Source organism: Geotrypetes seraphini, chromosome 8 (assembly GCF_902459505.1).
Source record: "Geotrypetes seraphini chromosome 8, aGeoSer1.1, whole genome shotgun sequence".
NCBI classification, from domain to species: Eukaryota; Metazoa; Chordata; class Amphibia; order Gymnophiona; family Dermophiidae; genus Geotrypetes; species Geotrypetes seraphini.
Window position 1 is genome coordinate 3,708,637 of NC_047091.1, and position 60,948 is coordinate 3,769,584.

At 42.0% G+C, this 60,948-nt stretch overlaps 1 protein-coding gene across 1 annotated transcript; it reads left to right on the top strand.

Annotated features, from left to right (window-relative positions):
- The first annotated feature begins 875 nt into the window (after window positions 1-875).
- On the top strand, window positions 876-44,182 carry FOXA3 (forkhead box A3). The gene is made up of 2 exons (XM_033956654.1): window positions 876-1,357; window positions 39,607-44,182. The coding sequence occupies exons 1-2, from the start codon at window positions 1,286-1,288 to the stop codon at window positions 40,780-40,782; spliced, it is 1,248 nt and encodes a 415-aa protein (XP_033812545.1). The 5' UTR covers window positions 876-1,285; the 3' UTR covers window positions 40,783-44,182.
- The last annotated feature ends 16,766 nt before the right edge of the window (window positions 44,183-60,948 follow it).

Consider the following 60,948-nt stretch of genomic DNA (forward strand, 5'->3'; position numbering starts at 1 on the left):
GTGTGGGGTCTGGGCAGAGCTTTTGGGGGTCCCCCCCCAACAAAAAAGCATTCCGCTGCCTATGCTGATAGGACTGTACTTCAATCAATAGCTGATGAAATAGGAAGGACTGGGATTACAGTCTTGGCGCAATTATGGTGTGCTAATTCTGCCACGGACTATTTCTGAGAGCTATTACTATCGTTTGTAAGCTGCAGGAAAGCTGTATCCAAAGTACTGCACCTGTGGAGAATTAAAATCTCTGCTTATATTAAGCTTTTGCTCTCAACGTAAGTGAATTTTAGCCTGGGATTTAGAGTGACTAGAACTGCGATACAGTTATGCCATTTAATCTGTCACAGCTCTCTTCGGGCCCTCAAAAGGGAGTTATCACACATTGCTTTTCTCCTTACTTCTTTCCTAATTTCTGATTCATAAATCGAGTTTTGAACCCCAGCCCCATTTTAAGAAGTGTCGTAGATGAGTTAGTACTGAGAGCTCCATCAGGCTGAATAAAAATTCTATTCTCTGTCCTCCCTTACTTCCCCTTGACACCATTACTCGTAGCTTGTTTGTGTGTGTATGTGTCCGAATTTGTGCAGGTCTCTCGGTCTATGTCTATAGTTTGATAGATCCAAAATGCCCATGACTGATGGCCTGGAAGCACATTTACGAAAGTTGCATAATTTATCCAGGTAACACCAGAGGGCAAAAGAGCCCTTTACATTCTCTTACAGATCCTCCTTCTGGTCTCTGCAACCAGTATTCAAATCCAGAGTGGGAGGAGAAACCAATCTGGGCATTATATAGATGTGGAATAGAGACAGGCTGTATGGAACAGACCTTCCTTCACTGGAATCAGGGAGAGGAAAACATTTTGAAAAAAAAAAAGACATCCACACATGAAAGACCTTTGAAAAATTCCATAACCTATTGCTTTGAATTTCATCCAGAAGGGAAGCCTGGTTATTTTAAAACCTTGATCCACTGAGAAGTACATGCTTATATATCTTGAGTCAGTTGCTCCTTTGCAGACTAAACCTATTTCTTGGTACCAGATTTATCGCCATTTTAGTGGAGAAGAAGTTTGGAAGAGCAGGAGCTCAGGTCTACAGAGGCACTTGGTTGTTTGTACCCACCTCCCACAGGTGCACGTCAAAAGCCGCCACTTTGCCGCTGTGAGGAAACTGCTAAAGAGAAGAAACAAGAATAGAAAACAGCCTGTGGGGAGATGCTCATAGTTGTGGCTACTTGTTTAAAAATCAAAGATTTTATATAGAGACTTATTTGCAGTGGGGGATTTGGGATGCTGGGGTCAGTTAAAATGGAATCGCATGAGATACCTGACTGGACTTCCTATTACACAGAGCCTACAGAGGTAAGAGTTTTTCATTACAAACTACACTTTTGTTAAATGTAATTTTTCTGCTTTTCGGACCTGCTTGCCAGCTAATTATGGTGCTGTCATGACAGTTTGGGGTGCAGAGAGCAAGAGACCAAAGTGCTTTAATTTCCATTTTTATATTCGGGTGACAGTCCATCTTGAGAGTAATTGTTTCCTGAGTGGCTTTCCTTGTCCAACTTTCCTGCTCTGTTTTACAAGACAGATTTTCCTATAGTTGGATACTTGTTCATCAAAGCAATCTTTCTTTTCCAGTAATGCATGACAGAATTCCTGATCTCCTGCAGAAGTGAAGGATGATGCTGTCTTCATATCTGGGGTGTAATTAGTAACTGCATATCCCTTTCAAGCTATAATTGATGGAAGACATGTTCTCTTTCTGTACAGTTAGCCCACACTGTAGATGGGATATAATTTGATTAGTTGATATTCCTCTTTCTGAAGTTTATTTACCACAAACAAAAACTGATCCCTGGAGGATGGGTCTGTGGCCAAAGGTTCTGTAGTTCCATTCCATTCTATTCTTTTGCATTTATAAACCACTACCTACCAAAAGGTCCAACGTGATATACAAATATAATCACAATAGCAGTCATATACAAATAGATAACTAGAACAGATTTTGCTAATGCCCAAAGTATTTCAAAAATAAATACATTTTCAAATATTTGTGAAAATGTCTATACATTTTTTGTTGCTTAACAAGAAACTGAAGATTATTTCAAATCCAAACAGCTAGATAGAGAAAACTCTAAAATATTTTAAAACTGTACGCCTATAAAAGTTGGAAAACACAATAAAAACTGATCGACCATAGGAGAATTTCTCCTAGAATTAAATTTTTAAAGGTACCTGACCAAATATTATTTTAAATACAAAACATCCCCGCTTCAATTTTCTAGGTTCAAAAGGAGTTAGTGTATTTTAATTAACAGTACAGTGTCTCTTTCAAATTCCTTAGGGCTCTTTTTACTAAACAGAGGATTTTAGTGTGGGCTGGTGAGGAATTCTATAAGTGTAGGAACATTTACCTCGCCGGCCTGCACTAAAAACCTCTAGTGCCGTTTAGTGAAAGGATCCCTTAAACCAATAAATCAACATAGCTGCAGTGTTTTGTATAAATTGAATCTTTCTCAGTTATTGAGTTGAAATACCAGAATGCAATGAGTTCAATTAGTATGGTTGTGACAATATTAAACTCTGTATCTAAAGAGTGAGATTTTCTCTCCGAGTACCTAGCAAAAGGGGAGAATGGTTTATCCCTGGACAGTTCTCACTTATAATGTCCTCTGGTGAAGAATGCTGACGGGTATTCTCTAGGTAGTTCTAAATATTTTCCAGATTTTTAATCAACCAATTAGAAACTTTGTGGGCTCCCTTTACTAAACCACAGAAGAGCTTCTTACCGTGAGCTGGTCAAGTAAATGCTTCGACGCTCATTCAATTTCTATGAGTGTCGGAGCATTTACCTTGCTTGACCCATGGTAAAAAGCTCTTCCAAGGTTTAGTAAAACCTAGCGATTGGTAGGAAAATTAATTGTACTTATTTATTGAAAATTCTTTGCTACAGCCTACTTGCTAATGAAAACAATTGAAATCCAGATTTTCTTAGATCTGTTCTTAAGGGATCATTCAGGAGTTTGGGGTGCTGAAAATTTCGCCGCCCAACCAACTTCCTACATTCTGAGCGTTATTGTGCCACTGTAGCTGAAAAGAGTTTTATTTTATTTCATTAAGTGCAATTTGCAGAAACGAAATTCTATGTTTTTGACATTATTTCAGATCATTGATTGGATCATACCACGTCATTCTTTTCTTGGTTCAGCTGAGAACTTTTCAGCATCCCCACTTATATAACATGCACAATGAAATACGGGCACACACTGAGGTAAATGCATACACAAAAAATACAAAAACAGGTCCACAGAGAAGTACATATTCACACATAAACATAGACAAATGCACATAAACCACACATAAGCCTGTGTGTACACACGCACAGAAATACAGATCATTATGGGTCAAAGCATTTCCATCTAAGAGATTTTCACTACTGAAGGGAATGATTTGGACTCCTTTCTATAACATTTTAAGCCTTGCCAGATTTTAGTCTGATCTTACTTAGTCCAATTGAATAAATAAGAAACTCTTACATACAAGAAGTAGTCGTGGCTCCATGAGTAAAATCCGGACTACTCCAGACTGCTGTACAATGGAAATCTTTGAATTAAAACCAAGCACAACATACATGCAGAATAAGAATATAAGGATTTAATTTTAATTAAAACATTTTCTCAGCAATTTGATCTTTCCAAGGTCCAAAATCTTTGTACCCAACCCCAGCAGCATTACAAATTTAAAGGCAGCTGGATATGCAATGCTTGGAACATAGTAGTCCTGAAAATAAGTGTTTTTTAAAAGACCATTTTTCTCATGATAGTGTATGAAACATCTACTTGTGCATTTTAATTGGAAACAGACTGCTATTTTAGGTAATCCTAAAATAATTTATACATTTAACAATCAAAAAGCCAGTCTTTTCTTAAAATAGAAAAAGGAAAAAATAAATTTTAGCTGTAATAAAATGCATTTTGCAAGATGAGAAGAATTTCTCTCATGGTTTTAATGACCCACACTTAGATCTAGCTCAAGATGTTGTGGTATCCAGCGTCAGCATATTTGCTTTTGCACCCCCCATTTTGTGACCTCCCACATTCTCCCCTTACCCTCCCTGCCTCCCCCCCATGATCCCACATGAAATCTAAAGTAGCACTTTTTCTGGTTTGCATATCAGTATGTGCGGTGTTCAGACTCTGCATCCTCCCTCCCGAGTTCCCATTACTGCTCCAGTGAATACAGCTACTGTAACTCCTACCACAGCCGATAGGAAGACAGTAAATAGTGTAGGGCAGGGATCTCAAAGTCCCTCCTTGAGGGCAATCCAGTCAGGTTTTCAGGATTTCCGCAATGAATATGCACGAGATCTGTGTGCATGCACTGCTTTCAATGCATATTCATTGGGGAAATCCTGAAAACCCAACTGGATTGAGGCCCTCAAGGAGGGACTTTGAGATCCCTGGTGTAGGGCATTAGGCAGCTCTTGAAATAGAAATGCAAACTCAGCTTTGATTGGCTAGTTCTGATTCTAGCCTCTGCTACTTTCATCCACTATTACAATGTATTTTCACTTAATATTCTCATTTACATTTTTAGAGGACTAGCAAAACTTTAAGAATTTGGCAGGTAAGATGTAATGCTAAAAATGCAAAGTTATGACATCCAACTAATTCACCCTCTCAACCCGGAAAACGCAGAAGAAATAAAAATTATCAATGACAAACTTGAACTAATAAAAAACTGGTTAAATAATAATAAACTGGCTCTAAATATTCAAAAATCAAAAACAATGCTTTTCACTTGGAAAGGAGACATAACTCAAAAAACACCATTCATAATAGATAATACTCTACTTGAATCAGTATCCCAATTGAAAATTCTAGGAGTATTAATTGATACAGATCTTTCATTTCACAGTCATATAAGTGAAATAGTTAAATCTTGCTTTTACAGATTGCTGCTTCTTCGTTCTATTTCCTCCTTTTTAGATTCCAAATCAATTAACATTCTAGTTCATTCACTAATTATCTCAAAATTAGACTATTGTAATTCTCTTTTAATCAACATAACCCAAAAAGAAAAGAGACGGCTTCAAATAATCCAAAACACCGCAATCAAACTAATTCATAAAGCAAAAAAATATGATCATGTCACCCCATTTTTTATTAAATCACACTGGCTCCCTATCTCTCATCGAATCACCTTTAAAGTTATATTTTTAGTTTATAAAACATTAATCTTTAATGAGCCCCAATTCATATCAAAAATGATTGTCCCATATAATTCTTCTCGCTCTCTACGATCGTCTTCATTGAACCTGCTTTCAATCCCGTCTTTGAGGGTTATCGGCACAAGATGAAATGATATGTTCTCAGTGGTGGCACCTTCCTTGTGGAACGCCCTTCCAAATTTTATTAAACTTGAAAAAGATATCACTTCTTTTAAAAAAATTTTAAAAACATATTTATTTCAAGATGCATTTGATTTATGATAAACATATTCCAATTTCTTGCATTCTTATAATAACCAACTAAATTTTTTCTATATCTATTCCATTTTTACCTAATGTGCTTCCCGTTTTATGTAATTTCAACAAATATTATAATTGTAACTTTTTCCCCTCTTACCTACTCATTCATGTCTGTCCATATCCTCTGTCTAGTGTCTTGTCCCACCATATTAAATGTATTACCAAAATCTGTTGGTTTTTAATTTGTACATCGCTTAGATATTGTAATAAGCGATCCATCAAATGTAATTAAACTTGAAACTTGAAACTTAAGCAGCAAAAACCCAAGGGAGCAGTACAGTATAGGGTAAAGTACTTTGTGCATGAAAGAAGAGTGGATCTAAGGGTGATCTAATCTGGTCTTAAGGTGGCTAAAGATGCTTGTGTGCATAGGGAAAAGGAAATTATAAGGGTTCTGTATAAGTCATTGGGCAGACCTAATTGGGAGCAGTAACATAGTAAGGGGGACGACCAACCCCGGTGCTGAGTTGGTGGGGGCGCTGGCACCTCTCCTTTCTTCCCTCCCCCACCCCTTCCCAGTGATAGGAATGATCTCTGAAAAGTACTCTCCTTCCGCTACCTGTTCAAATCTTTGCTGACAGTGAGCAGAATGTCCTGTGCCCTGTTTGTGCCAGCCTTACCCCTCACTCTGATAGCACTTCATGTTTGTGGGACAAGGAAGTGACGTCGGAAAGAAGGGTCAGCCGATGTGAGCAGCGGGTATGATGGCCTGCTCATTGCCAGCAAAGATGTGAAGAGGTACGAGAGGCATGGTGGCCAGAGTGGCAGGAAGTGAGGCATTGTCAGGGCAACTTGGAAGGGCACTTTGGAGGGTGCATGGGGTGGCAAAACCAGTCGCCTTCGCCACGAACTCCAACTTCCCACTATGCCACTGATTTGCAGTATGTAAACAACTGTGGAGATCTGCACCTTCAAAAAGGATATAAATAAGATGAATGGTCTAGAGAAGGTGGCTGCTAAAGTGGTCGGTGGTCTTCATCATAAAGCATTTGGGGACAGTCTTAAATATCTCAGTATGTATACTTCAGATGAAAGGTGGGAGAGAAAAGATATGATAGATTTATTTAAATGTCTCTGTGGCGATCCAAGATGGTGCTGCATTAAAATACAACTTTATAGTCCAGTCCTCTTTTGGGGAGGGGAGCCCTGTTTTCTATATGTGATTTTGCCCGATGTTTGCACTTGTTGTAGTTTGTTGCTTAATAAAAAACAGATTTCACCTAAAATACAACTTTCTCATGCATTCTGTTACTCCGTTTGTCTATTGTTCTTTGTATGAAGGGGCATTTTTACATCCCTCAGAATACACTTCAGCTCTGCCAGACTACATTGTTGGTTTTAAAGGGATCGCAAGTTCCTACCTCTTCTGCTCCTTCCACCCATTTGTGGCATTAGCGGAGAGCAGTGAAGATCTACAAAATCCTGAATGGAGTAGAATGTGTGCAAGTGGATCCATTTTTCACTCCATCAAAAATTACAAAGACTCAGGGCTTCTTTTACTAAGCTGCACTAGCAATGCCGCGCGCACTAGACGCTAACGCCTCCATTGAGCTGGCATTAATTTCTCCGCGTAGCGCAGGGGGGGTAGCGTTCACTAATCTGCGGCGTGCGCTAAAAACGCTACCGCAGCTTAGTAAAAGGAGCCCTAGGGGACATTCGATGAAGTTGCAAAGAAATACTTTTAAAACCAATAGGAAGAATTTTTTTTATCACTCAGAAAATAGTTAAGCGCTGGAGCACATTGCCAGAGGTTGTGGTAAGAGTGGATGGCGTAGCTGGTTTTAAGAAATGGTTGCACAATTTCCTGGAGGAAAAGTCCATAGTCTGTTATTGAGAATGAGTTTGGGCGGGGGCAATTGGTTGGTATTCGTTAGGCTTTGAGGGTACTTGGCTTGAAAAGGTTGAGAAATACTGGTCTAGGAGATTGTGGATAAGGGTTCTGGTAGTGTGCTCAGAGAGGAAGAGTCAGATTTTGGTGATATAAAGAAAGAAACAAAATGTTTTGGTGGTCTGATTTGTGCAGAGAAAGAGAGAGATGCAGCAAATTGTGTTTGATATCTTGCAGTACAAGGGGAAGACTGCTTCATATTTGGACATCCAGAAAATCCAAAGACCAGGTTCTGTGGCTTTAGAGTCCCTCTGGAATGCCATACAGGGCTTGAATGATTTCTTGCTGAAGTTATCTGGAAAGTTTGTTACTGATTTGACTATCAAAACTAGCTCCACTTATTAGGCTGAGAGTATTAACTCAGTGGAAGAAAAAGCCTCAGGTTTGTTTTGGCAGAGCATAAATGCTTAAGCCTCCTCCACCTCCTGAAGAAATGGTTGTAAACACTTATGAGTTTTACAACACAATTGTCAATGTTGCTAGATAACATCTCAGTCCCACGCTTAAAATCGGCATAGTGGCAATTGTATATTCTCTACGGAAGTTTTTTCTGCCGATGATGTAGGTGGAGGAGGCTTGAGCATTTATGCTCTGCCAAAACAAACCTGAGGCTTTTTCTTCCGTTGAGTTAATACTTTCAGCCTAATAAGTGGAGCTAGTTTTGATTGTTATTTATTTATCCACTTTCACTTTTTGTAGATTTAGTATTACTACCATTGCTGAAATTGTTGTGGCTAACTTAAAGAATCTAGATCAGCAAACGACCAAGATGAATTCTGTAGAGGACCTGGGATAGGCATGTGGGATCTCTCAGAGAGAGAAAGAGATAATGGTTACTGCAAATGGGCAGCCTAGATGGGCCATTTGGCCTTTATCTGCCATCATGTTTCTATGTTTCTAAATTACATTACATTACATTACTGCTGGTAGCGGAGGAGGGAAAGGGAAGGGAAGAGAGTTACTGTTGGATAGGGGGGAGGAGGGAAGGGAGAATGAAAAAAGGAAGGAAACAGCTGGCAGGGAGATTAGAGGAGGGGAAGGGGTCAGGGTGGAATGGAGAGATCAGATGAGGGAAAGGGGAGAGACAAAGGAATGAGAAAGTAGAAAGAGAGATTGATGCTGGGAAGGGGGTCAGCAGAGAAATAAGGAGAGAGAGACAAAGATGCTAGATCTGGTGTAGGAGAGATAAAAATGAAGAGAGCAGTGAAGCTGGAATGAATCATGTAAAAAGGAGAGAGGGGGCGCAGGCTGGATGGAAAGGGGAGAGGGGCATAGAAAGAAGACAGATACCATATGGAAGGGGGAGAGGACAGACAGTGGATGGAAGGGGCAGGTGCTGGACTGAAGAGACAGAGGGCAGACGCTGGAAGGAAGAGAGTGAAAAGAAGATGAAAGCAAAAACCAGAGACAACAAAAGGTAGAAAAATAATTTTATTTCTATTTTGTGATTTGAATATATCACATTTGAAATATATATCCTACTAGAGCTATTGTTAGACATAACTGGGGACTGCAAAGCCCAGGCAGTGCTTCTTTAGCTTCCAGCTGGTTTAGGGTTTAGTTGCCCTAGTTGCACTCCCTTAACACTAGTCCTGTCATGTGTGACTGCGGTATTCTGTTAGTATGATATTTCTGTAATAATATGGCTTATTCAGTTTTCTTAATAGTAGAGGGGATATATGTGAAGGAGAGGGGAGACAGGGGTTTTGTTGATCCTTGCTCTGTATTATTTGCATTTATAAAATGACAATTGTACAGAATTTTGTGTCTTTTTATACTTTAATAAAATACGTTCAACATAAAATCATAACTGAGGCTTGTGCGGATGGGATCAGATGGTTTGCAGGGACCAAGCTCGCAGAGATGGGGCGGAAATGGGTTTTTTAAATTTCAGTCTTAGTAGTTTGCCAGTCCACAGAATAATTCTTTTATTTTCGCTGGTCCATAAGTGTAAAAAGAACAGAGATCTAGATGATAAAACTAGTAAGGATGTCATTGAATTCAGCAGTTTTCTTACATCTCTGGGCTTTCCCTCTCTTAACACTGCAGCTAAACTTATTTTCAGTAAGAGTAAATGTGATCACGTAACCCCTCTGCTCAAGGAATTACATTAGCTTCCAGTGTATCTCAGAATTCAATCGAAGTGCGTTTGTGTTGCATTTAAGATCCTATTTGGCATTTTTGCCACTTTGATTCCTTTAGACTGGAATGTTCCTAGATCTCATCTTGCCAGAAGTTCTCAAAAATTAAAACTTACATTTCCCTCTCTCAGTGGTAAAAGCATAGCTTCATTCCGTGTCCTCTTGTCCGTGTCAAATTGGACAATGTAAATAATTTTTTCTGCTCTATTTTGTTGATTCCTTTCAGTATTTTGAAGGTCTCGATCATATCTCCTCGCAGTCTCCGTTTCTCAAGGAAGAACAATCCCAGTCTCTTAAGTCGATCCTCATATTCCAGTTTCTCCATACCATTTACTAGTTTTGTTGCTCGTCTCTGCACCCTCTCCAGCAGTTTTATATCCTTCTTTAGGTTGGGAGACCAATTTTGGACGCAGTATTCCAAGTGGAATCTGACCATTGCTCTATAAAGCGGCATTATGACCCTCTCCGATCTACTCATGATTCCATTCTTTATCATACCCAACATCCTATTTGCTTTCTTTGCTACCGCCGCAATTGCACTGACGGTTTCAGGGTCCTATCTATCAGTGCACGCCTTCTAAATAGTGCTGTAGACTTTGCATCGCCCATTTGGCGGCTAGGCATTCTAGCTCTACAGTCGCATAATGCTTTTCATTGTCATGCAGTTTACGACTTAAGTAGAGTACAGGATGTTCTAGCCCCTCTACTTCCTGGCTCAACACCACTCCTAATCCAGTCTGTGAGGCATCCGTTTGCAATACAAATGGCCTTTGGAAATTCATGGATGCCAGTACTGGTTCGGAGCACAAACAGGTTTTTAGGTCTTCCAGGGCTTCCCTGCCCTCCGTGTCCCACTGCAATTTGTCTGGCCTATTCTTTCTAAGCATCTCTATCAGTGGGGTGGCCCGGGTGGCAAAGTGGGGAATAAACCGCCGGTAGTATCCCATCAGCCCTAGGAACCCTTGGAGCTGTCTTTTGGACTTGAGCACCGGATACTCTTGGATGCATTGGATTTTATCCACTAATGGCTTTACCACCACCCCCTCCCCACCAGGTACCCCAAGTATTTGACTTCCCTTTTCACCAGACAATATTTCTTGGGGTTAATAGTCACGCCTGCTTCCCTTAAAGCCAGCAGGACTGCCTGCACCTGTTCTACATGTTGCAGCCAAGTCTGGGAGTGGATGATGACATCATCCAAATAGGCAGATGTGTACTCCTGATGTCTCCTTAACACCTGGTCCATGCAATCCAAAAGGCATCCTGATGAATTAGAATAGGCCCTGGGGAAACTGAAAACAGTCTTAAGTCTGGCAGCTGCTGTCAAGAGTATCTGCCAGTATCCTTTGGTGAGGTCTAGTGTAGTAAGATACTGAGCCTGTCACAACCTATCTAAAAGCTCCTCAACCCTGGGCATGGGAAAAGTGTCAAACTGGGAGATAGCATTCAGTTGGCAAAAGTCAATACAGAATTTAGGTGATCCATCCACCTTGGGCACAATCACAATAGGGCTTGACCATGGGCTCTGAGAAGATTCAGTGACCCCCAAGAGCCAACATCTCCACTAACTCTTGGACCAAACCTCTCTTTTCCTCAGATAGCTGACAGGGATTAACCCTTACTATCTTCCCAGGGAGAGTCTGGATATTATATCTCACTAGGATGGTACTGCCAGGTATGGGTGAGAAAACATCCTTGAACTCCTCTATCAGAACCTCCACCCCCTTCCTCTGTGTAGAGATAAGTTCTTCCCCCTTATTGACCTGCTCTGCTGAGGTAAACTCCCCTATCTGGGGTCCAAATTCATCCTTCTCACAGCTCGGGCAATGAGAGCCAAAGTCTGGTGCTCCCTCCAGGGCTTGAGGAGGTTAATATGGTAAACCTGTTCTTTACCCTTGCCATCTCGGACCTTGTAGTCTACCGCGTTGACCCGCTGAACTATAGTCCCATGTCCCTATGACTGAGTGAGAAACTTGTAAGAGTCCGTGGGTACCAAGACAAGGACCTGTTCTCCCACATGTAACTGTCTTTCCTGGGCTTTCCTATCATAATAGGTTTTTTCTTCTCTTGGCTCTTCTCAATATGAACCCTGCCCTTCTCTATGAGATTCCTTAGCTTCTGTCTAAGATCCCCCAGGTAAGATATCATATTTGTCCTGCACTCGGGAGGAGGGTCCCATTTGTCCTTTAGGATATCCAGTAACCCTCTAGGTTTCCTGCCAAACAGCATTTCATAGGGTCTAACTCCTAAAGAGACTTAGATTTTCTCCGACTGGTACACAAAATCCAAGGTATCATCAAGTCCATATCAGTCAACTCCTGCCCTGCAACCTTCTTGAGCATATGCTTGAGAGACTGGTTGAACCTTTCAACTAACCCGTTCCCCTGAGGATGGTAGGCAGCTGTCTTTATATGCCTGATGCCAAACCTCTGCCAGAATGACTCCATCTCCCGGGAAACGAAATTACTCCTCTGATCCACGAGAACCTCCCTTGAGAACCCCACTGAGCAGAACAATCCAACCAACTCTCTAGTGATATTCTGGGATGATATTCACCTTAACAGAAATGCCCATGGAAATCTGGTGGCTACATCCATAACCACCAGTATATACTGGTACCCTTGGGGAGTTCTTTCTAGGGGTCCCATAATATCCATTGCCCACCTACCTAAGGGTTCCTCCACCCATGCAATAGGAATCAAAGGGGCTTTAGGGGGCTTCTGTATGGAAAACTTCTGACAAGTAGGGCAAGAGGCACAGAACTGCACTAGCCTGTGGCGTAACCCGAGCCAAAAACCCTTTGCAGGATCTGTGCTTCTGTGGCTTCCACTCCCTTGTGTCCTGTCAAAGGGTGGTCATGCGCCATCTACAAGACCAGGACCCTAACCCCCTGAGGGACTACCAACTGTTCTACCCTATTGTCCTGGCCTCCAGCAGCACTAACCCGGTACAGCAACCCTCGCCTGATCTGCATAATGAACGCCCCTTTGTGAGAAGCTCCCATTTGCTGCCACGCAGTCCGCAACGTGGGGTCCACTTTCTGCTCAGCCTGGAACATAGGAAAGGTCTTTAACACCCGCTCAGGTATAGAGGGGACTTCCTGCTGCTGGAAGTTTGAGCTAGAGCCTGCCTCCTTTGCCATTTCTGTCGCTTCATTTGCTCTTTAGATGGACGAGATCCCCTTTCATTACCTCCCTGGAAAATCTCCCCCTGAAATGGGAAGGTGGTACCAAGGGTTTCTTCGGTGGACCCCTGTTTAAGGCATTGGGCCCGGGTACTAACTAGGGCCTGTCTTGGGTTCAACGCTTCAGACCAACCCTCCCAATCTCGCCCCAGGATCATATCATATGGTGCTCCTGGGACTACTTCTACAAATAGCCTGTCCTCTTGGGGCCCATACTGGACCCTAGTTAAGTGGGTCAGGTAATCATGAATGTCTCCATGAATACAACAAATGGAGACCCTAGGGCCTTCCTGGCTAACCCTGCTCCTCTCAGCCTGGATAGCGGTCCAGACTTTTCCTTTCACCATGGACAGGGAGGCCCAACTATCCAAAAAGGCAGTGACTGGGTGTCCCTCCACCTGAACAGGTACCCCTCCTGGGTATTATCAGGGGAAGGCTGGGTCACTAGAAGATTCACTTGACTCCTACACCTGCTTTCCACATGTCCAGGCTTCCCACACTTAAAGCAGGATATAGGCTTTCTACTGGGTATAATTGGGTCCTGAATTTTCCTCATGGCCTGGGGTATTCTAACCTGGGACTTACTATGGGCCATTGCCTATGGTAACTGTCCCCTATGTGAGAGAGTACCCCCCCATGTTTGCCCCCTTCAGACCCTGTGGAAGCATTCAAATCTATGTAGGCCTCTGTCAGCTCAACAATTTGGGCTAGGGAGCGACTTCCCTGCCTCCGGATCCAGGCCTTCAGATTCTTAGGCACAGATTCCAAAAACTGCTTAAGCAATAGCTCGGTAAACAATGCCTGAGGATCCGCAAGACAGGGCTGTAGCCACCGCTCGGCTAACTTCCTCAACCTGTGCAAGAGTGTTTTAGGTCTTTCCCTTTCCATTATTTAGGCTCTCCTAAACTCCTGACGGCAGTAATAACTTTATTTTTTTTTTTTTTTTTTTATATACCGCCAACTATCTTGCGACTTCTAGGCGGTTTACAATAAAGAGAAGTGGTTTACAATATAGAGAAACTGTAGTTACAATATAGATAAACTGTAGTTACAATAAAGAGAGACTGTACATACAGCGGATTAAAGGGTATAACATTGTACATCTGGTAGTTCCAACATTAATAAATATTAACAGCAGTTTGTGTGCCGTGCTGCTTACACTCCCTAGAGAAGCCTAGATAGTCAAGTATATGGTTCTTAATAGCTCTATAATTGTTGGCTAGCTCAGGGCTGAGAGTCTGATAGGCTGCCAACACTTCTCCAGCAAGGCATGGTATCAGCCTCATGGCCCTTTGTTGTTCCGGCCAACCTGCAGCCACTGCCATTCTCTTGAATGCATGTAAAAAATCATCCGGGGCATCTGTAGGTCCCATCTTACATAATTACATGTTTGTAAGAAAGTTCAGTCCTACTGGAGCTCCTGTTGCTGCTGGTAACCCTGTACTCAGTCCACTAGTGGTCGCTCCTTGCAAATACTGCGCTAGTGTCCTCGCCTGGTCACCCATTACTTGCACCAGCTCCTCATGCCACTGACCGGACTCCATCTGGATCGCCCGCCAGAGTTCCTGGTTGCTCTTCAACACTGTCTTTAAGTCCTCTGTCTGCTTCTGCTGCTCTGAAGCCAAAAGGGTAAACAGCTGCTGGAAATCCATGATGAACCTGGAAAGGAAAAAGACAGAGAAAAGAATCAAAGTGCCGCCTTTCTTTTCCTTTTGCGCTCCCCTGAGAGCTAACCCCATCTCCCGCCTCCCGACCAGGCTATCAACCCCAGTATCCTTCACCAGCCATTCCCAGGGTACTCTTACCCGACAGACTGATGAGTCTGGGCCTTTGATATTGATAACTGGCTCGGCACTCCAGCTGGGTTTCCTCTGGTTCTGCTATCCCGCCTTCCAGAAGTCTTTTCCTGCGTCCTCTACATGGTCCCTAGTGACAAGAGAAAACTCTTGTGAGCCGCTGTGGGCTGCACAAGGAAAAGAAAAGGCAACCGAAGAAAACCACCACAACACCAGGTAAGTATGTTTTATAAAGCAAGGACCTAGTTTATTCAGGCAAAACAAAACAAAACACATTTAAACCAGCCTTCTTGCATCCAGGTTTAAACAGTCCAAGGTTCAAAAAGAAAGCAATACTGTCAGAATGTTCCAAGCACATAAAGTATGGTCCTTTTATCAGGGCACACTGTGCCCAAAAAGAAATGTATTTCAAATGGTCTCTGGATTTCTGCTGTCCAATAAAGTTCTTTAAAACCCTTTAGCTTATGTCTCTCAATACTGGAAACACAAAATGAATCCAAAACCCCCAGTTCTGGCTTCTCAAAGCCATCACAGCTTCTCCAGCTTATCTTTAAAGAAAGTATTTGAATTTTCCAAAACAGTTTCTTGGGCTGATGTCAGCTAACTCAGCCTGCACTAGTGCTACGGCACTAGGCCCCAGTATATGACTTGCTGGCCAGGGAGTGTGCTCTGTGTGGTCTCAATATTGCAAAAGTATGCCCTCAAAAACCCACCATAGAAAAACACAGAGCAGTCCCCACTTCCTGGGACTGCTAACTGCCCTTCCCCCACCCAGAGGGAAAGAAAAAAACAACCAACAACAGTCCTTTTAAAGTTCTTTCAGGTGCCACCAAGCACCATACCTTTCTCAGGGTTACCCAGCAATAAGCATTCAGTAAGCTTATCCAAAAATATCCAGTTCAAACAATTAGGCTGTTTAGTTCACTTGCCTTTAGTGCAGCAGACTTCCATTGGCAGGGCCCCATTAGGTAGTTCAGGATATGACTCCAGTTCCATGGCTTGAAAATCCTGGTGCACTGGATTCAGTTGCTCTGAACCAGCCTCTACCAGCTCCATACATTCTGGCTGCTCACTGCCATCCAGAACTCTCAGCCCTGAGTATTCTTGCCTTCCTTGCTGCTCCTTCTTTTTCCTTTGCCTCTCTAGCTGTTCTGCTCTCTGGAGTAAAAGCCTGCACCCACGCCCCAAACCCTCAGGTGCAAAGGCTTTCCTGCTGGTTCTAGTTTCAGTCTGCACACGACTGATGGGACCTAAGCCAGAGCTGTGTGTGTGATGTGGAACAGGCAAATCTGCTCTCCTTCTTCCTCTAGAGGCCAAAGAAGAAATGGTCATTTTGAGGTTTAAAGTGTGCTGTTTCTAGTGCATCTGATTCTGGTTTGTGCACTGCTCTGGGGACAGACCTAGCAGGCATAGGCTGAATACCACAGTGAAGAATGAGTGGCCCAGCCAAGAGCAACTGAGGTTGGGTTTTGTGCATTTTTCTGCACAGTTTTTGCAAAAAAAATCATGATAATACACTGCTGGGACACTTCTTCCAAATGGACCTTTGTCTGTGATGATGATGCCTTCATGATCATAAGCAAAAATCATCATTTGTTTGACTTTTGATTGAGCTCATCAAAATTTTTTTGGTCGTGGGAAAGATGGAGCTCTCCACTCGTTGGACTGTGATTTCAGGTCTGGCTCAAAGTCTCTGACCCACATTTTATCAATGCGATTCAAGAATGCCTGACCTTCTACGTCAAATCTTTATTTCAGCACAGTTGCACTGTCTAGGCGTCTCTGATGGTCAGCAGACACAGTACCCGAGACACCTGCAAACTCCATTTGCTACACTTGTCACAGCCACACTACAGAGCTCCTAAGCACACGTCCTGCTGCTTCAAGCACTGAAGTGAAAGTGAAAGAAGGTTTACTTCGATTGCATCATCCATTTCCCCAATGTTGCCAACCTGTGCATTATTAATGAAATGACTCTCGTAAAATAAATAAAAACACTGGTGCTAGTGTTTATCTCAATCCATATGCTGAGCCTCACTGGCTATGTAAGCAGTAGTCCTGAATATAGGGAACTATTGGCAGCTGCTCTAGTTCTATTCATTTAGTGTAACTAAGCAAATAGATTTTCCTTTTAGTGACTAAATATCATAGCTTTGATTTTTTCACGTGTCCTCGCCTTGCACCACCTAACACCAGGTCAATTTTATATGGACAGAATTGGGATGGCAAATTATGTGCTCACTAGCTGCCATTGAGTGCATAATTTGTTTTTTGTGTTGTTTTTTTTTAAAATTATTTATTTATGCAATTTTAAATGAACAAACAACATAAAAATGCATTAAGAAATAGAAAGCATATTGCTAAATACAAAAACAATCCACAAAAGAATATTTCCCATTGAAATCTAACAAGCTCATAGCAACTTTCTCTATAAGTCTTCAATTAAAGATAGAGAGAGGATAAGGAAAAAGAAGAAGAAAAAAAAACAACAACTTAAATAAATCAATAGTGCATAATTTGTTTTTAATACCAGCCTGTAAGTGCACATATATAGTGACTAGCATGCCTCTATAGTGCCTCTCTTCTGGGTGGCCAAGCACACATTATGAAAGCATGCGGCCAAAAATCTACTTACTCAGATATGGCCAATTTAAACAGATTAACAGTGGGGTTAATATGGAAAACAATTGAATTGGGTAGGAGAGGATCCTGTCTGGTTAAATTGCATTGACCAGCCTTAGAGTAGATGCCGGGGTGGTGTCAGGTCAGACCCAGAAGTTATCCAGGCACCATTGATATTCAGTTCCTGTAAGGACAACTACTTCAGCAGTTTTAATTTGCCCAGGTAGTTATCCAGGTACTGGTGCTCAATATCAGCCAGCACCCAGATAACTTCCAGCAACCGGGCAAATCCTAGATTTAATGCTGGTGACCTGATAAGGCCTGGTATTGAATATCCACATCAAATTTAGTCTGTGGCAGTCAGCATGTCTGACTACCACAGGCTGAACATCAGTGACCACAAGCGTATGCCACAGTCACTAGAAGCTTTCTGCCAAGCAGATTGATTGTACTATATCTCTCCTTCATATTGGTCAATTCTCATTGCATAAACCAGAAAACCATTGAAATGGTTTGCAGAGTTTTTAGGAAACAGGACCTATGAAGTTATAATAGGAAATAAGAGTCCCAAATATGACGACTGTCTGCAGAGTGCCACAAAGATCCCCACTGTCTCCCTCCCTGTTTAACATTTATCTAAGAATCTTGGCAAAAATATTCTCCTCCCACCAAATCCAAACATTCTCTTATGTAGATGATATCTTCCTTCTTTGGATTTTATAGTAATTCGCTTAGTATTTTATTTGTTATCATTATTTTGTATTTTATCGTACATTCAAATTTGGATTTTAATGTACATCGCTTAGTATTTTATGTATAAGCGATTCATCAAATTTCAAATAAACTTGAAACTTTGTGTAGCAAGTGACACTTTTGAGTCCACTCTGCAGCACCTAGCGAAGACAATAGAGGACTGAGCTCATGGTCACAAAAAGAACTTCCTTAAACGTAATAAACAGAACACCAAAGTGCTATGGTTTGGAGACTATGACTCATCAGTGGCGTACCAAGGGGGGGGGAGGTCCTCCCAGGGTGCAGCCTTAGGTGGGGTGCACAGCCGGCCAGGTCCAGAAAATTCTACCGGGCCAATCAGCCTGCCTCTTCCCGATGTCAATTCTGCCGTCGGAGAGGAAGTTCGGGCCAGCCAATCGCTGCCTAGCTGGGCAGAACTTCCTCTCCAACAGCAGAATTGATGTCGGGGAGAGGAATGCTGGTCAGCCCGATGCAGGGAAGGAGAGCTTGGGGCGGCAGCGGCTTTGGGGCATGTTACCCGATGGCGGTGACTTGGGGGGCTGTTACCCGATGTTGGCGGCAATGGCTTGGGGGAGGGCAGGGAGAAAGAAAGAAAGGGGGCAGGCAGGGAGAAAGAAGGAAAGAAGGGAAACAGAGAAAAAGAAAGGGGGCATGAAGAGAAAAAAAAAGAAAGGGAAGCAGGGAGAAAGAAAGGGCAGGGAGAGAGGAAGAAAAAGTTTGGGGAGGGAATGAGGTCTGGAGGAGAGGAAACATACAGGCTGAAAGAAGGGAAGAAAGATAGGATGCACAGTCAGAAGAAGAAAGTGCAACCAGAGACTCATGAAAAATGCTTGAGTACCTGATTGTAAAAACCGCTTAGATAACCTTGATAGGTGGTATATAAAATCCTAATAAACTTGAAACTTGAAACTTAATAATAATAAACTTGATCACCAGACAAGGTAGAAAAATTATTTTATTTTAAATGAGTGATCAAAATGTGTCTGAATTTATATCTGCTGTCTATATTTTGCACAATGGCCCCCCTTTTACTAAACCACAATAGCGGTTTTTAGCGCAGGGAGCCTATGAGTGTCGAGAACAGCCCTGGGCATTCAGCGCAGCTCCCTGCACTAAAAACTGCTAAAATGCTTTAGTAAAAAGGGAGGGGGGTATTTGTCTATTTTTGTATGGTTGTTACTGAGGTGACAGTGCATAAAGTCATCTGTCTTGACCTCTTTGAAAACCCCCCAGAATAGGAATGATAACATTTTCTCAGCGTACAGTGTGCTTTGTGTTTTGTTTTTATTTTATTGTTGATAGATCATTTTGACTTGGTCATTTTAAAAGTAGCTCACAAGCCCAAAAAGTGTGGGCACCCCTGAGCTAGAGCGTTGAAGCTGTGTGTTTCTGCCGTAAAGGTCATCTCTGATGCAACCGGAAGTTGCATCAGAGACGACCTTTACGGCAGCCATATGCAATTACAACGCTCCGGCTGTTTTAAGAAGGCAGTTTATACATCGCCGGCCACAGGGCAGGGAGATTTCTCGGACTAGGCCTGTTGTCCGGGGGGAGGGGGGGAGAAAGCACCACGAAGGTAAGGGGCAGGGAGGGAGAAAGGGAGAAAAGGTGGGATGGAGAGGAAAACAGGGTAAAACAGAGGGGGAAGGACACTGAAAGCACATGGGGAAGATAGAGGGGGGAGAAGGACGCTGAAAGCACATGGGGAAGACAGAGTGGGAAGAAGATGCTGAATGGAAATGGGGAACAGAGAGTGGGGAGAAGATGCTGAAGGAAAATGAGGAACAGAGAGTGGGGAGAAGATGCTGCAGGAAAATGGGGAAGAGAGAGTTGGGAGAAGACGCTGGCAGGGAAGAAGACAGAGATGCCAGATTATGGGAGGAGCGGAGGGAAGAAGATGGGTGCCAGACCAATTTGGAAGGATGGAGAAAGGGAGAGGACCCGATGTAAGCTGGTTCAGATAGAATCCTAGTTGATTCTATGGTGAGCTACAAGAAGCTGGGCTATTGTGGGGCAGGTCTCTGAACGATCATCCCCACCCATGAAGGATGGCCTTATATTTGAGTACTGGCATCTCTTTTTATTTATTTATTTATTCTTTCATTCAATTTTCTATACCGTTCTCCCAGGGGAGCTCAGAACAGTTTACACTCATTATTCAGGTATTCAAGCATTTTTCCCTGTTTGTCCCAGTGGGCTCACATTCCATCTAATATACCTGGGACATTGGGTGGGGACGGACCATGTGACCTGCGTTACAAAGAGCTATGCATGTCAGAACCCACAATCTCAGGGTGCTGAGGCTGCAGTTCCAACCCCTCTGCACACTTGCAGACATAGTATGGTAGGAGATAGCATGGCAAACATTGTCTGCCGGGGATGGCAAAACATAGTTAACAAAGCATGGTAAAACATAATATAACAAACATGGTATGATGAGCATAGTATTACAAAACATGGGTAACATAGTATGACATGACTTGGCAAAATTGGTAGGGCAAGTGTGCGTGATAAAACAGCATAGAAGACATGGAACAGCAAACACTGTGTGGCAGACATGGCATGAGAGATTGAAGCATGGTAGACAGTGTGGCAAACATAATATGGTTTGACTGCCTCTGATCTTTACTGCTAACTTGAGCAACCATCTAATCTTGCCTAATGGTTGGATCTGTGTGCCCTATAACTTTATTAAAGTTACTGAGCAAAGAGTGAACTCCCAGTCTCATTTCTGATAAACAGAGGCTTGCCTTGTTCCAGGTGAGGAGGAATGCATGTGACAGTAATAGGTGCAACTGATGACGACTGCAAACAATTGCAAACATTGCCACTTCTAATCCAGCTGGGCTAGTTTTCTCTGTTCCCCAGGTATGTTTACCCTCAGTTATCAGGCAGAAGGATAAGGGATGTTATTCAGGATGTTTGCTTTTCTCCTTACTACTGTGTGCAAAGGACATGGAAAATAGGCTGAGCCTAAAACTGCAGATTGAAGCCTGAGGGTTGAATGTTTAACTACCATTTGGAAAAAATAATTTGCAGTAATGGTCAGAGCTCTTCATGGAGACAGTGAGTTTAGGATCTGGTGCTATAGAAACAGGGAGAGCTCAGTTCAGAGATGATGAATGTGGACTCCAGGATACTGCAGCGCTGGGAAGAGCTCAGCTCAGTAACAGTGAATGTGGACCCCCCAACAGGCTGATGTTCAAAACCTAACATTGGTGCTAGAGCCGATTAGCATGGGCAAAAATCTGCACACAATATACAGAAAGCTGTAGCATGGGATATAACATGTGTGCCCAAGATCTGTGCAAACAGCATTAAAATTAAGTCATAAGCATGTAAATGAGGTATTTTGGTGTTCCTTTTCAGTGATCAGAAAACAACACTGCAATGTGGCATTTCAGTGGAGAAGGCCTATCATTCAACTTCCAATTGGGACCTGTGATTCATCTTGCTTTTATACCCAAAATATCCCAAGCATTTAAACGTGTAGTCCCCTTACAATGCTGGGATAGCAATGCAAGCAAGAAAGCTGAAGACCTATTAACAAAGACAAAGGGTTAGAAAAATGAACACTTGCAGAAAACCATACAAGTAGGGTTGTTCTATATTTTTCTTCTTTGCTACCAATAAAAATGTCAAAAAAGATTCCAAACAGCTTTATCTCAATAAGGCCCTCCCCCCAATGCAAGTAGTAAACAAGCAAGCAAGGAAAGACAAAGGGATTTTTTTGACAAAAAAGAAAGAGGTTAGCATATTAATAGCACGCTTAGAAATAAAAAGCACATAGCACTTATGTGTGCATCTTACACTCAATCTAGAGAAAGGAAAATGGTAAAACCAGAGGGCATAATTTGAGGTTGAGGGGTGGTAGACTCAAGAGTAATGTTAGGACATTCTTCTTTATGGAGAGGGTGGTTGATGCCTAGAATGTGCTCCTGAGGGAGGTGGTGGAGAAGAAAATGGTGACAGAGTTCAAACAAGCATGGGATGAACACAGAGGATCTCTAATCAGAAAATAATGGGTATACATTGAAGAAACTAAGGCCAGTACTGGGCAGAGTTGCACGGTCTGTGTCCCCTATATGGACATTCAGTTGAGGACGGGCTGGGGAGGGCTTGGATGGCTTGGATGGTTAAAATGGGCTGGAGTGAGCTTTGATGGAGACTCCAGCAGAGCCTACAAAAGTGTCTTTCACAGCCTCCAGGAGATGTGGTGGACAGGGGACAAGGATGGAACCAAAATGGCGAATAATGTCTAGTATTTTGGTGAAGTCATCATGGGAGACTGTTTGGAAATGAGTTAGATTCTCAGTTGTAGTTTTAATTATCTTGTCTGAGTTAGGGGGGATGATGTTTGTAGCATGGCAGAGTCGAGGCGAGACCTTGTTTTGTCTACTTTGTCTGCAAAGTAGTCTGAGAATGTTTCACTGTCAAGTTCAGTATTAAGGCTTTGGTTGTCTTCTTGTGACGTGAGTATCTCTTTTGTTAGTTAAAACAGGTTTTGTGATCTGTTAGGGATCTTTAATAGTCATTGAGAGTAGTACTGTATATATATATATATAATATAAGTCGATCCGAATATAAGTCGAGACCCCCTTTTTCCCACCAAAAAGGAGGAAAAATGGTTGACTCGAATATAATTCAGGCGGCTTAATATTCAAGTGCCCTGCCATGACAGGCTCTGCACCCAGCCCCCTTCCCTCCCTCCCCTGTCAGGCACTGCACCCAGCTCCCTTCCCTCCCTCCCCTGTCAGACTCTGCACCCAGCACTCTTCCCTCCCTCCAGTGTCAGGTAGGAGTTCGAAAAGCCAGGGATCAGCAGAGGGCCCGCTGCACCTCCACCAGGGATCAGCAGAGGTATGAGGATAGGGCAAGGAGGAGGGGGGCAGAGCCTGGCGGCGACAGCCTCAGCCTGAAAAATTCTGAGAGGGGGCATTAGCTCGAATATAAACCAGGACCCCCATTTTTGGGCCAATTTTGTGGCCCAAAAATCCCGGTTTATATTCGAGTATATATGGTACATCGTTTTAGCGTCTAGGGTGTTTTTTAAAAAAATATTCTTCATTCAGTTCCTTCCATTTGGATCTGTCACTGTTAAGCCTGGATTTGTACCATTTCCTTTCTGCTTTCCTTAGTTCTTTTTTCTTGGTTCTTAAGTCATCAGTAAACTATCAAGAGGAGTATTTGCAGGGATAGTATTTGATCTCTTTGAATGGGGCTAGTCCTTCGTATAGGGTTTTTACCTCAGTGTGCCAGTTCATGGCAGCCTCGTTAGCAGATTCAGATTTGAATTTTCAGTATTTCTACTAGGTTGGAAGGGTCTGTTGAGAGATAATGCTTACTGTGGATAGGCAGACTGAATGGGCCATTTGGCATTTATCTGCCATCATGTTTCTATTGTTGTATATTTTCTTATGTTGAGTTTGCTTCCTGGTTGACAATTGATTCGTTGGAGCTCACTTCCCCAGTATATTAGAAAGGAAAAAGACCTTAACCAATTTAAAAAATTTCTTAAAAGTTGTCTTTTTAAAGACGCATTTAATATCTAATTTTAGACGAAGATTTTTGGCTCAGTCTTTTACCCATCCTATTGTTTTTTTCTTGTTTTAATCTTTTTTCTTAAACCTAGAACATGTAACTTTGCCCCTCTATCCCTCATGTTTCGTGTCTGTCTTAGATCTGTAAGTTTGAAGTTACTTTGTTTAAATTATAAAACACTATTTTATATAGTTGTAAATCGCTTAGCAACTTGAATAAGCGATTCATCAAATACTAATAAAAATTTGAAACTTGAAACTAAGTGTAGTTGAATGTGATCAAATGGTAATCAGACAGGGTACCAGTTTGGTGATGCAGTCAGGAGTTCCTGTGGTGAGCAGTGTATCTTTTTCAATAAAGTTTAGGTCTAGGGTGTGGCCCACAGAGTGGGTTGGTGAGGGAACCATTTGTTGGAAGCCTAGGTCCGAAAGTAAAGTGATGAAGTCTGCCAGGGATCCAGTCTCATTTTGGTAGCTTGCAAAGTTAGTCTCCAGGTATGATGACCCGGTTGTATATGATGACCAGTTTTGCTAAGGATGGATATCAGGTCATCTAGGATGACCATTGGTGAGTGTGGTACTCTGTTTATCAAGGTGAAAGTTTGGTCTGTATTGTGACCCACCAAGAAGATGATGCATTCTAGTGCATCTTTTGTGATGGTGTCAATCAGTCTTGGGTTGAGGCTGGACTTAATGATGACGGCTACACCTCCACCTCTTGTTTTAGTGCATGAGCAAGCTATTGCTTGGTACCCTAGTGGCCAAAGCATATCCAAGGTAGCTCCGTCATTATCTTTATGCCAGGTTTCAGTAATTAGGAAGATGTCCCAGTTATTGTCTGTGAAGAGATCATTTAGTATAATGTATGTATGAATATATGTTTAATTTATTTGATATACCGCTTTACCTTACAATAACTGTCATATCAAGGCGGTTAACACTAGGTGCTTAAAAACTTCCCTATCTGTCCAAAAAGACTCACAATCTAACTAAAGCACCGTATTAAGTATTTATTAACATACTAACATATTAACCTAACAGAATAAATTAAAATAAGAAGTAATAATGTCTTTGTTGTTGTTGCCAGTGCAATTTTAAGGTTATTCAGGGTGTGTGACGGAGATAGGCCTAAGGTAGTGGAGTCTGTGTGCTAAGGATTTGATGTGGGGAAGGTGACATAGGTCACCATATCTACCCTGTCCTATGGTGAGGTTGGATTTGGAATATTGTATGCAGTTTTGGAGACTGCCCTTTTAAAAATATATAAATAGGATGGAGTCAGTCTAGGGATCTGCTACAAAATTGGTTAGTAGTCTTTGTCATAAATCATATGGGGACAGACTTAAAGACCTTAATATGTATATTCTGGAAGAAAGACTGGAAAGAGGAGATATGAAAGAGATGTGTTTTTTTTAATTTTTATTCAATTTTCTATACCACTCTTCCAGGGGAGCTCAGAACAGTTTACATGAATTTATTCAGGTACTCAAGTATGTACTCAAGCATGTATCTCTGTGGTATTAGAACATAAGAATTGCTGCTGCTGGGTCAGACCAGTGGTCCATGGTGCCCAGCAGTCTGCTCCCGCGGTGGCCCTTAGGTCAAAGACCAGTGCCCTAATTGAATCTAGCCTTACCTGCATACATTCTGGTTCAGCAGAAACTTGTCTAACTTTATCTTGAATCCCTGGAGGGTATTTTCCCCTATGACAGCCTCCGGAAGAGCGTTCCAGATTTCTACCACTCTCTGGGTGAAGAACTTCCTTACATTTGTACAGAATCTATCCCCTTTTAACTTTATGGAGTGCCCTCTCGTTCTCTCTACCTTGGACAGGATAAACAACCAGTCTTTATCTACTAAGTCTTTTCCCTTCATTATCTTAAATATTTCGATCATGTCCCCTCTCAGTCTCCTCTTTTCAAGGGAAAAGAGGCCCAGTTTCTCTAATCTCTCACTGTACGGCAATTCCTCCAGACCCTTATCTATTTTAGTTGCTCTTCTCTTGACCCTTTCGAGTAGTACTATGTCCTTCTTCATGTATGGTGACCAGTGCTGGACGCAGTATTCCTGGTGGGGACATACCATGGCCCGGTACAGTAGCATGAAAACCTTCTCCAATCTGCTCATGATCCCCTTCTTAATCATTCCTAGCATTCTGTTTGCCCTTTTTGCCACCACCACACATTGCGTGGACGGCTTCATTGGCTTGTCTACCAGTACTCCCAAGTCTCTTTCCTGGGGGGTCTTTCCAAGTACTGCACCGGACATCCTGTATTCGTATATAAGATTTTTGTTACCAACATGCATAACCTTAACTTGTCCACGTTAAACCTCATTTGCCATGTCACAGCACATTCATTGAGTGGGTTTATGTCACGTTCCAGTTCTTCGTAATCCTTCTGTGTCTTCACTATGTATAACTTTGTATCATCTGCAAATTTAATCACCTCGCTCGTTGTACCAATTTCCAGGTCATTTATAAATATGTTGAAGAGAATGGGTCCAAGTATCGAACCCTGCAGCACTCCACTCGTGACGCTTTTTCAGTCCGTGTATTGACCATTTACCCCCCACTCTGTTTCCTATCCACCAACCAGTTTTTAATCCACTTGAATATTTCACCCTCGATACGGGAGAGTTCTTGAGTGGGCAGACTTGTTGGGCCATTGGCCCTTTTCTGACGTCATGTTCTATGTTTCTATGACTCGCAATTTTTCAAAGTAGATGTTCATGCGGGACCTTGTCGAATGTCTTCTGAAAATCCAGACCGGGTCACCCTTGTCTATCTGCCTATTTACTCTCTCAAAGAAGTGCAGCAAGTTTGTCAAGCAAGATCTTCCTTTGCTGAAGCCGTGCTGGCTGGGCCTCATCAGATTGTGTCCGTCAAGGTGATCAATGATGCCTTTATCAGTGCCTCTACAATCTTTTCCAGTACTGAGGTCAGACTCACTGGTCTGTAGTTTCCCAGATCTCCCCTCGAACCTCTTTTGAAGATTGGTATAAAATTTGCCACTTTCCAGTCTTCTGGAATCCTTCCTTATTTGATCAACAGATTGGCTTATTAGTTGGAGCAGTTCAGCTATAACCCCTTTCAGTTCCTTGATTACCCTCAGATGGATGCCGTCCGGTCCTGGCGATTTATCATTTTAAAATCTATCAGTCAGCCTGCATACCTCTTCTAGACTGCCGTCAACCCTGTATGTTTTCCGTCTTTGTTTCCTGCGTATAGCCTGTCGGCTTCTGGTATATTATATATATCCTTTTCGTTAAATACACAAAGTCAGTCTTTTTCAATTGAAGGAAAGAACAAGTTTACAAGTTTATTTAAAATTTGATAAATCGCTTATACATAGTTTCTAGGCGGTTTACAGCTTAAAATTAGTGAACTCTGGAAGGAGAGGACATAGGATGCAGTTAAGACGTGATAGGCTCAGGAGTAATATATGAAAATACTTCGTAGATGCGTGGAATAATCACCCAGTGGAGGTGGTGAAGATGAAGACTGTATTTGAATTCAAGATAGCATGGGACAGGCATGTGGGATCTCTTAGGAAGAGACGGAGATGGGCAGACTGAATGGGCCATTTAGCCTTTATCTGCCGTCATAGTTCTATGTTTCTATGTTAATTAATACCTAATAATTGATGTTAATTGGCACTAATTATTTTTTGTTTAAATCGGTTTTATTGAAAACTTTTGTAAAATATTATAGGTCTGAAAATTAGGACATGTACTACAATAACAGTGTATAAGTGGAGGGGGATTTTCAGAAAAAAAAAAAGTGTATGTATACGAACGCAAGGAGCCTAAGGAATAAGATGGTTGAATTAGAAGCTATGGCACAGCACTGAGCTGTAAAGCCCAGTGCAGTCTGGGTCATGTAGTCTGCTTAGTTAGCAGCCCCTGCTGCATTAGTGGAAGATAACCACATACTCTTCCACAGTACTGTATAGTTAAAATTATGGTGCTGGGATGAGGGTTTTAGATTTGTTAAGAACTGGGCAACATTCTAGGAAAGGGGAAGCCTATTCTGAAAGGAAGGACTCCACCTTAACTGGGATGGAACCAAACTGCTGGCATCAATATTTTTAAAGGAGTAGCTTTTAAACTAAGATGGGGGAGGAGAAGCTGATAGTCACCTGGAAGCAGATGGTTCATTGTGGAGTAATCTTGAAGAATACTACTAAAACAGAATATTTAGGAAATCCCAATAGAGAGGTCTCAATAATGGTGAAAGAAAGCCAGGAGTGTTTAAGATGAAAGCAGAGTAAAGGATGCAAATTATCCCTGTCAACTTCTAAGCAGCCTGTAGATGCAAGGAAAAAAATATTTGAAGTATCTGTGTACAAATGCTAGAAGCCTAAAAATTAAGATGAGAGAGTTAGAGTATATACTCAAAACTCACCTATTCCTGAAATACCTAGACAGCTGACCCACTTCTCTCTTTCCCCTCTCTAACGGTGCTCCTGCCCTTTCTCCCCATTGTTCCCACATCCCTTAAGTTAACTCAACTTGTACGTCAACTCAACTTGTACTTCACTAATCTTTTGTAAACCGCATAGAACTTAATGGTACTGCGGTATATAAACTGTTATTATTATTATTATTATTATACTCATAGTATTAAATGAAGAGGTAGATATAATAGGCATCTCAGAGAGCTGGTGCAAGGAGGACACTGTGTTACCAGGGTATAAATTGCAGTATATCAAAATGATAGAATAGATCAAATTGGAGGGGGTTGCACTATATGTTAAAAAGGAAATTAAATCAAACAAAATAAACATTCTGCATGACATAGCAGCATGGAATCCATTTGAATAGAAATTCTATGTATAAAGGGAAGAGTACGGTTTTGGGGTTCAAAAAAGGAATTGGATGATTTCCTGAAGGAAAAGGGGATAGAAGGGTATAGATGTAGGATTACTATACAGGTCCTGGACCTGATGGGCCGCCGCCGCACGAGCATGGGCATGATGGACCTCTGGTCTGACTCAACAGAGGCATTACTTATGTTCTTATGAATATGCAGGAAGGGCCCTAGCCGCTTTAGCCTTTCCTCATAGGGAAGTCGTCCCATCCCTTTTATAATTTTCATTACTCTTCTCTGTACCTTTTCTAATTCTGCTATATCTTTTTTGAGATATGGCGACCAGAAATACACAAGTATTCTAGGTGCAACCGTACCATAGATAAATATGTGATATAAATGCATATGTCGAGTCTCATTTGAAAGGAAGCTCTGGAATGAGAGGGCATAGGATGAAGTTAAGAGGTGATAGGCTCAGGAGTAATCTAAGGATAAGGATCTTAGAGTGGCTTTCAGCAGGAACCGAAATCTCAAGGAAATGCTTTGTCCTGCATAGCAGACTGGGTAGAGAAACAGGAGCAGGAGGTGTTTGTGGTACCTCCTGCTCCCAACAGAAGGTACGGACACCGGGGCAGGGAGAAGGAGAGGGCGGGGAGGGTAGTAGGCATCCCCCCTGCTGTTTTTTTCAGGGGAGCGGGTGGGCAGGAGCCTTAGAGGCAGGAGAAAGTGGGCTTCTCTCCTGCCATCTTTTTGGGGTTCAGGGGGGGAATGGTGGCTCAAGGGGCACGCAATTGTGGGGGGTCATTGGGGGAGGGCTGTTGTGAGTGGTGGGGGATATTTTTCATTTTTTTATGGGTCAGATATTTTGCATGTGTAATATATGCAAAATATCTGTGCCATGGAAAAAAAAGGAAAAAAAACCCATGCAGACCTGTCAAAAACCAGGCAGACCTGTCGGTAACACAATTACCGACAGGTCTACAGCAGTCGGGTTTTAGGATCATAAGTACCAATGCAAAATAGACAAGCAATGTAAGTGAATCAATCGCTTGGTTATTTTGCATGGGGTTTTACTAATTTGCATGGCTGGATCAGAAAATGGGCAATCGAGGGGAAAAACATGCAGTGGGCCCTTTTGTGAATCGGGACAGTTAGCAGCGATTGTTGCTAAACCTGTGAAAACAGGTTTAGCGATGATCGCTGACTTTAGTGAATCGGGGGCCCTAGTCTGTCACTTTGGGGCCTATGTCGAGGGCACTCAGTTTATTTATTATATACCTGTATGGAACACTGTCAAAGACTTTGCTAAAATCTAAATACACCACATCTAATACTCTTCCTCTATTCATTTCTCCGGTCATCAAAGTTTCAAGTTTTTCAAGTTTTATTTAAAATTTGATTCTAATGCTTATCAGTATTTCTAAGAGTTGAACATCAATAAAAGTGTGTGTGTGTGGGGGGGGGGGGCACACGATTATATGCATACAATAAACTCATAGACATAATAGACTAACTCAAAAACGTAAGGAAAAGGGGGAGGAACCACAATATATATATATATAGCAAAGAGAGACATTAAAGGTTAGAATGAAAGGGGGGGAATATAGAATAATAAAATAGTACTAAAAAGTATCATTGATCAAAAGAAACATTATAAGAATATTGTCTATGCTCTAATCATAAATATTGAAAGCGTTCTTAAAGAGAAAACTTTTAAGAAATTTTTTACATCTGTCTAATTTAGTCTCCTCCTTGAGATAGATGAGTAAGGAGTTCCAAAGTTGGGGGGCTGTAACTGAGATAATCTCTGTACGTCTTTTATTGATGACCTTCAAGGATGGGATGGATAACAAGTTTTGTTCATTTGATCTTAACGTCCTTGTACATAATGGGGAACCAGTGAGCATTTAAAGGGAGGTAACGTGATCATACTTTTTAGAATTTGTGATGATTTTTATTGCTGTATTTTGGATTATCTGTAGGCATCTGATTTCTTTTAGTGTAATGTTTTTATATATAGAGTTACAATAATCCAATTTCGAGATCACAAGAGTGGATGAGGATATTTAGCGCTGCTGGTTCGAGAAACTTAGACAATGATCGTATCATGCATAGTTTGTAAAAACAATTTTTAACAACTGCGCTGATATGATCATGATAAGATAGTTTTTGATTGAGGATTACTCCTAAGATTTTGATAGAGTTGACCATTTTTAATAGTGTATTGTTGAGTTGGATGGGAGATGGCAGAGAGAGACCATCTTTTCAAGGTTTTTATTTTTGCTACATGTAGAGCCAGCATATTATCCCTGAGCCAGTCATTAATTTGTTCTAACTTCTGGTTGATGTTAATTATATTGTTGTGATTTTCAGCATCAGTTGGATGGATCCAATTGATTGGCTGAATGTCAGTAATGGTGGCAAGAAAATATTGAAGAGGCGAAGAAACAGTACAGAGCCTTGAGGAATTTCATAGGTATTAGAGTAAGTAGAACATGAAGTTATTGAAAAGCACTTTGGAGGAATGGTCTGAAAAGTAGGAGTGGAACCAGGACAGGCTTATGGTGATCTAAGAAATATAGAATGATGGTAGTTACTCCGATCAAGGAATGTTCAGTTGAGTGATTACTTCTGAAGCCAGTTTGATTTGGGTGTAATACCTGAGTTTTATCAATGAAATCCGTGATTTGATTAAAGACTACTTTCTCTTTGTTTGGCAAGGAATGAAATATTAGCAATTGGTCGGTAGTTTGATTCTTCGTTTTGTGACACGTTAGGATCCTTAATGATCGTACGGATGGTTGATGCTTTCCAGTGCTTTGGGAGACATCCCGTAGATAAACTATTTGTGATCAATTTATGTATGAATGGGCCAAAAATAGAAAAGAGACATTTTATTGTTGATGCAGGGATAGGCTCCAAACATGCCCCTTTTGTATTAATGCTTTTGAGGAGTCTTGTTAGGTCATTGAGTGAGGGTAAATTGAAATTGGAACATTTTGAGATTGGCAGAAATGATGCTTGGTCCTTCTCAGGGGAGACCGAGGTGACTTTTGCCTGAAAACAATCCCTGATGTTTTCTACTTTCTTTTTGAAGTAGTTTGCTAAGTCCTGCATTGTAAGTTGACTGTTTGATAAAGTATCCTTTTTTGGGTTGAATGCCGTCAATGATTCTAGAATGGAGAATAGTGTTGAAGAGTTTTTTTTGCCTTTGCTATGCGAGTAGAGTAGTAATTATTTTTTGCTTGATTAATTTTGTATTTATAGTAGTTCCCTTGTTCTTTATATTTTTGTAAAGCAACAAGAGTTTTTTTTGCGACACCATTTCCATTCTAGAGATCTTAATTGATTTTTAATTAACGTAAGTTCGGCAGTGTACCAGGGATTCTTAAGCTTGTTGGATGTTATGGTACGGACACAAATTGGTGCAATGTTATCATGGAGTGGTTGGGTAGTATTGTGTCATGCTTCAATCTGCTCATCTAATGCGGCGTTACAGAGATTCTCAATTTGTAGTGAGAATAACAAAGAAACGATTATATCAAGTTTGCTATAATGTCTGAAAGACACGGATTTGGTACAATAGGAAGTTCTTAAAAGCTTTGGATAGACCGGGGTACTGGACTGGTTGAAGGGGGAGAAAATGAATAACTATTGGAGTTTGGGACAAAGATTTGGTCTAGAATGTGAGCAGCAGTGTGAGTTGGATCTGTTACTAAGGAGATTAAGCTAAATCTGTGAGGAGTTGTGATATTTCAGAAGTGAAGGCATTTTCCTGGACATCAAAGTAGATATTAAAATCTCCCAGTATAACTGGATTGTCAGAGGAAGTATTGAAGTCAAATAAAATCGATTGCAGAAGAGTGAAGGTATCATGACTTATTGGAGGGGAAACATAAAGAAGCAAAAAGTCAGTCTGTGGAGTTTTAATTACTTTAAATTGTAAGAATTCAATATGGGCTCGTGGCAGCAAAAGTTCTTTATTAGATACTAGGACGTTCTTAGAGATTACTGCTAATCTTCCTCCTTTCTTTCCGGAATGATGGTTGTAGATATAAGTGTAGCCTGGAATACAGGCAAAGGAGAGGTAGGCTTTGTCTCTTCTGGTAAGCCAGGTCTCAGAGATACAAAGGATGTCTAATGTGTTAAGTAAAATGGAGTCCTTCACTAAATGATATTTGTTTTTAATAGATCTTGAGTTAATTATGCCTATTTTGAGGTTACAAGATGTGATAGAAAGCAGCGAGGTCCTGGGGATTTTTAGCCATTGAGGATTACATTTCACTGTTGGCTTATTCGCAGTTGCTGGTCTATTATCCCAAATAACTGGGATGTGAGATGCTTAAGCTGACTGCATTATGGTAAAGATTAATAAAAATAAAGTGAGTAGGAATTGATTTTTCTTTGAGAAAAATAGTCGTGATATAAGTATGCACTTAGATCACGCACGAAGGTGCGCAGTAGCCCTTTCAGGACCAAGGGACAAATTTGTCCCATAACTTTAAAATCCTATAAATTTTGATTGGGATAGTCTACAGTTCTAAATTTGATATTTACGGATTCCATATGATACTGCCTTTATGTAAACAAACTGGTTCCGACATTCATTCATTAGCGTCGTTGCCAGATTGACGAGAAGATTCACTTGCCACACTGTCCATAAGCCATAAGTGTGATTTTTTAAATAAAAATAATGATATTTCACAAAACAAATCAATTTTTTGGCATCTGCAAGCCCTTTTTACCATAAAAATGTCGTCAAAACCACAAAAATTGGCCTACGATCCTTATGGTCCTGAAAGGGTTAAGGAGCATAACCTGACAAAACCTGCCTCTAGTGAAACCATGTTGCCTCAAATCCTGTAATCTAGATTCTAGAAACTGCACTATTCTCTGTTTTAAAAGTGTTCCATTAATTTACTTACCACAGAATTCAGATTTACCAGCACTGTAGTTCCCTACTTCTTCTTTATTTCCACTATTGTGCAGAAGGACCACAACCACCCTTCTTGAATCCTCTGGTACCACTCCCAACTCTAGCGAAGCATTGAAAAGGTCAGCCAGTGGAGCAGCCAGAACTTCCCTAAGTTCCCTCAGTACCCTCGGATGTACACCATCCAGCCCCATCGCTTTATCCACCTTTAGTTTATCAAGCTCCTCATGAACACAGTCCTCTGAAAATTGATCAGGGTCTACCACACCTCCAGCCCTATTTGCTTTTGTTTCCTGCAGTTCTGCTCCTAGCGCTTCAGCTTTGAACATAGAACAGAAATACAGTATTTGTTAAGCAATTCAGCCATATCTTTATTGGCTTCTACATATTCCTCCCCTTCACTTTTGCACTTCCACCAATAACTCATATATCTAAAAAAAAATGTCTTGTTCCCCCATTTTACTGTGTCTGCTATTTTTTTCTTCTCTTTGCATTTTTGCTTTCCTGACTATTCAACCAGTCCCTCTTCACTTTTCCAGAATTTTTGCCTGTCTTCTTCCTTCTGTGATCTTTTGTAGTTTTGTGGAGTCGGTCCAGAGGCAACTAAAATGGTTGATGGTTTGCATCATAAGGTGTATGGGGACAGACTTAAAGATATCAATATGTAGACTTGGATGGAAAGGTGGGAGAGGGGAGATATGATAGAGATGTTTAAATACCTACATGACATGTGCATGAGATGAGTCTGTTTCATTTTGTAAGAAGCTCCAGAATGAGAGGGCATAAGATGAAGTTAAGAGGTGATAGGCTCAGGAGTAATCTGAGGAAATATTTTTTTACAGAAAGGGTGGTAGATGTGTGTAATAGTCTCCTGATAGAGGTGGTGGAGACAAAGACTGTGAATTCAACAAAGCATGGGACAGATATGTGGGATTTCTTAGGGAGAAGAGGAGACAGTGCATACTGCAGATGGGCAGACTAGATGGGCCATTTGGCTTTTATCTGTATCTATGTTTCTGTGTAAATCCTTCTGCTTGTAATGTGCATAATCCCTAATTCAGGTAGTGAATGGAGTGATACTATATTTGTTTTTTGATTGATTATTGGTAATGAATAGCTTTTAGGAGAGTTTTTTGTTGACCAATGGTGAATGTGAGCTAAAATATTGCAGCTTTGGCTATAAGCATAATTATGTATGCAATTTTTGTTGAGGCCTTTTTTCTCCACTTTTTAAAATAAATTTGATATATAACATTATAGTGTCTCTTTCTCTGCTTAAACTTTATGGGATTTGTTTGAAGATCTTCGTGGTTGTTTTTCCATTACTCTCTCTTTGCTATTGGTAATTGATATCACTCACTTTGGCAGTTTTTGACAGTTGCCCAATTTTTCCTAATTTCTGTTAATATGTCTTCATCTATCTGTTCATTCTGTCCTGGTAGATGGTTATAGACTCTTTCCCTTCACCCACTGAATTTCTATCCATAAGGATTCTACATTGCTATCTCTGTTTTGTATAGAATATTTATTTTGTTTGACTCAATTCCCTCTGTAACATATAGCACAACATCCCCTCCTCCAATTTGACTCACTATATCAATATAATTTGTATCCTGATAACAGTGTCCCATTGATTGTCCTTCTTCCACCAGGTCACAGAGATCCTATTATATCTACCTCTTCTATCTTTTTTTTTTTCAGTTCAATAAGTTTTATTGATTTTATGAAATACAAATGAGAAAACTAACAATATGAGTGTTCCAAAAGGGGAAAACAGAGTAACAATGAACATTAACATATGTGAAGCGTATCCAAAACGATATGATGGCAGTCTTGCAACAGCAGATGATATGAGAAGTACTGGGTAATTCATAAAGAGAAAGGAAAAGGCAATAAAATGTTACTTATACATAGTTGATATAGCAGTAGTGAGGAGATATGCAACCACATAGAAATGAAAGGGGTTGTTACATGTTGTGAGCTCGCCGGTGCCGGGTTTTGTGTTTGGCTACCGACCAGGGCTCAACAACCATAGTCCTTAGCGTGCTTTCAAAAGAGGTTGAAAGTCCTGCTGGGTTTCATAAACAATGCAACATAGAAATTGTCAGGAAAATAAAGCTTTTTCAAAACCTGAGTCCAACTTTATTTATTATCACAGTTTAGGATTTGCACTCAAAATCAAATATAAACAGAAAATTGGGACTTGCAAAAATAGTCCCCCCTTTTCTTGCAGGTAAGTGTCCAAATAGTCCTGTTGTAGCTCTGTCCCCCCTTTCTCACCCTCAACACCCTTCCATACCACCCTGACCCCCTTTATCACCCTTTACCATGATTCCATACAACCCTGACCCCCCTTTCTCACCCTTCACCATGTTTCCATACCACCCTGACCCCCTTTCTCACCCTTCAACATGATTCCATACCACCCTGACCCCCCTTTCTCACCCTCTACATCCTTCCATAACACCCTGACCTCTTTTCTCTCCCTTCACCACCCTACTATGCTCCTTTCTTTCTCCATCCCAAATCAGCAAGGTCCCGCGATGACTGCTTCTGCTCCAGATGGAAGAGGTAAGTGACGTCGGAGGGGGCTGGGCCAGCAGACGCAGGGAGTTGCAGCAAGATCACACGATGACTGCAGCTGCCAGGCCCGACGTCACTTACCTCTTCCGGAACAGAGGCGGTAGACGGCACAGTCATCGCGGGACCTTCGTTCACATCAGTGCAACTGTCGACTCTGCTCTGTTATAAGTACGGCAGCCACGCTGAGATGCCGTTTGGAGCAGCACGGGAGGTTCTGGATCCAGCCGGCTGTGCATCCTCTTGGAGCGTGCACCCGGGGCGGACCGCCCCCCCTTGGTACGCCACTAACTAATCCCACCCCCCAAACTCTTCACTACAAAAACCTGCACCACACCACCGAGGTGGAGAAGAGCGAAGGAGTCACTACTCTGTGAGCAGGGCCCCCAGTCCCCCCCCCCCACACACACACAACCCAAATATGTAAGGGAAACCAACTGGAATCCAGCTCCATAGTGATATACCACTCCCGAGATGCACAGCAGCCCCCCTCCCCAGCCTAAAAGGACCACAGGAAGCACCCCAAGGGAAGCATACCCAACACGATCAGAAAAAAAGGGCTCAAAAACACTGCAGGCGACTAAATGTAGCCAACCCAATCAGGCTGTTGGTGATCTGCAAAAAACACCCAGCCAGAGCCAAAACCTAGCTAGGGAGAGGAACCACTGGATCCAAAAGAGGGAAGCTCCCAGAACCTTATATTTAAGCAGGACTGATAATCCAAGCAAACCACATTCACACCCCACCCCCATAGGCGTACCAGCACTACCAAGAAGAACAGAATAGTGCCCCAAGGGGAACCCAAGAAAAATACAAACATTCAAAACACACTCATGCACCCCACCCCCCCAGCATGCCAGGACTCCACAGTAGATAGAATGGTAGCATCCAACACCGATTCTGGGAAGCCCACCAGCCGTAGGTTGTCCCTCCATGAACGATTTTCGAGGTCTTTCAGTTTTTCAGTTTGCCAACACACCTGTTCCTTCAGGGCAGTCAACTCCACCGCCGAGGTGATGTGAGCGTCCTCCGTCAACACCACTTGAGTTTCCAGGTCCTCGGTACGCCTCGTGGTGTCAGCAGGAAGAGTCTCCATGACGATGAGCTGCCCCGATAGTTGTTCAAATCGGGCTTCTAAGGCATGTACTACTGACGCAGACAATGCTTCAATGTGTTCGGCTGAAAGTTGAAGCGCGGGGCTGATTCATACGCCGCCATCTTGGAGTTGGACTTCAGGGAGCGCGTGGATTTTTCTTTCTCGTTTCGAGTGGCTCTCCCACTCATAATCAGGGTCAAATGTTAGACAAACCTGTCCATATACCAGCACCGCCAGAGGAGCTGCTGATTAGCAAAGATGATTAAAGATTAGAGAAGCAGTGCAGGGGGAAAGGACCCGAGGCCCCAGAGCTCGAGCAAAATACGTCTTACCCGGCTCAGCACATCACGTGATTCTAAGAACATTATTTATTACAATCCACTGTGTTGGCCCAGTTGGACTACTGTAATTCTATTTATTTGGGTATTAAACAGGGCAGTTTAGATCGTCTCCAGTTAATACAGAATACAGCAGCCAAATTTATTTTTAGAAAGAGAAAGTACGATCATGTTTCCCCATTGCTGAGAAAACTCCATTGGCTTCCGGTCCATCATAGGATACAGTTCAAGTGTGCATGTGTGGTTTTCAAACTCCTTTATGGAATATTTGACTCTGATTCCCCTTAGTCATAATTCCTTTAGATCCTGCTATTCAAGAATTACAATTCACAAATTAGCATTTCCTTCTCTGAAAGGTATTAAATGCACTGGGAAGCTTAGTAAATCTTTTACTTTTAAATTGGTGAGAATTTGGAATGGACTTCCAGATTCTCTAAGACTGGTAGATCAATTATTTCAATTTTGAAAAAGTTTAAAAACCTGGTTGTTTTCACAACAGTTAATTTGATTCTAGCTGTCGTATAGTAATTTTAAGCAATTCAACATACTTTTTTCTAACTTTTTCCATCCTTCTAATCTAACCAATTTCTGTTTTTATCCCACAGTTTTTACTTGTTATGTTTCATTTTTTAACGAACTGTAAACCGAGTTGAGCTCCTTAGGGAGTAGATTCGGTATATAAAATGATGATTAGATTAGATAGGTCTTCTATAGCCATTTTTGTCACCATCTTTATAAATTTGCATCTAAAAGGGGTTTTTTCATAAAAGAAAACCCCCCACTTAGCTCCCATAGCAATAGTTTGTGCAGCTTCTTTAGGTAGGGGCTAGAGAATGACACGGTGACTGTTATCCACAGCTAGCGGGTAGCAGCGGGTAACCCACCAAAACGGGGAGGAAGAAAACTGGTTGCCTTGGATACAGGGACAAGGCCATTTACCGCCCCGTGGAGCAGTGAATGGCCTTGTCCCCGCACTAAAGTATCTGCTGCGTTGCTTCCCTTCCCAGCCCTCCTCACAATTACAACACTATATCCCTCCTGCCAGTGGCAAAAAAAACCATCTGGGCATCTCTTCCCTTCTAGCCACCTCCCACCCTTCCCCTCACCTTCTTGGGCGCTCTTCAAAATTCTCTTCTTTCTGAGGTGTCAGGACATGGTAAACCATTCTCACAAGTCCAGCGCAACTGCCCCAAAGCTTCTCCTCTGACACACTTCCTATTTCTGCCTGGGCAGCTTATGTCAGAGGAGAAGCTTTGGGGCAGTCACTTGGGACTTGTGAGAATGTTGCTGCATCCGGACACCCAGAAAGAGAAAAGTCTGAAGAGTGCCCGCAAAGGTGAGGAGAAGGGAGGAAGGTGACTCAATGAAGGGAAGAGGTTGAGTGGCGCTGAAGTGGAGGGAAAGGGTGGAGCAGATGCTGGTTGGAAGGGGAGAGTGAGAGAGGGGAATAGACACTGAAAGTGGAGAGAGAGGGAGCAGACACTAGAAGGAAGTGGGGAAGAGAGAAAGGGGAGCAAAATTTGGAAGAAGAGGAGAGAGCGAGCACATACTGGATGGAAGGAGGGGATAAATAAAAGGAGCACATATTGGATTGGGGTAAGAGGATAGATTTAGTAAGATACTGGAAGGGGTGAAGGAAAGATGTGGCAAGCTGTAGGTAGACACAATGAAAGGGAAATTGAGGCTAGAAAGTAAGTAGACAGGTAGAAAACAAATTGAGAAGGAAGAACAGAAAAGGAAGGGAAAGGAAATGGAGAGGAGAGAGACATACCAGAGCATTGGGGGAGGGGGAGGAGACAGATACCAGATCTGAAGGGAGGAAAGGAGGAGAGAGATGCTAAAAACCACCTGGGGGAGGGAGTGAGAGATGCCAGACCATGGGGGGAGCGGAGGGAAGAAGATGGGTGCCAGACCAATGGAGGGGGGGAGAGAGTGATGGAAGGGAGAAACAGACAGTTTCTGGTAGAGGCATAGAAAGAGTCATAAGGAAGAGGCAGAGAGAAGGCAGACAGTGGATGGAAGGAAGAGAATGATGAGAAGATGAGGAAAGCAGAAACCAGACAACAAAAGTAGCAAAAAAATTATTTTTCTTTTCTTTTTTTGCTTTAGGATAAAGTAGTATTGTAGTTGTGTTCAGTATAAAACTATTTGAGGCTTGTGTGGATGGGATCAGATGGTTTGCGGGGACAGGGACCGAGCTTGCTGGGGCAGGGACGGGGAATGAGCTCACGGGTATGGGGTGGGGACAGGGACCGAGTTCACGGGGATGGGGTAGAGACAGGGACAAATTTTTTCCCCGTGTCATTCTCTAGTATGGGCTAATCCTTGCAGCACAAAAAAACTTTAAAAACCCCCGTAAGGTCTTAATTGATACTTCTTTTCTTTTTTTCCTCATAGATCTATCCATCAGTGAGCACCATGACATCTGGCCTAGGATCCATGAATTCCTACATGACCCTGAATTCTGTAAGCTCTCCTGGCTCCATGAATATCTCCTATGCAAGTAATGGCCTTAATGGTACCTCTTTATCAGGACTGGCTGGCACTACCAACCCAATGGGACTGTCCTCGGTGACTTCCCCAGTCACCCCGGCACTGACCTCACTGGGAACTCAGGCAGTCAGTATCAGTTCTCTGTCTCCATATCAGAATATGACACAAGCCATTGCTCCATTGGGTTACTCCCCATCCAGCATCAATAGACCCAAGGAGATCACCAAGCCATATCGGCGAACTTTGACTCATGCTAAACCTCCCTATTCCTATATCTCCCTTATCACCATGGCAATACAGCAGGCTCCTAGCAAGATGCTGACCTTGAATGAAATCTACCAGTGGATCATGGATCTCTTTCCATACTACAGGGAGAACCAGCAGCGGTGGCAGAATTCTATCCGCCATTCTCTGTCCTTCAATGACTGCTTTGTAAAGGTGGCACGATCCCCTGACAAGCCTGGCAAAGGCTCATACTGGGCTTTACATCCTAATTCTGGTAATATGTTTGAGAATGGCTGCTATCTCCGACGGCAAAAGCGCTTCAAACTTGAAGACAAAGCAAAGAAGCTACCTTTAAAGACTTCTCCCTCCCAGGAAACTGTAACCAAGCAACTAGTTGTTAACCTTGAAAGTCAGAGCCCAAATCCTGGCTCAGAAGGAGCTGAATCAGGCCATTCAGACACATCTCATGGATCTGAAGAACAGAGAAGTTTGGTCCAAATGGATTGTTCAGGTGGTCAGGTGTCCCCTCCTATTTCTGAGAGCTCTCCCATCTCCATAGTTCAGTCCATGAATAGCCATTTCTTTTCAACATCCATCACTAACCTGGACCTTCCCAATGACCTCAAAATTGATCCTCAGTACAGTTTCAATCACCCCTTCTCAATTACCAGCTTGATGTCTTCAGAACAGAACCACAAGATGGACCTCAAGTCCTATGAACAGGCTATGGCCTACAGCAGCTTTGGCTCTTCAGCTGTAGACAGCAAGCACACATATGAGCCTACAACCTCCCTTAGTGAGACAGGGTCATACTACCAGACCCTTTACAGCAGATCTCTCCTCAATGCATCCTAGAGTTTTGAAACTAGAGGATATCACTGAGATCCAAAACTGGAAGAAATGGGGAAAGAAGAAAGGCTAGGAATGTAAATAAAAAATTACTAAATATAAGAACTTTAAATATTGTTTATAATTCCCTCATGGGCATAAACCAAAGATTAGCTGCTGTTAAGAAAGACTCCATCATTGTTGCATGGAAGAGAGAAGGGAGAAAGGAAAAGGGGAGAGGGAGAGGGAAAGGTAAAAGAATGGTGGAAGGAAAGACCTGAGAAACTGAAATTTCCAATGCAAGGTTTCATAGGATATGCTTGATGCATTCTACCTATCCCCCAGGACTATTATTTCTGTTCTTCCTACAGAATGGTACAGAGTAAAGGATGATCCTTGGTCATGGCCTTAGAAGAAAGTTTCTTATTGCTGTGGAGTTCTTAAAAAGGATCCATGGCAAATAGCAACATGCTCTGGGTCAATTAAACATGTTTTCAATGTCATTAGTTTTATAGTCCTTTGTTGTTTTTCCCTGTTCTTGTCCTTCATAGTTACACAGATGGTTGGATGGAATGAAAACCAGAGTGATCTATAGAATCTAACCTTCTTTTGATTGTCTACAACTTTCTGTACAAACCCTTGTAGTAGTCTTAGTCTCATTGACATGTGTGTTCAATGTGTGCATGATGCTATTGGTCACAACAGCCATTTGGATCAATCAGATCTGATCTGTTGTCCTTTGGCTTCTCACATGAAGGAGAAAGATAGACATAACTACAAGTAACTTAATAGTGAAATTTATATAATACATGGCGATGTTATATATCGGTTGAACATTGAACATTAAAAATAAATAAGTCTGGTTGCAAAAGCAGATCCCCCATAAGGATTGTTCAGTTAGGGCCTGGTCTCTTCCTCCCTCACTGTCATCAAAGCTTAGGTACCACATTCTGATTTAGAACTTCAGCAGTCAATAAGAGGGATCCCCAAAGGATCTGAAGGAATTGGTCCAACCTGTCATCTTAGCTGAGTGATAACAAGGATAATAACTGAACACAAGGCACCAAAATGTCCTCTGGTCCCATCATTCTTTTCTCCCTCTAACCATACATCTCGCCTCTCTCTGCCTGCATTTTTTCTTCTCTTGAAAGAACGCTTTGCAGACAGATGATGTATATAAAATTGGTATAATGTCTTCAGTGAAATGTACAATGTGTATAATGGCACAACGAAATGTCTCATTGAAACAAAAAGGTATATAAAGTTATCAAAAGAAGGACTGGTATAGTTCCAAAAAAGATGTTTTATGCATAAGGTTCGGGGCCCTAACATTTGCATAGATTTTAATATTAAAATAAAACAAGTTTATTCTGTTTTCCTGTTCAACTGTTCTTCTTGTAATTGCAAGTGGATAGTTATTGGATGTTATATCATCATGAATTATTATTTGATCTGATTGCATGTCCACACATATTGGGCAATCACATGAGGTTGTCTAACCAACCACAATGCTTGATGCTTCTCAGATATTTTAGAAATCTGAGGACCAGTGATTTTCTTTTTATTTAAACAAAAATATTATATTTTATTGTGGAAAAATAGGTAAATGCTTTCCTTTGGGTTTGGAAAGTCCATGGAAAGTTCACCTGAAGGGGAAAGCACAAGCTAGTGTCCTGTATTGAATGCAGGTAAGCAGCCATTTGGGAGTCAATTCTATAAAAAAGGGGCCTCCGTTTAAGTGCCTCAAGGGCATATGGTAGGAGCCTATTCTATAAAGGAATCTAGATGCCTAGGTTCTATTATAGAATACTAACATTACCCTATATATACACACCTGATATTTAGGTGAATGCACACATTTATGCCAGCCATGGGCATAAATGTGCAAATGCCTTATATGCATAACTTATATGCTGTAAGTTACATGCATAAATAGAAGTCTTGCCTATGTCCTGCCCATGCTCTACCAGTGTATGCCACCCAGCTACATGCTATGGAATAATAGAGCATAGGTAGTATACTAGCATAAACATGTGAGTGCATAATGCACATATAAATATTAGCACCTAGTTTAAGAATTGCCCTCTTTATGGAATACTGAAACAGGAAATGCCAACACTGTGTATGCCAAAGCCCAACAATTTCTAACTGAGTTGTCACTTCTTTTTCAAAATATCACAAAATAACTACCACTACCACTATGATATAATTTAACGTAAATATGGACCAAAATATGTGTGAATGGGTTGGTCATTTTCTTTACTTGATTGAATGCTTGAGTTTTCTTTACAAAAGGCAGAATCAGATAAAGTTATTTTTGTATTAGTTTTTAAAATAGTGAATGATAAACTAGAACCATAAGCCTATTACCTTCCTCCAATACAGATTGGGTCCAATATTGAGACTGCAGAAGGCAGCTCAGCTACCTCCCACAGTCTGTGGTGATCCTGGATATTCAGTGCTGGTGCTGTATCTGACCACTGGCATTGAATATTCAAGTCAAAATTCACAGCTGCGGACATAACTAGCCAAGCTGATATTCAACAGCTGGCCAGCATCTTCCCATCCCTTCTCTCCTGCCCTCCCCCCCCCCTTGATCCAGCATTTCTCCTTCTCTCTTCCCTCTTTCCCATTGACCAGCATCTCTCCATTATTTCCTTCTGCCCCTGGATCCAACATCCCCCTCTTTCTCCCTACTATGCATCACTCTCACCCTCTCCTCAAACTCCACCTCCATGTCCAGCATCTCTTCCTAAGGTAGAAAGCAAGAAAAACAGTGAAGGCGGCTAGTGATCTAGGGTGCTCAATTTCTTTATTGTATCAATCAAGACTGCCCTGCTTCAAGAGTCTAAAATCAAGTAACATGCAATGATTTAAAATGAAACAATGATAATTTTAAAATAGAGAGACATAAAATGACTAAAAAATAATTGCATCGATAATAAACATTGTCAATATATAAAATAATATACTAGGTTAATATTAAAGACATAACAAAAATATACAAAAATGTCATGAAAATTATAAATGCAACGTTTAACTATTGTCTTTTCATGTATACCTTTGGGAATAGCAATAAATGAATCTTATAAATGTCAAAGAAATGCAGGAATTCAGAAACCTACATGTCATTAATGTTAAGACAATAAGTTTATAAATTATAGCTACATACTCATTGCACATTTTAAAATATAAAAATAGATAAAATATGAAATATCTATTAATAACATTATAGAAACAAGATAATAAGATCGTGTAAAATACTGTGTGAAAAAGTATGATATGCACTTTCTGACCTTTAAATTTTAAATATGTCCTAAAGTATTAACCTCTATCCAAAATTATCCCCCTTTTACAAAACTTTGGGCTCCTTTTATCAAGGTGGGGTAGGGGTTTAACGCGCGGAATAACGTGTGTTAAACCGCCTAGCGCTAGCCGCTAACACCTCCATTGACAAGGCGTTAGTATTTTGGCTTGCTGCGGGGGTTAGCGCATGATGAAATGTTCGACGCGCTAACCTCCGTAGCGCACCTTGATCAAAGGAGCCCTATGGAAGCGGTTTTTAGCATAGGCCAGCACGCTGAATGCTCTGCGCTGCTCATGATACTCATAGGAACTCTATGGACTCCTTTTACTAAGGTGCGTTAGCGTTTTTAGCGCATGCCGAAGATTAGCGCACGCAAACCAGGCGCTAAATGAAAAATACTAACGCAAGCTCTATGGAGGTGTAGCATCTACTGCACGCGGCATTGTAGCGTGTGCTAAAACCGCTAGCGCACCTTAGTAAAAGGAGCCCTATGAGTGTCAGGAGCAGCGCAGAGCATTCAGCGTGCCCAATGGTGCTAAAAACCGCTTTCACAGTTTTGTAAAATGGGGGTTGATTTCTAACTAAAATTAATTTAATTTTAAAAATAATTTATTACATTTATCAAATCTCTAATTGGACTATATCACATCAGCTCATACCTCAAATTACATTGCATATAAAGAAGACACAAATGCAACACCTTTTCTAAGGCAAAACTGATAATGATATATCAGTAATGAAATGTACATCCAAATGGACTCCTTCAGCACCAATCGATACTTTGATTGAGACTTTTCATCAATGTGTGTTAAGAGATGTAGAATTCATTGAAATAAATAGCTTTTCATAATTTGACTAAGGATGAACATCAGGTAGTCTACAATCTTGCCCAGAATATCAACATAGGCATCAAACCAGCGGATAAAGACAGCAGGATAGTCATTTTGGAGAGAGACAAATACATTCGAGAAGTTGAAAGACTCGTAATACAGTTTCTATTATTTTCTTATAGGTCACGAGTGGGGTCCCGCAGGGCTCGGTGCTCGGGCTGCTGCTATTTAATATATTCATAAATGATCTAGAAACAGGGACGAAGTGTAAGATAATAAAATTTGCAGATGACACCATACTATTTAGTGGAGCTCGGACTAAAGAGCACTGCGAAGAATTGCAAAGGGATTTGAACAAACTAGGGGAATGGGCAACGAGATGGCAGATGTAGTTCAATGTTGAGAAATGTAAAGTATTACATGTGGGAAACAGAAACCCGAGGTGGGAGGGATGTTATTAAATGAGAGTACCCAAGAAAGGGACTTGGGGGTAATGGTGGACATGACAATGAAGCCGACGGCACAGTGCGCAGCGGCCGCTAAGAAGGCAAACAGAATGCTAGGCATAATCAAGAAGGGTATTACAACCAGAACGAAAGAAGTTATCCTGCCATTGTATCAGGCGATGGTGTGTCCGCATCTGGAGTACTGCGTCCAATATTGGTCACCGTACCTTAAGAAGGACATGGCATTACTCGACAGGGTTCAGAGGAGAGCGACGCATCTGATAAAGGGGATGGAAAACCTTTCATACGCTGAGAGATTGGAGAAACTGGGTCTCTTTTCCCTGGAGAAGAGGAGACTTAGAGGGGATATGATAGAGACTTACAAGATCATGAAGGGCATAGAGAGAGTAGAGAGGGACAGATTCTTCAAACTTTTGAATAATAAAAGAACAAGAGGGCATTCAGGAAAGTTGAAAGGGGACAGATTCAAAACGAATGCTAGGAAGTTCTTCTTTACCCAACGTGTGGTGAACACCTGGAATGCGCTTCCAGAGAGCGTAATAGGGCAGAGTACGGTAATGGGGTTCAAGAAAGGATTGGTCAATTTCCTGCTGGAAAAGGGGATAGAGGGGTATAGATAGAGGATTACTGCACAGGTCCTGGACCTGTTGGGCCGCCACATGAGCTGACTGCTGGGTACGATGGACCTCAGGTCTGACCCAGCAGAAGCATTGCTTATGTTCTTATGTTAAGTGAGGACCTCAAAATTGAATTAAATATTAATTAAGTTAATATTTGATGTGGAATATATTACATTCAAAGAAAGTGATTTCTTTACTGAATAAAATCCAGTCATTCTCACTATATATATATTACCTAAAATTCAGGTCCACTTAGGAACTGCCAGGATGCCCAATTATTTCAGAAAACAACTCTGTATTAGAGCCACTGTCAAAATGTATAGACTTTTTTTTAAGATCATTCATTCCACAGATTAAGTCATACATTCAAGATTCATCTTCAATGATTAATTTGTTAAAAACATTTGATGGAGATCTTGAAAATATCACTTTAGTCACCATGGGTATAGACACACTATTTACCAATATACACACAGTTAGAATCACTCAGCATAGTTGGGAAAACTAAACTAAACTAAACTAAAGCTTAACTCTGTATACCAAGTCATCATTCTGAGAAGGTTCGAATTGGTTTACAGCAATTAAATAAACAGGGAAGTACACTCAAAAGGATACCTAATCATTTCATTCTGGCACTAGCATTCTGGCATTTTATTCTGGCACTAGCGACTAAAGCATTATCAAATAATTACTTTTGTTTTCAAGGAAAATTCTTTCAACAGATATGTGGTACAGCTATGGTTTCATCAATGGCGCCAGATCTCACTAATCTATATATTGCTGATCTATATGAAAGATAACCCTTTTACAGATGAAATCGTATTATACAAAAGATACATAGATAATATTTTCATATTATAGAGGGGTGATACAGAGATATTGTATAATTTTCATTCATGGTTGAATTCCTGTGATCCTAATCTGAAATTTAAGATACAGTACAGAAATATCTTATTTGGTCATCAAGATTATAAAAACATGGAATAGGAGGCAATTTTGTGGATTAAACATTGGTTATTGGATTAAATTACCATTTTTCTCAGTGGAGGAGGGTAAAAAGTGGTGTGCTGCAGGGATCTATACTGGGACCGGTGCTATTTAACTTATTTATAAATGATCTGGAAATTGGAACTACAAGTGAGGTGATTAAATTTGCAGATGACACTAAACTGTTCAAAGTTGTTAAAACGCATGTGGACTGTGAAAAAGTGCAGGAAGACTTTCCTTCCTGATCTATGATAAGCCGAGTCTTCCAGTGGATCGCAGATCATCTGGGCAGTATCATTCTGGTGGCTCCAGTCTGGCCTTACTGACCAAGGTACACAGCTCAGTTGTGCCTTCAGTTGAGCATCCATCTTGACCTACTTCACAAGTTCCAGTCTGCATTGAGGACCCAGGCCAGTTTGCTCTTACATAAGGTGACCATACATCCCGTTTTGAATGGGACCGTCCTGTTTTTAGATCCCCTGTCCCGTTGTCCCCACACACAGCTTCGGGATGCCGAAATGTCCCGTTTTCAGGGACAGTATCTCGAAGCTGTGCGCAGGAACAACGGGACAGGCGATTGCTTCCTGTCCCTCCCTGCTGCGCAAAAAAAAAAAAAGCCTCCCTCCAGCGAGCAATTCAAACCCTCCCCCGGTCCGCTGCCATCGCTGCTCTCCTTACCTCCCTGCTGCTGCTAATTGCCGCCCAGAAGCCTTCTTCCCGATGTCAATTCTGACGTCAGAGAGGACAATCCGGGCCAGCCAGGCAGCGATTGGAGGGGGATGGACCGGCAGATGCAGTCATCGCGGGACCTTCCTGCAGCAGAGCCAGTCGCGTGACCGTTGATGCCGGGGGGCCACATTGCAGTTGATGCTGGGGAGGGGCTGCATTGCTGTCGATGCCAGGGAGCCGGGTGTTGCTGTCGATGCTGTTGCCGCCAGCTCTTCTGCATTTGTTTGGAGAGAGAAAGGAGCATGGAAGAGTGGTGGAGGGAGAGAAAGGGGGCAGGGTGGTAAGGAAGGGAGAGGGGAGAGAGACATAAGGGGGAAGGATACTGGATGGAATTGGGTTAGAGTGAAAGAAAGGAGGGCAGATGCTGATGGAAGTGGGGTGGAAGAGAAAAGGGAGAGAGATATAAGGGGGCAGATGCTCATGGAACATAAGAACATAAGCATTGCCTCTGCTGGGTCAGACCAGGGGTCCATCGTGCCCGGCAGTCCGCTCCCGCGGCGGCCCCCCAGGTCCATGACCTGGAAGTGTTCCCTACCTAACCTAAAATATCCATACCCTATTCGCTCAATGTCCTGTAAGGTAACTCTATCTGTACCCTGTAATCCCCTTCGCTTCCAGGAAGTCATCCAGTCCCTTTTTGAACCCCAGAATTGTACTCTGTCTTATCACCTCTCCGGGAAGCGCGTTCCAAGGTGTCCACCACCCTCTGAGTGAAGAAGAACTTCCTTGCATTCGTTATGAATCTGTCTCCTCTCAGTTTTTCTGAATGACCTCTTGTTTTAGTTGTCCCTGCTAGTCTAAAGAATCTGTCCCTCTCCACCTTCTCTATGCCTTTCATGATTTTATAAGTCTCTATCATGTCCCCTCTCAGTCTCCGCTTCTCCAGGGTAAAGAGCCCCAGCCTGTCTAACTGTTCGGCATATGAAAGGTTCTCCATACCCTTTATCATCCTTGTTGCCCTCCTCTGGACCCTCTCGAGTATTGCCATGTCCTTCTTGAGGTATGGCGACCAGTATTGGACGCAGTATTCCAGATGTGGGCGCACCATTGCTCGATACAGTGGCAGGATAAATTCCTTCGTTCTGGTAGTGATACCTTTTTTGATAATGCCCAACATTCTGTTCGCTTTTTTTGAGGCCGCTGCACATTGCGCCGCCGGCTTCATTGTGTTATCCACCAATACCCCCAGATCTTTTTCTTGTTTGCCTTCCCCGAGTGCCCTCCCTCCCATCGCGTAGCTGTACATGGAGTTCCCTTTCCCTATGTGCAAGACCTTACATTTCTCCACATTGAAGTTCATCTGCCATTTTTTTGCCCACTCACTCAGTTTGTTCAGGTCGCTCTGCAGTTCTTTGCATTCCTCAACAGTTCTGACCCTGCTGGAGAGTTTTGTGTCATCCGCGAACTTGATAACTTCGCACTTTGTCCCCATTTCTAGATCATTAATAAATATATTGAACAGCAGTGGTCCCAGCACTGACCCTTGCGGGACACCACTTGTGACCCCTATCCAGTCAGAGTAGTGCCCCTTTACTCCTACCCTCTGTTTCCTGTCCGCCAGCCAATTTTTGATCCATCTGTGCACGTCCCCTTCCACCCCGTGGCTCCACAGTTTCTTCAGTAAGCGTTCATGGGGCACCTTGTCAAAGGCTTTTTGGAAATCTAGATATATAATGTCTACTGGGTCACCTTGGTCCAATTGCTTATTTATCCCCTCAAAGAACTGCAGTAGATTTGTCTGGCATGATCGGCCTTTACAGAAACCATGCTGGCTCGATCTCATCAGATTATTTTTTTCTATATGCTCATTGATACCTTCCCTGATCAGTGATTCGGCCATCTTCCCCGGAACAGAGGTTAAGCTCACCGGTAGGGGGAAGGGAAAGGGGAGAGAGACATAAGGGGGCAGATGCTGATGGAACTGGTGAGCAGAAAAAGGGGAGAGAGACATAAGGGGGAAGGATACTGGATGGAATTGAGTTGGAGGGAAAGAAAGGGGAATATGCTGATGGAAGTGGGGGGCAAGGGAGAGAAGAGAGTGAAATGCCAGACCATGGAGTGTAGGAGAGGGAAGGGAAGGAGAGAGATGCCAAACCATTGGAGGAGGGAAGGGAAGATGATGGGGGGAGGGAGAGATGAAAGGGAGAGACAGACAATTTCTGGAAGAGGCATATAAAGAGAGCAGATGCCATATGGAAGAGGCAGAGAGAGGGCAGACATTGGATGGAAGGAAGAGAATGATGAGAAGATGAGGAAAGCAGAAACCAAACAACAAAGGTAGAAAACAATTTCTATTTGTTTAATTTATTTATTTTTGCTTTTGGATATTGAAGCTGTGTTGAAAATCATTTATTAATTAAAAATGGAAATAAGGTGATCCTGTTTATTGGACTAATTTTAATACATTTTTTACTAATTCAGAGACCAATAACTCCTTTCCTCAGGTCAGGACAAGGATACTGTAACAGCAGTACAGTTTACTGACCTGAAGAACGAGGTTTTAACCTCTGAAAGCTAAGTGAGAAATGTATTAGTCCAATAAAATAATGGGCACTAAATTATCTTCCCTCCATGCCCCATGCCTACTACCCATATGCAAAATATAAATTGGTGGTCTTCCCAAAGCCCTGCCAGCTGACGATCTCTTCCTCTAGGAAGGAAAGGGAGATTTGTTCAGAGATGTTTGGAGGTTGCATAGAAGAAAAACTGTACAGTGGTACTGGTATGGTAATCTTTGTTGTTTGTTTTGAATTTTAAAATAGAAAATAAAGAAATAAAGTGGAAATAAAGAAATAAATAAGAAAATGGGTAAATAAATGTGGGCGGGGCGGGGTGGGACAGGAGACCCAGTGCACTTGTGTGCTAGAGACCCTCAATGAATTAATACTGCCCTGGGCACACTACCCACTTGTCTAGAATGTCTCACCTATCTACTGGAAAAAAGCTTACCAGGATAATTTATAAACTTATAGTCTTAACATTAACGACATGTAAGTTTCTGAATTCCTGCATTTCTTTGACATTTATAAGATTCATTTATTGCTAGCCCCAAAGGTATACATGAAAAGACAATAGTTAAATATTACATTTAATCTTTACATTTTTGTATATGTTCACCATGTCTTTAATAACCTGGTATATTGTTTTATACAATGACTTTTTTTTATATATTGACAATGTTTATTATTGTTGTAATTATTTGGTAGTCAGTTTTATGTCACTCTATTTTAAAATTATTATGATGTTATCATTGTTGTTTATTTTTAAATCATTTTATGTTACTTGATTTTAGACTCCTGAAGTAGGCCAGTGGCCAAAACATGCATGTATCGAGTTTTGATTGATACAGTAAAGAAATTGAGCACCCTAGGTTGCCTTCACTATTTTTCTTACTTTCTACCTTGGGAAGATAGCATCTCCTATTTCGTTGCATTCCAGGTCTAACATCTATCTTTCTTCCCCCCTTCCCATTCAGCATCTCTCCCTTCCTCCACTCCCCTCCACCCCTATGTCCAATATTTCTCCATTTCTCGCCCCTCTCCCTTCCTTCCTCCTGCCCCTCCACTCCCATGTCCAACATTTTTCCCTCTCCCCCCTCCCCCCCAGCATCTCTTTCCTCCCTTCTCATGATCAACAATTCTCCCTTTATCTTCACTCCCTCCTGTTGTCAGATTCTCAGTCTGAATCTTCACTCCTCACCCTACTTTCACAAGCCTCTCTCTCACTCACTAGATCACCAGCAGCAACTTTCACATACTACCTATGGCTGACCTGAAAACCTGAAAGGTTTCTGAGACAGCCATAGTCAGTGTGTGAAAGTTGTTGTTGCTGCTGCAGGCAAACTCTTGAGAGGCTTGTGAAGAGGAGAGAAGAGGATTGCAGAGTCCAGTTTGCTCCCCCTGTTGGCAATATCAATGCAGTCTCTGAGGCAAATAGAGAATAGCTTTTCTATGGCAGGCACTGGACCCCCCTTGGAGGCCAAGCCTGTAGGAATCTTGCCTCCTGTTCCCACACCCCTCAATCTTGGTGAACCTGTTACAGCCCTAGCTTTCTAGCTTGCAAACACACAAAGCACCAGACCATTAAATCCAATAGATTAATTCAAGACAATGTTACAGAAAGTTTATAGTAGAATGAATCAAGATGTTTGTGCATCCATATTTCCACTGAGAATAGGGAGCAGTTAAAGATAATTATTCTCCCACTCCCTTTGCCTTCCATCTTTGATTTTCTTTGCTCAGTTGACATTGAACCCTGACTGGCATGAGGGCTATTTGGCCCCTGCAATGCAACTCATTTGCTAGCTTCAGCTTCCATAGTACAGTAGCATTTGCCTTTACCTTCTCCTAAGCATGTCCATCACTATGCCTGGGCCTACTTACCCGCCAAATGAAAGATACCCAGGATCTCCAGTGCTTCAGCCTTCAATGGAAGAAGCCATGACTGAATCCAAAAGTCAGAATTCCATCATCCATTTTTTAAAAACTTTTTCCCTTGATTTTTAAGTAAATTTAATTTTGATGAACCAAAGAGAAGCAATGCACTCAAATACCCTCTTTTAAAGCAAACCTTTGGCTCTATTGCTGCCACTACATCAACTTTGTTCTGGCTTAAAATTGTTTACTGTTAATAAAACTGTTACAAATTACAATTTGGAGAGATTGTCATTCTACATATTTCTGGGGGAACTGGGAAAAGGCTCTGTTAGTCCACCAGTGAAGAGCCACTGGTCTGCATTCAGTTTTGAAGTCCAGGAGGTAAAATGGCTGTACCATCTAGGCCACATCCGCATTTTACACAGTGTATTAAGATGTTACTATTTTTGAGATGCAACTCTTCTTTTCCAAGGCAGGAGGAAGTGTAAACATTTTTGTGGGTGGGGGAACTTTATATTTAAATACAGTATATACTTTGGAAAATGTGATTATAGAATTTAATATATTATACATTAGAAACCCGGTGTCTGTTTTAAAGATTTGTTTTGGGATTTTTGTTATTAAAGATAATATTTAACTACAATTAAATATCTTAAGAGTATTTTTTCAGTCTTTAGTAATCAGTGAAATTGTGCATGTTACTCGACATATTACTACAAGCTATTAGATATATACCATACTGTACAAATACATATAAGAAACTGTACCTGCTCTATAGAGCTTACTATCTCATTTACCCCCCTCTTTTACAAAGCTGCGCTAGTGATTTTAGTGCTGGCCACCACAGTAACAGCTCCAACGCTTATAGAATTCCTATGAGCATCTGAACTGTTACCGTTGTGGCCGGCACTAAAAACGCTAGTGTGGCTTTATAAAGGAGGGGGTTGTTGATGTAACCCCCTCCCTCTCAACTGAAATAAAGGTATCCCTGCTTGGATAAAATTACTTTTTGTAGACATGAATGCTGAGGGTTAAATTTATACCCTTTTTCGAGGAGAAGGCGTGAATTACATTTAAAAAAATTAAAAATAATGTAACCTGGCTCCTCTCTGAGACCAATTCCCAGGAAGGAAACCAGAGTTACATTAAAAATATGGATTTTTACACTGAAATAAAAAAGATTTTGACACAGGTAAGTATAAAGAACTACTACAGATCTTTTTTTCTTTTTATTAACATGGAAATACTATTTTTTTTTTCAAATCTTTATTCTTTTTAAAAAAAACAACATCAAGTGCAACATATTATCAAACAATTTACATAATAAAGCAGCACTTAATTCCATCAATTGATATAAGTACATATCCCATCCCCTAACCACCCTTTCATACAGTATAAAGACAATCAAGAGTAATACAAATGACCAAGATAAACAAATAATTAAGTACATATTTCCCCTCTCCCCCCCTTCCTGGATATATATAATCAATGGGGAAAACTAGTAATCAATTTTTACAAAATTTTGTCAATGGTCCCAAACCTCCTTGAATTTCTTATAATGTCCCAATTGTATCGCACTCAAACGTTCAAATTTATAAGTTTGGCAAAAGGATTCCCACCAAAAACTATAGTTTAACCTATCCCAATTTTTCCAGTTTTTCAAAATAAGCTGTATGGCAACTCTCATCATGATAAAAAGTAGTCTATTGTTATATGGAGTTATTGGACTCTTAGCCCTCAATAACGTACCAAACAGCACTATGTCATACGTCAATGCCAATGGAACTTCCAGTATTCTATTTGACCCCAAATAGATCGCCAAAAGTTAAGTATCAAGGGACAAAAGAAGAGCAGATGATCCATTGTCCCTATATTGAGATGACAGTGCCAGCATCTATTTGACTTAGAACTATCTAATTTTTGTAATCGAACAGAGGTCCAAAAACGTCTATGCAACAGAAAAACCATGTTTGTCTCATAGATGCCAACACTGTACATCTCATCCTCCAAGTCCAAATTCGTGGCCAATGAGATGCAGAAATCTGTTGCTTTATCTCAATGCTCCAAATGTCTTTCAGACTAGTTTTTTGTTTCTTATTCAAAAATTCAGATATTAATTGGCAGGCTATACTGAGTTTTTAAATTACACCATTCAGGAAACCCCTTCTGAATGGCCTGCTTCAACTGCATCAACAAAAAAAGGACTTGTGCATATAGAAGTCTATAGTTTCTAGCAGTACCCTCAGATATCTGAGCTGTTAAATCATTGAAGATTTCTGGTAACAACTTATACAGGTGACTAAAATGGTTAAGGGGCTGTAAGAGTTGACATATAGTGAGAGATTGGAGAAACTGGGCCTCTTCTCCCTTGAAAAGAGGAGACGTAGAGGGGACATGATTGAAACATTCAAGATACTGAAGGGAATAGACTTAGTAGATAAAGACAGATTGTTCATCCTCTCTAAGGTTGGGAGAATGAGAGGGCACCCTCTAAAGCTGAAAGGATATAGATTCCGTACAAACGTAAAGAAGTTCTTCTTCACCCAGAGAGTGATAGACAACTGGAACGCTCTTTCTGAATCTGTTATAGGGGAAAACACCCTCCAGGGATTCAAGACAAAGTTGGACAGGTTCCTGCTAAACTGGAATGTATGCAGGTGAGGCTGGACTCATTTAGAACACTGGTCTTCGACCTAAGGGCTGCCGCATGAGCAGACTGCTGGGCAGGATGGACCACTGGTCTGACCCTGCAGCGGCAATTCTTTAAATGATGGGCCTTCCCTTCCCCAGTGCATCAAAGGCCCTGATTGGTTCAGACACCTAAGGCCCCTCCCAATTGGCTTGACCAATCAGGGTTTTAGGATCCTCTCTCAGTATCCTGGATTCAGAGGGAGGTGCCTTTGAGCAGGGTCATTGGGGAGGGCCATCAGTGTGGGGGGCTTTTTTCTTTTTTTTAATGGGGCAGTTTATATACGCACAACATCTGTGCCATTAAAAAAAAGAAGAAGCCCTAATAGCAGTGACAGGAGGCTGCTTCCCCTGTCACTGCTGTTAGGGCTCTGAGCATATGTCATCGATCACTCAGCGATTGATATGTCGGGTTTGCATGCAAATGATTTGCATGAAAACTTGATAATGCATCGATCGCTCCTGGAGAATCAGCCAGCGAATTGGCCAACAGTGATTCAGTCGGTAACTTTAGTGCATCCAGGCCATTGTTCTGAAACCAGACCAAGGAGCTGTGGACTGAATGGAAAAAAGGGCACAGGAGAACGGTCCAGTACCAAAGTCAGATAAGTGGAAAATCCAAATGGAGCTCTTTCAGAACATCATCCGTAAAGAGGCATAGAGAAGCCTGCTTAAAATGCGAAGAAGGATCATGCACCCCAAATCTGGACATTCAGGGTGGCCAAGGAGACCAGTCTCAGCAAAGGCATCAGCAAAATCCAAATTAAATACAGTGGCAGGAGACAGAATAATTATAAAATCTGCATGGCAACTACTGCAATCAAGGTCTGGCATGGCCAGACGAGAGGGCTCCCGAACAGGAAGTTTCACCACAAATGCAACAGACCAGCGGCTGTGTCAAATGAGCGGGATCTGAGGATACAGCTTTGAGGAGCCAAATAAAATATATTGAAAAGGATCACTCCACAACCATGGCAGGGCTCTGTTGAGGTACATGTGTCGTACCAAAAGAGTCCTCAGACTCGGAATGCAGGTGTTTTGTGCCAAACTCCAGAATGGCCTCTGGGTGAGATTTTCTTCAGAAGGCACAGACCCAGGCTGGCTCCCCAGCCCATGATTACTCAGAGGAGGCAAAGTCCGAAGCTCCCACCCCCTCCCCCAGAGTGCTATGACACACGGTACACAATTGCTGATCCGGTGCCAATCCAGTGCAATCAATGTCCATATTCAACAGATTAGGGGCTGGGAAGTCCATCCTAAATGATTTTGAGTCAAATCAAGGATTTTATAAGGCAGAAATAAAAGTTAGAAAAAAAGATCAATGGCCACCGTCACGAATTTGTGCCAAAAACAGCAAAAATAAACAAAAATAAAAAAATAACGATTTGGGGTCTGGGGAGGTGGGGGACCCTAGCACATAAACCCTACCCTTATAAACTGTGAAAAACAATTTGAAAATCGTTTTACAAAGCACCCTCGAAGTTCCCATAGGAAATAATGGAGGTTTATTCACAGTATGTAGTGCTAGACAGTCAGCAGCTTTAAACAGCAGTTGAATAGAGGGAAAGGATTTTCTGCTTCAATAATAGCTTGAAATGGATTCAGACTTGAAATCTTTGGACTGCCAGCTGACCAGAGACCAACTATGACCTCCACCTCCATGGATCCTTGTCCACATGGTCGGGGGCAGGAAAGGCAGCCTGCGCCTTGAAACCTGGGTGGGTTTCACTCTAGACGCATACAGTCTGTGCTTGAAGCCTGTGACAGGCCAGAGTTGATAATGTTCAGGCAGACTTCCTCGGCTGAAAGTTCCTGGACTCAAGAGTATGGTCCCTCTCGCAGGAGGCATTCCGTCTGATCTTACAAGAGATGGGGTCAGACTTCAGCAAAGATCTTGAAAGCTATGCGCTTTTTCAGTCAAAGAATAGTGAGGAAGCTAGGGCCAGATGACTTGGATTGGCCCTGGCTAGCTCACGAGTTTCTGTATGATGTTCCCTCCATGGCCTCTGGTTGGTCGGGTCATCAGCCAGATAGCGACACATCTCAGCCTGGTGTTTCTAGTAGCTCTGGATTGGCCTCGCCACCCATGGTATGCAGATCTCATACATCTTGAGCAGAATGAGAAGATCCGGCTCCCTCTTCATCAATATCTTCTCAGTAAGGGACTGGTGTCCATGGAGAACCCATGCCATTTTGGTCTTACGGCATGGCTCTTGAGCACTCAGCCTTGATGAAGCATGGTTATTCAGAGGTTTTTATCTCGACTCTTTTGCGCTCGAAGAAACCCTCTACTATGACTTCTTATGCCAAAGCCCGGAAGGTTTTCCCACAGTGGTGTGCTCGGGATCATGTGGAGCCTGAGATGGTTCCTATTTCAGTAGTCCAGGCTTTCTTTTAGGAGAGTTTAGACAAAGGTCTAGCAGTGGCTTCCTTAAAAGTTCAGGTTGCAGGCCTTTCATGTTTTTGAGCGCAGAGGCGCTAGTTCGCTTACTGTTCAATCAGATGTGATCAGGTTTATGAGGGGGGGGCGCTTCGTCTGCGTCCTCCCTTACGTCTTCATTTCCCTTCATGGAATCTTAACATCGTTTCACAGGGCCTTGGAGAGGGCCCTTTTGAACCACTGAAGGATGCTTCTCTTCTGGACCTAACGATCAAGATGATCTTTCTGGTCGCCATTGTCTCAGCAAGGTGAATTTTGGAGCTTTATGCTCTTTCATGCAGGGAACCCTTTCTCCGTATTACGAACGCAAGTGTTTTTCTCCATATTGTACCTTCCTTCTTGCCAAAGATGGGCTCAGCTTTCCATGTCAACCATGAGGTTAGGTTGCCTGCATTTCATCCAACAGGTTTAGAGCACAAAGATCAGATCTTATGAAAATTGGATGTCTGGAGGGTCTTGCTCCATTATTTGGGTAGCTATGTTGATAAATGTTTATAAATAGAAAATGGAAATACGGTGATCATTTTATTGGACTAATTTTAATACATTTTTGACTAAAATTCAGAGACCAAATTCTTCTTCCTCATGTCAGGACAGGATACTGTAACAGCAGTATACTTTACTGACCTAAGGAAAGAGGGTTTGACCTCTGAAAGCTAATTTAAAAATGTATTAGTCCAATAAAATGGTATTATCTTATTTTACATTACATTAGAGATTTCTATTCCGCCATTGCTTTGCGATTCAAGGCGGATTTCAAAAGAATTACAAAAAACGTATTACAAGAACAAGATGTTTGGTAATTTCTAGAGGAGATAAAGAGTGAATGCGGTTGCTTTGGGGAATTGGGAAGGTATTGGGAAGTGGTATTGGGAGTGGGAAGGTATTAAGTCGTTTGTAGGAATTTTTTGAAAAGTAGAATCTTTATTCCTTTTCTGAATGTTTTGTAGTCTGGGGTCATAATCAGTAGATTGGAGATTTGGTTGTCGAGTTTTGCTGCTTGTGTGGCTCGGAGGCCGTCATATAGTTTTTTCCATTTGACTTCTTTGATAGGAGGTTGCGTGAATGGAGTGTGGGTTTTCCTATGTCTAGTTGATGTAGTTTGGATTTTCCATTTTTTGTTTTATTTTTATTTGTTAATTTGTAAAGTGATTTGTTATTTCTCTTTTTTTCAAATTTACATCTGCTCTCTCTATATTTGTTCAGTATTGGGGATACGCACCACTGTTTCTTCACCCCCTAAACTGTACCGTTCCTTCGGTTTGCATGCTGAATGCTCTGCACTGCTTTTGATGGTCATAGAATTCACAAAACATTCAGCCCGCCAGCCAGTGCTAAAAACCTCTTCCATGCTTTTGTAAAAAGGGGAGGGGGGTTAGTTTGTGATTACTTATTCCAAACTGGGTGAGGGTGGTTCTGTGTCCTGTGTGTATGAAAGACATGGTTTTCTGTTAGCATTAGAGAATGACACGGGGAAAAAAATTGTCCCCGTCTCCACCCCATCCCCGTAAGCTCATCCCCGTCCCCGTCCTGTCCTTGTGAGCTCAGTCCCCGTCCCTGCCCCACCCCGTAAATTTTTTTATTAAGATACATAGGGCCCTTTTATTAAGGTACACTAACCAATTTAGCACACGCTAAATGCTCACCTTAATAAAAGGATCCCTTAGTCTTAGTAGAAGTATAGGATTACAACCTCTCCAACTCCCCGCCAGCTCTATGATGTAAACAAAATAAATAAAAAAGACTTTTCCTCTTTCTTTTAGGTCCTAGTTCACGCTTACTGTCTAACACCAGCTCTGGCAGGATACACATTTCAGTGTACTTGTGTGCCTAGGGGCTCTCGAAGATTTAATCCTGCCCTGGGTAGTGCACATGTTACTGTACGCTAAATGTTCTAATGACTTCAGTCATGAAGCACAAAACTTTAAACCATTCTTCCAATATGTGAAAGGAAAGCAGCCGGCGAGGGAGGAGGTGGGACCTCTGGATGAGGGAGACAGGAAGGGAGTGGTGAAGGAGGAAAAAGAGGTGGCTGACAGACTAAACATGTTCTTCTCGTCGGTCTTTACAAGAGAAGACACATCCAACGTGCCGGAACCGGAAAAAATCTTCAAGGGGGATCAAGAGGGAAAATTATCATGCATGGAGGTAAGCCTCAAAGACGTACTCAAGCAGATAGATAGATTAAAAACTGACAAATCTCCGGGCCCAGACGGAATCCACCCGAAAATACTGAAAAAGCTCAGAGAAGAAACAGCGGAGTTACTACAGCAGATTTGTAACCTATACCTGAGAACAGGGGTAATCCTGGAGGACTGGAGGATAGCGAATATTACACCTATCTTCAAAAAAGGATCGAGAGACGACCCAGGGAACTACAGACCGGTGAGCTTAACCTCAGTTCCGGGGAAGATGGCCGAATCATTGATCAAGTAAAGTATCAATGAGCATTTAGAAAAATATAATCTGATGAGAACAAGCCAGCATGGTTTCTGTAAAGGAAGATCATGCCAAACGAACCTACTTCATTTCATTGAGGGGATAAGCAAACAATTGGACAAGGGTGACCCCATAGACATCGTATATCTGGATTTCCAAAAAGCCTTCGACAAGGTACCTCATGAGCGCCTACTAAGAAAACTGTGGAGCCACGGGGTGGTAGGGGACGTGCACAGATGGATCAAGAATTGGCTGGGGGACAGGAAACAGAGGGTATGAGTAAAGGGACACTACTCTGACTGGAAAGGGGTCACAAGTGGTAGCCCACAGGGGTCAGTGTTTGGACCGCTGCTGTTCAATATATTCATAAATGACCTGGAAACAGGGACGAAGTGTGAAGTTATAAAATTCGCGGATGACACAAAGCTCTCCAGTAGGGTCAGAACTGTTGAGGAATGCAAAGAGCTACAAAGAGACCTGAACGAGTGGGCAGAAAGATGGCAGATGAGCTTCAATGTAGAGAAATGTAAAGTCTTGCACATAGGGAAAGGGAACCCGATGTACAGCTATATGATGGGAGGGAGAGTACTGGGGGAAGGCAACCTAGAAAAAGACTTGGGGGTATTGGTGGATAAAACAATGAAGCCGGCAGCGCAATGTGCAGCGGCCTCAAAGAAAGCGAACAGAATGTTGGGCATTATCAAAAAAGGTATCACTACCAGAACGAAGGAAGTTATCCTACCACTGTACCGAGTGATGGTGCGCCCGCATCTGGAGTACTGCGTCCAATACTGGTCGCCATACCTTAAGAAGGATATGGCGATACACGAGAGGGTCCAGAGAAGAGCAACTAGGATGATAAAGGGCATGGAAAACCTTTCGTATGCTGAAAGCCTAGAGAAGCTGGGGCTCTTCACCCTGGAAAAGCGGAGACTTAGAGGCGACATGATAGAGACTTATAAAATCATGAAAGGCATAGAGAAGGTGGAGAGGGACAGATTCTTCAGACTAGCGGGGACAACAAAAACAAGAGGGCATTCAGAAAAATTGAAAGGAGACAGTTTCAAAACGAATGCTAGGAAGTTCTTCTTCACTCAGAGGGTGGTGGACACCTGGAATGCGCTCCCAGAAGAGGTGATAGGACAGAGTACAATTTTGGGTTTCAAAAAGGGATTGGATGACTTCCTGAAGGTGAAGGGGATTGAAGGATACAGATAGAGGGTAACTATACAGGCCACTAAATGAATAGGGAATACACGATTTAGGTAAAGGATCACTTACAGGTCATGGACCTGGGGGGCCACCGCGGG

Bases quoted from the DNA above. Each gene is read 5' to 3' on its own strand.
- FOXA3 (XM_033956654.1), top strand. From the start codon at position 1,286: ATGCTGGGGTCAGTTAAAATGGAATCGCATGAGATACCTGACTGGACT. The intron at 1,358-39,606 runs GTAAGAGTTTTT...TTTTCCTCATAG, and splicing joins ATTACACAGAGCCTACAGAG to ATCTATCCATCAGTGAGCAC.